The sequence below is a fragment of the Tenrec ecaudatus genome, chromosome 2, assembly GCF_050624435.1.
Source record: "Tenrec ecaudatus isolate mTenEca1 chromosome 2, mTenEca1.hap1, whole genome shotgun sequence".
Classification (NCBI taxonomy): domain Eukaryota; kingdom Metazoa; phylum Chordata; class Mammalia; order Afrosoricida; family Tenrecidae; genus Tenrec; species Tenrec ecaudatus.
In genome coordinates, this window is record NC_134531.1 from 229,670,771 (window position 1) to 229,742,859 (window position 72,089).

Sequence of the window (72,089 nt, forward strand, 5' to 3'; positions counted from 1 at the left end):
TGTGGGTGTAAAATCCTAATCACCATAGTTGTTTTTTAATTAGAAAGTTGGGTTTTTTTTCTTTTTAAATTTCCTTTCTCACTCGAGCACTAATGTCCATACAAGGTGGAAAGTAATTAATTAATGTATTAATTTGCAGGGAATAATTATTCAAAAGCATTTTAAGTGAAATCCTTTAGAGCCACTTTCTTTTATTTCATATGACCTCATTATTTTTGGGAATAATAATTTGTCTCTTAAAATATCAACAGTACCGGAAAAATCTTTTCATAGGAGTGAACTCAAAAGTAATTTCTGTATCTTGACTTCTTGGCCTTCCTCTTGAACCTTGTGATATCCTGAATGGTTCCTGTAGGAAATTATAAAATAACTCACGTCCTAATGAGAAACAAGTTTTCAAAATATTATTCAGAGACTATCCATCCTTGAATTGCTTTATAGGTGACATGGTTCCATTGTCTTATGTCATTGCCTGATCTCAGACAGTCTGTTCTAATTTCCAAGAAATGCTGAGCAAAAGCACTGATCAAATTCAGGAAGAAGATATTTCCCCCTTTTCTTTCAGCAAATCAAGAATTTTAGATGTAGACGTGGTTGATTAGAAGATTTGATAAACTCTACTTGTTTACTTCTGAGTATATATCCGTGTTGCTGAGGAGCCCTTGTTAAAAATATGTAAGTTTAAATTTGAACAAAGATTAATTACAAGAAATTCTCCTAAAATTATGAAACTGGTTAAGAAATGTTAGATTTTCTTCTTGGCTTAATACGAAATATAGCATTTGATTTTATATTTATAAGATAAATGTAAAAATATTTGGAAACAAGTTATGTAGCATTATGTTTACAAATATATTCAACTGAATTCCTTGGACAAAAAATCTACGTATCAATTTTGGAAATGTAGTGTCTCCTGGTATAGCAAATAACCCAGTAGAACATCTATAAGAATGTTACTATTTATAAAGTCAATTGTTGCAGAGAAAGTTACTGGAATCATATCTGCAGATATTAATAGCAGACTACAAACCATTGAGTCTGTGCTGTCAACATCCTGTTTTTAAGAATAATTTTAATTGATAAACCATAACATTGAAAGAAACATACACTTCAGTGATTTGCTCAGCGAGTTTGAAAACTCCCAGAAATTATTCCATCTGTGTTTCTTCTCACTGTGGATCCATTCTTTATGCAGGAGCCAGTCTTAATTTCAATTCTAACATTGATGTGAAAGGTAAAGCGATCATTGCGCTGTTTAATTATGTATCTTCAAAGAGTCTGGTGGTCTATTTTTACCTCTATGCATTCCCTGACTTGTCAATTGCTAGATCCTCTCTCACAGGCAACGTACTTGAAAGAAGGGCAGTAGAAGCAAACACATCCCCGTATATATGAGAAGATAGCTCTATCTCTATCATGAAATGTGCATATTTTAGTGGTGAAGAATTTAAGATTCATTTTACACAGTATTAAAAGATTAGGGCCATTTGTATCTGTCATTGGAACTCTGTCACTGCAGTATCACTTCCACTCCACAGCAGTAACTCTGTAATAAGCATTTATGAATGTAAGACTTTATAAGAAGTAAACAAATGGAAAAATAATTAAGACCACTGAGTTGTAGTGTGTGTAATTGCTTTTATATGGATATAAGAATCAAAAGAAGCATAAGGTGCATTTACTAGAAATTTAGGTTTTCTTCTTCTAAATGAAGAAAGTTCTTTTCAGACTACCTGAAACCAACCAGTCATGCTTTCATTGTCCCCCATCACACTGAGCCTCTTCTGTAATCTGAAATTTGAGGGGGACTTCCAAAGCTTTGCACTTATTTAAACTGTCTGTACTTTTGGACTTTTTTCTTATAGTAATTTCTTAAAAAGGGACAGCTGAAATATCACCTCTTTAACCTTTTCCTTTCTGGGCTGCCAAGTAATATTTCTCTTAATTATTTTTCATCACAATTTGGCACACATTTCATTTAGCTTCTCACCACAGCATCGAATGGGTCTCCCATTAAATGAGTATAAACTGTGTCTCCCAAGAAGTAAAACTGTGGGCATGAGTTCATGTTTCTTTGCATCTCCAGACAGAAACTCTCAAAATTTCAAGGGCATAAAAGTCATACAGGCACAACTGACCAGTATTAGTCGAGCAACGAAGAGGAACAACAGGAAGAGGAAGTGGATTGTGTGGATGATTGCTTCCATGAACCACTGTCTCTTTGCTATGGGACCAAACATTCTGGACTAGCTTCAGTAGACTGGCTTCCATTCCTGGATATTTTAATCAATGGTTCTATAGAAGAATCCTGATCAAAGGGAGAAAAATGAAGAACAGAATTTCACATCCCTGTGGAGTCCATATTTTCTCTATCCATGGTAGCAGTATAAACCCCTGAAAATATTGGTCTGAGAAAAATCTTAAAGAAAAGTACTACCTGAAGTGTTTTCAAACCAAGAAATTTCTTAGCATAATTGATAGGGAAAGTCTTCCTTGACTACTATATTCAGTTAAGAACTATCTCTATGAGTTCAAATAGAAAAGAGCAACTCAGAAGTTGAGATAGGAGCTTGGGGCAACAGTGGGCTTCTGTTAATAATGGAGGAACAATTCAATCAAAGAAGGATGAGAATGCATGCAGAACTCAATGGACGAAGTCAACAAATCAATGGAATTTTGCTTTAGAATTTGTTGATTTATGTCTTGCATCTACTCAACAAGAAATAAGCTATAAAATAAAAATTCACAAATACTTGCTGATTTCATATATGAAGATTGAAATAGGAATGCACTGATCTCACATCTAATTAAATACCTGGTCTCCACTGTATATTTGCAAGTGTCCACTCTGTACTCTACAAATAGCATGGGACAAATATGCTAAATAATGAGATTAATGGGAAAGATTTTTATTACTTGTAGGTTGCAATTCATTGACGTCATTATAAAGCTTTAAAAATAACAAATTAAAGTTAGGCCTTCACACTCCTGGATAACTTCAAAAGTAGTTTATTTGCTGCCATAAGAGCTGGCTATTTAGATCGGTATTTCACCTGAGGCTCAGAAGGTAGGTGGACACTTCCCTGTCCACCTGAATGGGGTTGTTGGGGCGTCCCACTATTCTACACATCTCTGTCTTATCACCGTGCCAAGTGAGAGTGAAGCTCACCAATGTCTTCTTTCCCCATCAAATGTGTTTAGCTCCTTGCCTTGACTATAGTTTCACTGAATAATAGGTTGGGGAGAATGGGAATCTCATTAACCTAGTCACATGTGTCACTAATTACCTTAAGAGTCACAATTATTTCTTTCATTCACCCATGTTTAACTGAATCTCTCAACTGCACATGAAATGGGCAGAGGGAAGATTGCCACTGTATGAATTACTGTTTCTCTGGGGGATCCAGGGAAGAAAGGGTGGGGGAGGATATTGACTCCACTGTACAGTTTTTCTTCACGTCACCAAAAATGGTTTCTTTGTTTGTTGTTTGTTGGTTCTTGATGAATGATGTGGGCCCTTGATCAGGAATGCAGCGCTTGGTGTTAAACGTACGGGATGATGCCTAAGCAAGAGACTGTAACTATGCTATCTCTTTGAGCTGGTATATCAGAATGTCCAAGGTCAAGCTTCCATCTGAAAACATTGAATTGACAGTGAATAGTGCTGTTTTGCCTTTTGGTCAAGATAGCCCACTAGTGTTGTCTTTACGTAACTGTGTTAATCTGGGTGGATTAGAGGAACAAATCCATAGAGGCTCCTTAGTGTATAATAGATAGTTTTATAGAAAGGCTAATTTTACATTAAGAAATCATCTCAACCCAGTCCAGTCCCAACGCATAAGTCTGATATTGGGCCATATGTCTGATTCCAATCTATAAAGTCCTCTTCAGACTTAGCAAACACAGGCAATAACACTGAATGCAGGATGGTCACAGGCCAGTGGGTAGAAAGCCTCTGGATCCAGTGGCATTGTAAACATCTCAGCACGGGCAGGGGTCTCCATGTGGCTTCTCCAGTTACCAGGGCGCAGGGTCTATCAGCGTAGTGCCATGTGCCTTGTCAGTAGACAGTCTGTCTCCCTATTCCAAGGAGGAAATCCAGGAATTCCCAGAATTCTCAGGAGAATGCCATCCCCACACAGAGACTTCATTGGTTATGATCCAATGACCCCATCCCTTCACTCTTAATCCTATCAAGTCCTAAATTGACACCAGATTATGTAACTACCACAGTAGTTACATAACATGTTAGCATGTATGGGAGCAGATAGAGGAGGAAGTACTTGCTAGACTGGTTTTGCCACTAGCAATATAGATCGATACAGCAACAGAATCTCTTGTCTCTTCCCAAGATGGAAACATTTGAGTAAAAACAAAGGACAAAGGGAAAGAAATATGTATGGGTAACTTTGGGTTATAACTGTGTTTCACTTAACTGTAGGATAAATCACCAAAAAGAATAGGCAGGGAGTATGATATCAGGACATCTTAAATGCATATATTTGATATTATATAACATTTTAAAATTTAGAGAGTAGAAACACTGACTGCACTGTACTGATTGCATTAAGGGAAGCTATTATTTAAGATAACATAATGTCCAGATATAAAAAGGTCCAGCCTTGGTGGATGAGAGATCCAAATATGATTCACTCTGGTTCTCTTGGCTCTGCCTGCCTCTAAGTGTTCTTAGCTTTGTTTTGTTTCTTAACCATCAGGTTAATATTATTGTGGTTTATACCGCTCCAAGCCTTAATTACAGACAAGCAATCCTCAAAGGGAAGTCCCTGGGTGGTGCATGCAACTAACAGATCCACTACTAACCACAAATTGAGAGATGGGGGTCCATTTAGGATGATCTCAAAAGCAACAAAACAAAAAAAAGAGTGTGATCTACTTCTGAAAGAATACAGTGTCCAGTTCTCCTCTGACCCACATGGCATTTTTGTGGGCTGGAGCTGACTTGATGAATACGGGTTCTGGTACCCCTCAAAGGAGGTAAAGGAATCTCACCGTCGCTTATTCTGCTTATATACTCAATTCTTTTAATTACCTAAGGTTTATAAAATAAAAGTTGGTTACATGACTGACTTAGATAAATCAGAATTTCTATCCAGTAGATAATCATCTCAAGGTTTTTTCCTTCCAAAACCCCTCTAGGTGTTGAACTGCCAACGTTTTAATAATAAACAAAACACTAGAATGTTTGCACACCCAGGCCCCTGTTAGTGGTAAAGCCATCTTATATGCTGCCAACTGACTAGTTTGATATCAAAGAAGAACAAAATTTGTCATTTGTTGAGGAGACATCTCATGGAATCTTCAGGTTTTGATCGTCAAACCTAATATCAGTATGTGGGTCGTGGTTAAAACCTAATAATCGTCCTTGTCATTCAAGAATTTGGTCATTTATGTTTTTTCATTATATAATTGAGCCCCAAGATGAATATCATTTAAGATATCTCTGTTCTCCATAGAATTATATTCTTAACTTCCAAAATAAACCACAGACAAAACACAGTTATTTGAAAGTTGGAGCTGGGTAAGAGACCCAACTTTGTTGGGGAGGCTATTGCTAAATCAGACTTTCTTTTGCTAGTGTACTCATCATTTGCCTTTCTGTGGAAACGATCTTGTCGACTTTGATCCTGGTTGCATAGAGCCCAAGCAGCCAGACTTGAACTGAAAAAGGTTTCCTGCTGCAAAGTGTTTTAATAACCATTTTATTAGAATTTATGTTTATGCCATAAGCAAGACTACTAGCTTTTTATGAATTCTACTAACTTTTATGAATTCTAAAAACATTCATATTAATAGGAACTTAAGTTTTTATAGATTATAACTTTATAACAGCACTCTGGTTCCTGAGGTAGATTACATAACAGTGCAGTTAAGCTTTGTGAGAAACCACTTGCTGCTGATTTTGATGCATGGTGACGCCAAGTGTGGCACAGTAGCATTATGCCACACAAGGTTTTCCACAGCTCATTTTTCAAAAGCAGAACTCCAGGCTCTTCATTTGATGCATCTATGAGAAAAATTACCCAGTGTTAAATATATATATTTAAAATTTTTAAAACGACTCATTTTCTAAAGTATTTAGAAGGTTCTCTTGTTAAAGTTAGCATGTTTTGCCATGTTCAAGGGTTTTTGAGAAATAAGAAAAGTATCTCAAATTGTGTAATTAATTATAAACTATTACCCAATCAAGTATTAGGAAAACCAAAGAGGCAAGTAGGAACACAGCTAGGTTAGCCAGATTCAGTAAATGCAAATATTTTATATTAGACGTTTATCAGATATTGTTATAGCTAAGAATTTTCATATATATTATTAATGAACATACTTGTAAAGGAGTATATGTTTATATTATTAATAATAGATTGAATGAAAATTTAAACTTAACTGCCTTAGACATTTATTTTAGTGTAGAACACATGTATTCTAAAATTGATATATACATAAATTTTTATATACATTCATGTAGATGTCTACAGAAAGAGAGGGAAACAGAAAGAACTTGAGCAAATTCTAGTAACACTCTCAAGTAAGCTTTGGATTGATAAGGTCAAGGTCAGTGATTCCAATCTACCAAATGTTCCACAGGAGAAAAATGAGGGTAGCTGCTTCCATAGGGATTTTAGCCTTATCAGTCATATCCAGGGTTGCTAGAAATTGATGAAGCACTGGGAGCACTCACTAGTCTATGCCAAGACATTTTCAATTAGCTATTTGGCCAATTGACTGGAAGAGATTCATATTTATACCCATTCCACAGACAGCGAACCCAACAGTCTCAATTCTATTAAAGTATACGATCAGTGAAAATGAAAATGACCCTCTAAAAGATGGATTGATACAGTGGATGCAGCCAAGGATTCAAGTCAAGCAATGATTACAGGGATAATACAGAACCCGACATATTTCATTTTGTAGTACAGAAGGTTCCCATGGGTTGCCACTGACTTGGTGGCAAATAATAACCATAATAATTCTAAGGGAACTCCAGCAGCAGTGTTGGCATTCAAACACTGAGAGAGAGCGCTGAGAAGGAACAGATATAAAGGGAAGCAGTACTGTAGGACCTGGGATTTTAGGATGTAAATAGAGAAAAGATCATTTCAGTATATTTCTGGCTGAGTATGGGGAACCAGGAGTTCAGTTTATACAAGTAGATAGATATACAGGCATTATGTGTACAGTTTATTTACAAAGGATAAATATACTGAACAACATAACAAACAGATATGTATATCTTCAATTTTAGCAGAGAATCTTTAACACAACTGTTTTAAAACTTTCAGAAGCTCAATGCATATTCTTCTAGCACACCCAGAGTAAAGTCTAAGGAAGAACCACCCTGATAGAAATGTCTGGACAGTCCAATCTCCATGAGCAACAGACACAATATTGCTAAATTACTAATTTACATAGCTCCAGATGAGCTATAATGCACCCTGATGATCAGCTATCTTGGCCTCTTTCAGCCTCTTGTATTTTCCAAAGTCCACATGAGTCTCTTACAACTATTTCATTCTGAGTTCAGTATTGTTTGGCATCTCTATACACAGTAGCAAACTAACAAGATCAAAAAAATGAACCATTGCATGGGTGGCCCATCTGCCTGTTCAGACTGGAATTAATAAATCCAGAGTTCTTTGAAGCTCTGAGTTTAATAACATAAACAAACAAGGGAGGATATTAGTGGTTGTGACCAATAAAATATAACTTAATTTTAAAAATTACTAAAGACAATCAAGCTGTTTCAAGGGAATATGCAATGAAAATAAACATATGAAGTTAAATGTGCCATTGCAGCTACATTATCGTCTCTGTCATAATGGTTAAAAAACCACCAAACACAGTAAACACAAACAAACTCACATGAACACATACACACACAAATATAATTTGTATCAGAAATGTGAAGCAACCCTGGAGCTGTTGGGAAGAAGGACTGTGAAGAATGGAAGGATTTCAAATTACTCTGGTCCATGGATTAGAACAGGACCTAAGGTACTATACCTTTATTTAGACATTACATGGAAAATTAACAGTGGCCAATGTAGATGATATTAGTAGGAATATATAAGGCCCAGTTTAGTAAACCAATATCTTAATGGACAGTGAGTTCTATAAATTGGGTTTTCATTCAGACAAAGAATTTCAAAGATGACTATCACAAAGGAGCAGGATCCCAGTCACCAGAAACAGATATAAGATTAGAATGTTTGTATGAGGAGTAAAATCAGGAAGAACAAAATGGAATGAGACATTTAGCATACAAAGGAAAATAGTCAACTTAAAATCAGAGTCAGAAATGAAGTACAGTAGAGAAGGCCACAAAATAGAAGTGCTGTGTAAGGTAGCTGGTTAATCTTTAGACATTACCATAACTGAAATATTTAAATACAGCAGAGCATTAGGTCTCTCGTGTCACTGAAAGTAAAGGGTGAATTTGAGCTACATGTTTGCTTCCTCAATGGCCACAGCTTTGATCATGAAGACACAGAGGACCAAAGTTATAGCAGTTAACCTTTGGCTAAAGTCTGCCGAGATTGGGAACCAGGCCATTGCTTATTGTTCTCTTATGTTCAAATAACCAGAGATGAAAACTAATGAATGGGGGGAAAATAATGGATGTGAGTCGTTTATTTATCAGTGTATAATAGTTAAAGATAGGAACAGTTATATACATACCTACTATGTTATAGATTGTTGGATTCTATGTAATCATGTACTGCAGTCACTATGTACTAATTTGTGTTTTTGTTATAACCCGTGTTTAAATTTTGTTTCTAATTCCAATTTTCATTGGTCATAAGCCATGTGTTGCTGTAGCAACACTGATAGTAAAGCTCTATTTAACTTGAGTCTATGACCTGAGAAGTTTCAATCAAAAGCAATAGAAAGAGTAAGAATCTTTTAAGCTAGACGTTCATGTGAACACCATGCAGACAAAATACACAAACAACAATAGAAACGGTATAAAACTAGCCTACACTAATGTAATGAATAACTTTAAATTTCATATGATGACACCGCATAATATATAAAGGAAAATTAAATCAGTTCTAGCAATTCTTATCTTCATTTTTGTTTGAAGAACATGTGTTCATATACCTTCCTGGCTATCTTTTCACTTGGGGAGTGCCCCAAACCCCAAACCCCAATTACTACCATTGAGTCGATGCAGACTCGCAGAGAGAAACTCTATAGGACAGAGCAAAAGCGCCCCTGTGAGTCCTGGGACCATAACTGTTTACAGGAATAGAAAGCCTAGTCCATCTCCCTCAGAGTGGCTGGTGGTATTGAACTGCTGAACTTGTGGCTAGCAGTCCCATGTGTAACCACTACACCACAAGAGCCCCTTTGACTGGTGACACATGACTGATTAATGGCCAGCGGAATGTTCAAAGGTGAACTATTCTGCTTGTAACTGCATAAAAATTCCCAAGTAATCCCATATTGTGCCACCAATTCTGTTAGCTGAATAGAACACTTGCAAGGTTCCAAGCAAGCAGAGTCAAAGGATGAAAGGCTCTCAGATTCTAACTGTACAGTTGGCAGAGAGCCACATAAGGGAGTTGTCCACCCCCAAGGATGTTATCTGTGATGGACTATAATTTAACAAAACTGAATCATCTTTAATTTTGTTAAACCATTGAAAGATCAAGGTCAGCCCTCCTTTACTTCTGAAAGTCTTAAGAAAATTTTATTATCATATAAACCTAAGAAGACAAAGATTTTAAAAGATCTCTTTATATGATTGAACTATGGAGTGGTATAATGTCTGGATTAGCTCCCAGGAAAATGGCTTGAGGAAAAACACACCTAATGACACTAGAGGAAAACAGAGTAAACACATGTTACAATAGCTTCACTGTGTGTACATAAATATCTAAAATTGGAGCTTTTATGTAAACAGCAGCAAAACATTACAAGAATGACAGATATTGTAATTATTATTGCTTTGAGTTTTTAATTGAATGTACTTACTATAAATTACTTTAATGAGAACAATTTTATCTCTTTTTTATTTAAAGAGGCCTTTGAATAAAATTTTCCCTCACATAATAAGGAAAGGAGACGATCAATTACAAGAATTAAACTCTAGCTACAAATTCAAATTGACTAGGCAAACAATGGCTTTTAAAATGAAAACTTTAACAAGCATATTTTTATTAACAAAATATCCAAATGGGTTATTTCTGAAGAAAAAAATTAATGCTCAAAATAAAGAATAATTATTATTAATATGGAAACAATATCACTAAGAAATAATTCCACAAATGATCGAGACAAAAAGTGAATAGAAAAATAGGCAAAAGATATTTACCACTGTACTGCAAATGGAACGCAAACTACTCAAATGCATGAAGACATAAGCGATTCCATCTGTAGCCAAAGATATGGAAAGTAGGTAAGTTTGAGGCATCATCAATCTATTATGAAAAACTAATTTTCCCTAACAATATTAGTGTACGGGTCCTTTGAAAACAATGGTACCAAACATAATGACATATCATCCTGTACATGCTTATTGAAAACAAGCAAAAATCTTCTAATGCCCACCAGATATTAAGGGAATGATGGTGCCTCTTTAGTGTACAATGTTGTGTAAGTTTTTAAAAGAATAATGAAATGTCATTTTAATTTCTTAATGAGTAACCCATTAAAAAAGTACATCATATATTCCTTTTTTTATAAGGCCCAATACAAAGCAACAACAGAAACTGATAGCAGTTCGTAGTCATTAGTCGACCAGATGCTTCCTCTGTCTCTCATATATTGTAAACAATTACTGTAGCACATGCGGAACAAAAGAGAACAGCTCCTGAAACGGAATGGCTTCCATTCTATTTCAAAGACATCACAGCAATCACCAAGGGACATTAAAAGGTAAGGTGCTAGAAAGTGATTGTGTCTGGAAAGAAAACGCAGCAGCGGGAAGCGAGCGGTGAGAGTCCGCGAAGAGCTGTCTGTGCTCGGTTTCGTGCAGCGAGGAAGGTTCATTTCAGATCACGTCTCCGTACAAAGATGGGGATCAAGTCGATCTCCAGGCAGGAGGAACTAGGAACCTTTGACCTTCACCACTGAAGACTCGAATGCCTAAAATTGGCAAAGATCACATAAAATTAAGATTGCACCCCTTCTGTAGTAACAGTAAAGTTAATACCATTTCAAGTAATTATTTGTCTTAAACCCCGTAAAATATCCTAAGATTATCAGAAACAGCAACAACAAAGTCTTTTAACAAGCGCAATAACTATCTATAGACTAAACCTTTGGAGGTATGGATAAAATGAATTAGTAAAAATATTACAAAATAATGAAAACTACATTAAAAAAGAAAGTAGATTCAGTTTCAGCTCAAATGCTTATTGGGAACTTATACATGTAATTTTTGCAGACAACTCTCACCCTTGTCCATTTGATATGATACCACACCATCACTTCTGAATACAAAAGGGCAACTTAGAAAATTAGTGAAACAAAACGGAATAATAGAGTGAAATAAAGCAGCTAAATGCTGCAGGTTTTTTTTTTTTCACCATACTTAAAAATTAAGTTCAGAGTGACTTCTTTTTTTTTATTCATTTTATTAGGGGCTCATGCAACTCTTTTCACAATCTGTACATACATCATTTGTGTCCAACACATTTGCACGTATGTTGCCATCATCATTCTCAAAATACCTGCTTTCTACTTGAGCCCTTGGTATCAGCTCCTCATTTTGCCCCTCCCTCCCCGCTCTCCCTCCCCCTGAACATTTGATAATTTATAAATGATTATTATTTTATCATGTCTTACACTATCCAATGACTCCTTCCCCCAGTTCTCCACTGTCCATCATCCAGGGAGGAGGTTATATGTAGAACTTGTCATCTGTTCCCCTTTTTCCTTCACCCTCCCTCCACCCTCCTGATATCACCACTCTCAACACTAATCCTGAGGGGTTCATCTGTCCTGGATTCCCTGTATTTCCAGTTCCTATCTGTGCCAATGTACATCTTCCAGTCCAGCCGGTTACGTAAGGTAGAATTGGGATCATGACAGTGGGGGGAGGAAGCATTTAAGAACTAGAGGAAAATTGTATGTTTTATTGTTGCTACACTGCACTCTGACTGGTTCATCACCTTCCCACAGCCCTTCTGCAAAGGGATGCCCAATTTACCCCAGATGGGCCCTGGGTCCCCACTCTGCACTCCCCCTCATTCACAATATTATGAATTTTCTTTTTATCTGATCCCTTTGATGCCTTGTCATCTCACAGACTGGTGTGCATTTTCCATGTGTGCTTTGTTGTTTCTCAGTTAGGTGGCCCCTTGTTTATCTTCCAGCCTATGGGACCCCAGATTCTATATATTTTGATAACTGGGCACCATCACCTTTCTTCACCACATTTGCCTATCCACCCGCTTTGTCTTCAGCGTTCGTATCAGGGTATGCTGGTGTGCTTCTTGTGTGTGGGTTTTGTTGTTTCTTAGCTAGATGGCTGCCTGATTGTCTTCAAGCCTTTAAGACCCCTGGTGCTACATCACTTGACAACTGGGCACCATCAGCTTTGTTCACAACTTTTGCTTATGCACCCACTTTGCTTCAGCGATCAAGTTGGGACAGGCCGGTGTGCTTCTTCCATGTGGGTTTTGCTGTCTCTCAGCTAGATGGCTGCTTATTTATGTTCAGGACTTTAAGACTTCGTGTGCTATATCTTTTGGTAGCTGGGCACCATCAGCTTTCTTCACCACATTTCCTTGTGCACCCATTGTCATCAGTGATCATACCAGGCAGGTGAGCATCTCAGACTGCCGAATTGTTAGAACAAAGTGTTCTTGTGTTGAGGGAGTACTTGAGCAGGGGCCCACTGTCCATCTGTTTCCTTAATACTAAACCTATAAATATATGTACATAGATCTATTTCCCCCTTTTCGCATATAAATATATTTACATCTTTATATGCCTGTATTTAAATCTCTATGACTACCCTTTGCCTCCTAGTTCTTTCCTCTGTTTCTTTGTACTTTCCTCTTGTCCCACTCTCATATTCTGCCTTCATTTGGGTTTTAGGAATTCCTCTCGGTTACATTGCCTTTGATCCAGTCCTGCCAGACTACCTACACCCTCCTTGACACTGATTTGGGATCCCTTGTTATTCCCTTGTCCCTGGGCTTGTTAACACCCTCTTCCTTTCCCCCACCTCCTCTACCCCATGTCCCCCCGGAACTGTCATCCTGTTGTTCTCTCTTATGGCTTGTTTATTCCTCCTATCCCTTCCACGTAGACATGCTATGTACTATCACAAGACTGAGTACCATGAAGTAACAACAGAAAGTAAAACAATAGCTACAACAACAACAACAACAACACACACACACGTATGAATAGTTCAGGGTCTGTTTGTTTTCCTTCACGGGTGCTTTCTAGTCAAGTCTGATGGGGTGCCATGTCCTGGCACCACCTCTATCCCTGAGGACTTCATTGCTCTGCTTCCCCCACTTCTCTGCTACAAGCTCCCAGAGGCTGGCTTCGGCTTGGTGAGCTCATAGTGAGCACAATTCCCGCTGTGTGTCTCTAGTGTTGTCCCCAATGGTGCTATGGGTCAATGAGGAACGCTGTGTCCCATGGTGGGGTGGGACCTGTGGTTATCTCTACTCATTGCTTTTCGGAGGAGGAACATTGTCCTTAGGGCTTGGTGAGCCAGGATGTGCATCACTCTTTTATTTTGTTTCCCCTATGACCCCTCGTTGGCTCCTGTGTGCTCTGACCAGACCAGTCCCTCTTCCCCTCTTCTTGAGCTGTAGTGTCAGTTCTTCCCTCTGAAGTGAATTCGTCTTGGGGGGAGGGTTGTCCACTTAGTTGGTAATGGGGCCAGCCCCTCAGGCCTCTCTATCGGTTCCCTGCTTCATGTCAATGTGTTGTGTTCTTGTCTTGGAGCTCAAGGTTGAAGTCTTGTCTCTCTTTTTCTGTGGAAATACAATCAACACCCTCCCCCTGTGTGGGTTAGTGCCCTGTTCCCCCAGCTACCCATACCTTTTCCATCCTCCCTTTTAATGGGCTACCATATATATCCCTAAGTTTAGTCTGTCCCTTGCCATATTACCTTGGCCTCACACCAGGATGTATGTGTACAGCATCTTCTCCCCTATGCCCCTTTTGAATTGTTCTTTGAGCTTATCTCAGTGGACTCATGTTATACTTGTCCTTTTGCGTTTGGCTTACTTCACTTAACTTAATTTCCTCCAGTTCTTCCCATGGGGCAATGTGCTTCATGCGTTCATCATTGCTTTTTAGGGATGTGTAAAATTCCATTGTATGTGTTTACCAGAGTTTTTTAATCCACTCATCTGTTGATGGGAATTTGGGCTGTTTCCAACTCCTTGTGATTGTTAACTGTGTCGTGATGAACATTAGGGCACAGATGTCTGGCCGTGGTTTGTTTTTTGTCTCTTCTGAGTATATGCCCAGTAGGGGGATTGCTAGATCATATTCGCTCTTTCATCCCTCATCCTTGCTATTGAAATATGTTCCTTCCTTTCTCTGGAAAAATTCACAAGAGGTTTGTCGATTCGATTTATCCATTCAAAGAACCAACGTTTAGCAGCATTGATTTTTTCCATGGTTTTCTTATTTTCTCTCTCCTGAATCTCAGAATGAATTCTTATTATTTCTTTTCTTTTTCTGTTAGTTAGATTTCTTGCTGACTCCACTCTAGTTGCTGTAAATTTTGTGCCAGTGTATCAATTATAAACCTCTCCTCCTTCTTTATGTGTGCATGTAATGCTATGAGACTTCCTCGGATGATTGCCTTTGCTGTGCCCCATAAGTTTTGGTATTTCGTGTTTTCACTCTAGTTGGCTTCTAGAAATTTCTTAATTTCATCTCTGATCTGAGCCAGTAGGCTCTCCTTTTGCAATAGAGGTTTATTCATTCTTCAATGGTTTGCCCTTGATTTCTTTATCTTCCTTTTGTTTATTTCCAATCTTATGGCACAGTGGTCAGAGAGAGAGGTCTGTATGATATCAATGTGCTTAAATGTATGTACATTCGACTTATGCCCTAGCATGCAGTCTATTTTCGTAAATGTACCATGTGGACTTGAATAGAATGTGAATTCTCTGTTTGGGTGGAGAGCTCTGTAGATATCTATCAGGTCAAGCTGTTGATTTGTAATGTTTAGATCTTTAGACTTCTTGCTGAATTTCTTTCTGAGTGATTTATCTTTCTCAGAGAGTGGTATATTGAAGTCACCTACTATAATTGTTGAGGCTGTGATTTCTTTTGTCATCTTTTGCAGTGTTTGCTTGATGTATTCTGCTGGACGATACTTTAGAGTGTAAATGTTTAGAATGCTTATTGGTTCTCTATTTAATGTTACCTTGAGCATTCTATAGTGTCCATCTGTATTTCTTTTTATGGTTTGTACTTTGACGTCAATTTTATCTGAGATTAGGATTGCAACCCCCGCTTTTTCTGAATTAGAGTTTGTCTGGTATTGTCTCCAGCCTTTTGTTCTCAGCCTGTTTTTATCTGTAATGTTGAGATGTGTCTTCTGTAGGCAGCAGATCGAGGGTTTGTGTTTTCCAAGCCAGTCTATTAGCCTCTGTCTCTTAAGGCCAGAGTTCAAATCATTAATATTCAGGTTATTACATCTATCTGTGGACCCTGTGATGTCATTGTATCTCTCTTGTGTTGGGTGTTTTATTACTTCCCTTTCTTTTCTGTGGGTTGTGCAGATGTGTGTGCATGTGTGTGGTTCATTCTTAGCTATTTTCCATCGTTGATCCAGTTCTATCTTGGGGGCTGTTTTCCCTTTGATGGTCTCTGGGTGGAGTTGTTCTGTGTGGCGGTCTCTTGTATGTGCTTGGTGAGTGTTGTTCTTCTGCCCATACTGGGTCAGTGAGGATCTTTTGTAGTGCTAGGTTCCTTTTAGCATATTCTTTGACTCTTTCTTTATCCGGGAAGACTCTCACTTCTCCATCAATTTTGATAGATAATTGGGCCAGATAGCGTATTCTTGGGTTTGCATTATTTTCCAGCAATTTTTGGAATATGCTGCTCCACTGTCTCCTCTTCTTCATAGTGTCTATGACAGGTCTGAGCATATTCTTATCTGCTTTCCTTTATATGTACTTGCCCGTTTTTCCCTAACTGCTCTCATAATGTTCTCCTTTTCCTTAAAGTTGAATAGTTTAACAACTATATGTCTTGGTGACTTCTTCTAGGGATTCAGTCTAGCTGGTGCTCTTTCGGTCTCCTGATTAGTTGCCTGGTTTTCATTCATTAAATTTGGGAAGTTTTCCTCCAACCATCCCATCACTATTTTGGATGCTAGTTTCCTTGATGTGCATTCATCTGGCAGGCCAATAATTCTAATATTGTTCCTTCTCATAGTGTCAGACAGCTCTGAAGTTTTCTTCAGTTTCTCTGATGGACTTGTTAGACTTTTTCTCACGTTTATTAATTTCTGTTTGTGAATCCTCTAGGTCACTGGTGCGATTCTTTGTTTCCTCCATTCTCTGGGCAAAGTCTATGGATTTGTTATTAGTTTTTGTTAGCTCGCCCTTTAACTCCTGTATTTCCCTTTGGTGCAGGGCTTTTAATTCCTCTATCATTTCATCCTTTTTCTGCAATGCTTCCTTCATGTCCTTTATGGCTCCAAACAGCATTCTGAAGATTTCTTTCTGTGGGAGGTCAACCTCTGCCTTTTTTTATGACCACTATTAGGTCCAGGTGGTCCTCTGACATTGGATTATGTTTCTCTTTTCTTGTTGAAACTGTGGAAGCAGCTTGCTGTTTTTTGGTCAATTTGTTGGAAATTGGAGCCATTTTCCTGGGTATCTAAAAGCGCTGGGTGCTCTCTTTGGGAGGTTGGTGTTGCTGTTTAAGCTGGTTGCCTTTAGCCAACTATCTTGCAGGGTTGTGTTTCACCTTTGTCCTGCTGGTTAGTGTTGTAGTCACCTTAGGTCCCCTTAGGGGCTTTTATGCAGATGGGCACGATGCAGTCTGATAGAAAGTATTGGCCCCAGTGCAGGGGAGCATATTTAGGGGATGGGTTGGGGATTGGGTGTGATGTTTCTGGTTAGGGGCACTTCCTCAGATAGGCAGGTAGGACAGAGGCCCACAACTCGTGTGCAGATGCACTGCTTGGAGCCCAAAGGGAGGGACAGAGTGAGCAGGGAGAAGGGTGATCATAGTGAGCAAGCCCCAATGGCTTGGGTTCTTATGCCACAGCTGCAGAAAGTTCTGCCAGACTTGGGTCCTGCCTGGCAGGCCTGAAGCGGTGTGGCAGGATGGGAATCTCTGCATGCGTGTGTGTCCCCATGCACGCACAGGCGTGTGCGTATATAGGGGGAGCGGGGAGTGGGGGGAGATCAAGGGAGGGGGCTGGCTGGCAGATCTGCAAGGAGCTCAGTAACTGGACGGGCACCTCTGGGCTGAGACCTCTGAGTGTGCAGCAGGTCTGATTGGCGGTTTTCGCGGAGCACTAAGGCTTAACCACAGCCTCTGCCTTCCGCCTGGCTGTGGCACCTGGCACGTGTCTCCCTGGAGAAGGCTCGAGGGTCTGGCCTGCTGGATGGTGAGGAGTGCCCAGGTGAGACCCAAATCTGCAGGGGTTGGGTATGCCGGCTGACGCACACACGGACCCCCGACACCCTGAGGCGGGGTGAGGTTACTGACTGGCCGTTTTGCGTGGAAAGCAGAGGCGGGCACAACCTCCCCTGTGCACCTTGCTGACCTGTGGCACCGGTATGGCAGAGTGGGCGCCCCAGCACCACACCAGAGACCACGGGTGTCTGCACGGAGCCCTGGCAATCAGGTGGGGTTCCACCTATGTGTCCGAGAGATGCTCTGAGTAGTCTTTGGAATTGAGCAGACAGATTTGATACCCCTACTCAGCCCCCCACTCTCCCCATGCACCAATCTCTTCAGAGCTCCAGGCGTGAGCTATCTATCTGGTGGCCATCTTCCTGGAGTCCCCCACTCCTTAAAGCCAAAGTCACTCTCACTGAGTCTACGCTGACTCATGGTGACCCGGTGAATTTCCAAGACTATAACTTCATAAGATAGAAAGCCTCGAGCTGTGGCTAGTAATTTTGAACTGTGGTTCTTGGGGATGACAGCCTATTTCATAACCACAACACCAATGGGACTCCCAGAGCAACAAAGATATATGTTCTTAGAATAAGCTTACCAGATTTTACCATTGGTAAAGCAGCACACCAGCAGGACACCATTGATAAAACTCATATCCTGGTGAAATAGCCACATGGCAGCCGAAAACCGTATACTCTAATTTGTCATGCATTCTTTCCAAAAACCAGAACTTTTTAAAAGTAGTTAAAAATCTGGACTGTCTCATCAAAAGCGGGACGTCTGGTTACCTTAACTTAGGATTTAAATTCGAAGTGCGGCTATGTTATGCTTCAGTCGGGGCTTGATCAGGACTCTTTCTTACGTTTGATTGCAGATCCGATTCTCACTACTACTTCTCTTGTCACATTGGTCATTGTCTCCACTTAGATTTTCTCAATGTAGCAAAATGGCACAACCAGTTACAAAAATCACATCTATAAAGCCTAAACAGAAGAACCACAATTTGTTTTGAATCTTAATAAAATTATTCAGATTATTGTCCAATTCTAAACCAATTCTTACAAAAAGGCTCAGCTTTTATGAGATCGCATTGCTGGATTTGAGAACTTAGTCAAACAAGTAAGCAGACTTTGAAGCTACTACACATTGGGGGACTGGATGCTCAGAAGAAAGCAAACCTCTGCACAATGAAATCACTATCATAAAGCAGCAGTAGCATAAGCAACACTGTGGAAAATGCAAACGACACAAGAAAGACTGGAGAAATGATTTCAGCAGAGCAGAAGGAATTAATTGGAACTCAAGAGGGTATTTGTTTCATGGAAAAATAGATCACAAAGAAACAATCTGCAAGCAATAACAGTTTTAAAAGAAGAGAACGTAATACACAACACAAAAGGACAACCAATAGCTTAGTGAAACAAACCTTTTACATTACAAAGAGAACTTAGACAGGAATGCAAAAAATTAACACAAGAAAATATAGGGGAGTTACTAAATATCTGTGAGAAACACAAATTCTCAAATATTTTTAAAAATATAGACTGTTCTCAGATGAATTGAAATTAGCCTCTGGACTGTATATTTTCCAAATATGATCTCAGTTCCCATCCTCACTCTAGTAAAACTGTGAGATTGGCCCTATCATTCTCCACATAATGCTTGAGGTAACTGATGTGCCAAGAATTAAAACAAGACAACTGAAAAAACTGCCAAGCTCCCATTTGAACTTGGGCCCACCTCGAAACAAAATCACCATTTCTTCATTTGTCCCACATAAGAGAGTGCACTGAAAGGACAGCCTGCCAGAAGTTTGAGTAAAAAAAGAAAAAGTCGAACTCTAGTACAACCCTATTTGTTGTTGGTGTGAACTTGTGATGGCCGCTGAAATGAAATACTCATTCCACAGATAAGGAAATAGGATCCTGTCCTCCCCTCTATACTGAGTGACTTTCCACTGACTGGAGCCAACACTAGTTTGTAACTCACTCCTACTCCACAAACAGGCAGCTCCTACATAAGAAGACTAGCCCAACCTCGTGTTCCTTATAATAGATACACCTAATAGACAGGTAACTATTCACAGGCTTCTCCACAACTAATAAAGAGACATATTCATTACTATTAAAACAAGTGAAAACATGGCAGTAGAAAGATATTTTGGTAAAGCTATTTCTAAACTCTTCCAAACTGCCAGACCACTAGCTTCCTTTAATTTGGTCCTTCCCTAGTTAACACACAACATTCTCTATGGTTGGAATATCTTCAAAGAAAGACCAGAGGGAGCAAAAAGGAGATTGTTTTCTTTAATGCTAAAGAGCATGAAAACTATAGAGTAATATAAACAATCAATCAAGTATGCTTTAGTGCAGAAAGAATAGATAGAGATCATGTACTTTCTCTTTCAAATCCAACAGATACAATACATTTGCTTAGCAATACAAGTTTGGGCAAGCCAGAGCTTATGGGGTTGTGGTATGCTTGCTACCCCGTGATAATATTGATATTGATAGTTTTTTTTTCTCCTGAGATACCAAACTATGGTTAAGTAAAATCTTTAGGTGACTAATGATTTTTCCAATATATGTCTTTTAAATGTATATTTTATGTAATGCACAATTTATTCATTTTATGTAATGCATGATTGTTCATTTAATATATGCAAGCAATAAACAATACAGATATAAATTCTATGTTCAGTTCTTGCTGTTTGCTTCCAAGCATTCCATCATGGTCCACCTTATGCCAAGTACATGTACACGAGTGCCCATTATTTGGCTACTGAATCAAGTTGTGCTGGGTTTCTACTGTGTTTCTACTGGCTACAGAGTCCACACAGCTGACATATGCACAGTGACAGCAAGTGAGCCGAGTAAAGGATCTCTGTGTAGCTAATAGGAAACCTCTTTTTTTATTAAAATAAAAAATCTCTTGCTTATCTGAGAAACAGTCCACTGAAAATGTGGCATTGGTGCAAGATTAGTTGGTTCACATGCCCAGGATCTCCCAGGAAATAAACTCACTTAAATAAAAAACAAAAAAAGTTAGTCTCTAGAACTGGAGCCCATGGGCCTGTTTTTGCTTCAGCAGAGGAAATCCATGTTCCTTCCTTCACACTCCTTTAAGCTTTGCACCCAACTTGTCTGTAGAGTTCAAGTTAAGAGCTGTGTGGCCAATTATCACACAGCTCCTCCCTCGAATGGAGCTCAAATGTTAAATTTCATAATTTCAGTCTTTCAAAGGTCACTTGACACAAGAACCTCTGGCTGTGATGCTATCCTTCATTAACTGCTCTGAGGTTTACCGCAACCCAAATAAGTCTGCATTTACTGTAAAATAACACCGGCAACTTTAACTGTACTTATTTTTATACAGAATAAGTAATCTCAGCTTATATAAAAAGTGTGTTTGCCTTGCCCTCTTGTCTCATACCATTCCCAGCCTTATTTTAATTGTTCTGGATTCAGCCTAATATAATAAAAAATGTATTATGAAAGCAAACACTTGAGAGAAATTTTATACAGTAGACAAGCAACTCATAAACTTTGTTCCGATTTGACTTCACACAAGGATGGAGAGGGAAAATATAGGCATGAACATCCCTCAGTTCTGAAAATATTGTTCTAGTATTCAAACAGACTGGGAAAGCTAGTGCTTTTCCTGAATATTTTGCTTTCTTGGTCTATGAACTAAGAGATAAAAATTAAGTTGTTTTTACCTCAAAATTTGATATTCATATGTTTAATTGGTTTTCATGTGATACTAAGCCAAACAAAATTTGTTTAACTTTAAAAAAGAGAATGTTTGGTGGCGATTTGACTCAACAGTTTGGTAACTAGCCCTCGTTCCTCTGGGAAGAGTCCATTTCCTTTTATCCTCAGGAGAAGAAAGATCATTGAGGGTTTTCTAAAATAAGGAGTAGAATATGTATTGCTTTGATACCAATGGCATAGGTAATACTACAAAATGAAAACTAGAAATGATGTGCTCTGGAAGTATCCCGGGTGTCAAAAAAAAGGACTCCTTATTGATATTATTTAAAATATCTCTAGGCCATCAGGAAGTAGAAAATGTGAAAGGATATTTTATGCCGGCAAAAGATGAGAAGGAGAAAGCTTGAGTGTAAAAATCATATGAAAGAATGCCATTTATAGTGGACAGAAATACAGACTTTGAATAAAACACATGGAAATGAACTTGGGGAGGGCGGGCAGATACCAAGCGCTTAAATAGAAAGTGAACGTTTAGCAAATCATGATGGCAACATTTGTACAAATATGCTTCATACAATTGATGTATGGATTGTTATAAGAGCTGCAAGAGTCCCTAATAAAGTTATCTTTATAAAGGAAAAGAGAAGGAATTCTAAGACCTTCAGCTGTAAGCTAATGTATCTAGCCAATATTTTGAAGCAATGAGAGAAAATAAAATCATTCTGAGATATGAATATTTATTTAATCCAAGAAAACTATGCTGCCTTTATTAAGGAGGAAACAAAAGTTTAATGGAAAAATATTAGTATCTTAATATTTAACCACATAAATGGTGTTACAACAAACATGTAATGCAGAATATACATCTAATGTATAGAAGAAATAGCCTATTTGGATTTGTCTATGCATTGCAACTTCATATAGCATGCTGCCAAAGCCCCCGTGATAGAGCTTACAGAACAAATTCAAGAAAAATTCAAGAGAATTCATTTTGTGCAATAAACATACAAAGTGTATTACATTTTAAAATATAAGAAAGGCAAATTATATTTCATTCCACATGAATTCTCAAGGTTGTATGATAGTACCTCAAAGTTTAAAAACAAATAATAACTTAAATATGATAATAGCTTCCAAAAGAAAAATATGCAAAATTATGTTAGACTATTATAGCTTGCACTCGTATTAGATTTGGAAGATAGCTTTGTTTTAATATGTGTATATACCAAAAGCCTATAAATTTTATGATGTCTAAAGTACAAGGGCTTATTAAAATGTAGCATATCGGGTGCCCTGCCAAATAATCAGGTATGCATTTGTGAGCATTCACGTTATGTTCTTTCTTGTTGTTGTTAAGTGCCATGTTGGTTCTTATTCATAGTGATCATATGCCCAACAGAATAAAACATTGCTTGGTTCTGTGCCATCCAAATAATCACCTCATTGTTGCAGCCACAGTTTCAGTCTCTCTCCTTTAAAGCCTTCCTCTTTTTTGCTGCCCCTTTACTTTACTGACATGATGTCCTTCTCCAGGGAGTAGTCTCTATTGACAAAATGACCAAAGTACATAAGATGAAGTCTCTCTCTTCTTGCTCCTAAGGAGCATGCACTCAGGCCTTACTTCTTCCAAGGAAGATTTGTTTGTCCTTTCAACAGTCCATGGTACTGTCAATATTCCTCGCCAGCACCACAATTCTAATGGATCAATTCTTTTTTAGTCTTCTCTATTCAATGTCCAACTTTCACATGCATATGAGGCCATTAAAATGTCATGGCCAGAGTGGCAGGATACAAGTTCAACAAACATAAGTCGATTGAACTGCTTTATACATTGGACAAGACCATAGAAGAGGGGATCAAAAAGGTAGTACCCTATACAATAGCCAAACACAAATTGAAATATCTAGAGATAAACCTGGCTAAAAACAAGAACAAAAACTGATCTGTTCAAGGAAAACTACAGAACACTATTAAAAGAAACCAAGAGTGACCATAACAAATGAAAGGCTATTCCATGCTTGTGAATCAGAAAACTCAACATAGTAAAGATGTCCGTTCTGCCCAAGGCACTATATCATTTCAATGCTATCATGATATGATTACCATAATCTTTCTTCAAAGAATTGTAAAAACCGATTAGCAACTTCCTAGAGAGAGAGAAGAAGCCCAGAATTATCAGAGAGCTCCTCAAGAAGAAGGACAAAGTTGGAGGGCTTGCTTTACCTGACATTTGGCATATATTATACAACCACAGTGATCAAAACAGTGTGGTACTGTTGTAATGAAAGATACTCAGACAATGAAAAATGATTGATACCACCTAACACCCTCAAAGATAGCCCAATTCAAAAAATCAGAAAGCTACAAGTGTTGGAGGGGCTGTGGTAAGATAGAAATTTTCATCCACTGCTGGCGGACCTGTAGGCATGTACAGCCACTATGGAAATAGATCTGGCAATATCTAAAACAGAGATTGAGCTACCATATGACCCAGCAATCCCTCGCCTGGGTATATGTGTCCATTCATCAATGGATGAATGAAATACAAATTGTGATACATACATACATACAATGGAGTTCTACGCAACCCTAAAAAGCAGTGGTGAACACATGAAACATATCACCACAAAGGAAGAAATGGAGGAAATTGTGCTAAGCATTATAAAGCAAGCACAAAAGGACAAGTACAACATGAGTCTGCTGAGATAAGCAAAGAAAAAAATCAAAAATGGGCATAAGGGAAATGCTAATAAATGTATACGTGCCTGGAGTGAGGTCCAGGTGCTATGGCAGGTGTCAAACCCAACCCAGTGATACATATGGCCGTCAAATAATAAGAAGGGAGATTAAAAAAGAGAGCGAGAAAGAGACAGGGGTGGCAGGGGACAGGACACTAACTCAGCCAAGAGGAACGTATTGTTTATATCTCCTCAGGAGATGGAAGGGGGAGCAGATCTCAACCAGGAGAACCAAGACGTGAATGCAACATACAGGCATGAACCAGAAAACCTATAGAGAGATCAGCAGGACAGCAGGACTTGGACCTCAATTCTGACTACATGAGCACTACCCACCCCCCACCCCAGAGGAATGCACTTCAGAGGACAGCACTGAACCTGCAGCTCAGGAAGTGGGGCACATCTGATCACGAGCAAATAAAGAGGGAAGGAGAGAGTGGAACACACCCCAGCCCACCAAGTCCTAAGGACAATATTCTGGCTCAGAGCAGCCAAGGCACAGAGGGGATCACAGGGCCATCACAAGACAGGATGACATGTCCCTCACTGACCCTTAGTGCTAAGGGAAACAGCACTGGGGACACGATGTGGGAGATGTGCTTGATCTGACCCCACCACATTGGGGTGAAACACTAAGGGTGTACAGTGGAGCAGCAAGGGGAGCAAAGCAATGAAGCCCCCCAGCAATGCCAAAGGTGGACTTGGGGGCCAGGGCGTGGCACCCCAACAGACTCTACTGGAAAACACTCATAAAGGTCAATGGACAGACCTGGAACTTGTCAGTTTTTACTGTTGGTTTCACTTTTTCTCTTTATTTATTTGTTTTGCTTTGTTGTATTAGCTGTTGTTGATTTATTTTTACTTTCTGTTTGTGTTATGCTTTGTTCTGGTTTGTTTTTGAGCATATTATTGCCTATGCATGTCTACTTGGACATGAATAGACAATAATAGGCTGGATGAACAATCCAGAGGAGAGAACGATGGGACCGACAGTTCTGGGGCGTGGGGGGACACGGGAGAGGGAGAAAGAGAGGAAAAGGAGGGGGATGCTAACAAACCCAGGGACAAGGGAAAAATAAGTGACCTAAAAGTGATGCTTGGGGGCACTCAAGCAAGGGCAATGTAGCTGAGAGGAATTACCAAAACCTGAATGAAGGCCAAACGTGATAGTGGGGTGGGAGGAAAGTAAAAGGAAATCGAGGAAAGAACTGGAAGGCTTAGGACAGTTATACAGATCTAAACTGCATTTTCAAGAAGTCTTTGAAGCTTAAGCAACGAAGGTGAATTGAGATCATATAATATGAGATTGTCAAACAAGCTTGAAAGGCAGATAAGAGGCAAAGAAAAATATTCTTGCAACTTCTCAATACTGCTTTTGGTTAGGGAGGCCCAGAAGTAACATGGCTCATTCTGCAGCAATCTTAGGTGTGAAGTAGAAGACCTATGAACCTCGCTTACTTTTAGAATGGGACATTGAGAATTAGTTGTTTTACAGCTTTCTAGTGTATAAATGTAATAAATGTATAAGGGTAGTAATTATGTTGAGAGGCTGTGTCTCCTGGTCCATTAGCTTTAGACCTTGTCTTCCAACTCTTTCAATTTGATAGTACTGTTATTACACCTGTTCTTACTAGTTTCTTTCTGGTTGGTGCTGATCCATAGGGACCTGGGCCTCTGTTTTCCTTTTAATTGTGTTTTATTTAATCCCATTGTTGCAGCCAATATGTCAACCCATCTTCCTGAAAGTCTTCATTTTAGTGTGTTATAATTTACCAAGATTCACACTTAGTCTAGTACTTGCCCCACCTGACATGTCCAAATTAGTGAGATGAAGTCTTGCCATTCTTGCATCTAAGATAAGGTATATTTTGGCTACATATCCCATGATACATTATACCTCATATCAATATCAAATCTATTTTTCATAAAATGATTAATGTGGTTACTGTTTTCTAAAGTAAACCCCGACTGATACATACATTTGAATAAACATATTTGTCAGTTCATTGCAGAAAAAGATGGAGAAATTAAGCTATTCATAATTTTGCCTGAAAAATTAACTTTATGTTAGCAATTGCCTTTTGCTTCCAGCTTCTGAGAAGTAACTTCTAAAGACTGAAATTTTTCAAATGAGTGGAGTGCTTTATTCATGGGAGGTACAGCCTAAGCTCAGTAGTCTGAAGAAATGAGGTGACTCAGGTTGTGGGCTGATCATGCCAGCATGAGCCTCTGTCTTAGTTATCTAGTGCTGCAGAATCTAGAGGATTTAACAAATACATTTGTTCTTTCACAGTTTAGGAAGAGAGAAGTCTGAATTCAGGGCTCTCACTGGTTAACATTTACAACACATATATTTAGGAAACACAAATCCTTCCATAGCTTTCCTAGACTAATTTCTTACTCAGCCAGTTAGTGAGGCATCCAGAGCACTAGAACGGCAGGCTTGCAGATTCTTACTACCATGGGTTGCATGAATGGTTCAATTGCACAATCTTCCCTTTTTGGGATTAGAAAGAAAGTGGAAGCAAGAAGTCGAAGAAACTTGACATACCTAGTTTAGGGCTGAGTGTCTTGGGGCACTCCAGAACCCCACTTTCTTTCACTGCAAGGGTCAGTTCATTAAGCATGACACAGGAAGCTTCTTGGAGATTGGAAAGCAGAATTACCTCATGCTCAAGGGGTAAGTCTATGGCATCTGTGGCCATCAAGTATTGGGACAAGGCTTCTGGGATTTCTGAAGCTGGAGTCACAACCTTCTCATTGGAAAGAGAAATATTTTTAACCCAGATATCTATAATTCAGTACAACATGATTTCAAAAATAATGATAATAATGATGATGATTCAAAATTTTATTCAAAGTAAAACTAATGATTTGGATACATAAAATACAATAAGGGAGAAAATACTAATTTGAGGGCTTGATGCTAAATGCCATCATCTTAAATTTAGAGGAGCATTGAGACTCATTCATAAAGAGCCTTGGTGAAGGACATTAATATTTATAAATTCAGAGACCAATTTAGACTCTTGATTTTCTTGACTCCTTTGTTCTTTAGTCACATTGTCTCTGTTTATGAGATAAAGTCTTTTTTGCAATTGTCTTCAAAAGAAGTTTCTAGGTACCATAGGTAAAGTTGGCTTTCCCATGTGACTAAATGCAATTTTGAAAATCGTAGGCTAGGGAGCAAGAACAGCGGCACAAACACTCGGGAGAAGACCAACTCACGGCAGCTCCTGTGCAGCAGGAGTTCTCCTGCAACTGGGCTCCACTTCTCCTACATGTTCAAGGATCTTGCTTACTTTTCCTCAGTGAGTATATTCTGGATGCTCATTTACTTGACACTCAGTCCTTGAACTCCCCCAAAAGTCAAAATAAGTCACTTCTTCAAGGCCGTTCCCCCTTTCCACAGCTAAGCTAAGCTTCTCGTTTTTTTTTGTTCTTCTTCGAGTTTAGCTGTTTTGAAGATGACCTGATTTGAGAATTCCAACTCTTTTCATGGAAACAGAGCCCTCTATTTACAGTATCTGCCCTTGTGCTAAGACATCAGGAGTCAATTCCTTTAGAACACACAGATATTATATCAGTTCATGAGTCATTTTGAGTTATTTCAGATAGTGTCATGCATGGGTCTTCCATTACAGCCTCTATAGGAGATTTTAGCCAGTCCCACTCAAGATCCTTTTTTTTCCTTCTTAATTTCTCTTAACCAGCAAGAGTTGCTCTCACTATTCATTGACCAAACTAAAAACACATAATACATACATATTCCAAGAATCAATATAGATACTTAGCAAATGTGCAATTTATACCCATACTTATAAAAGAAAAATTTCTAAATGAACCACTGATGAATAGAGCCTTTTTAAATCATTAAGTAGCATTGGTTCTTGGAGCCAAGGTGTCTGGGAAATTAACATCCCAGAATGGGAAGCTTGCATAATCGAAAGGAAATTAAGGTGATTATCTTAAAATAAACAAACAAACATCCTTGTTCTCAGTTTAATGTCAAGTCTCCACTTAGGAAGTCAGAAACCATTTAACAGTTCTTAAGTGTTTAAATTTTCAGGTTCCAATTCTAAAGTTTTTTTAAAAATTGGGGGATTCAACATGGGCTGTTGCATATAGAAATCTTGACCCTTGAAGGAGAGAGATTGCAAAAGAAAAATCAGTCCCCAGGGAAAAGGAGACAGTGGAAAAATAATGCAGCAATTGTTATTGTTAAATCCTCCCAGTTTTGAGTCAGATTTCAATTTTATCATTCCTGTGTGGTTTGCATGATCACCAACGTCCAATAGTTCTTATCTTTTAATTTAGTGCTTATGTTATCCATTTCTCTTGGCTCTGTATCCTTCTTACTTCCCAGGAATTTCCTGACTCTTTTCCTTTAGCCAAAACAATAAGTATATTTGAATTAATATTGCAATTTTATCCCAGCTTTTTCAACATCACTAACTCACTACAATTGAATAAGTTCAAACCCTCAGTCACTTTATAATTCAGCCTAGAACTTCTCCTGAGTCTATTAAAGAAAAGCTTCTTCTTTCTCCAGAAAAGAGACTGGTGGTTTCGAACTGCTGACCATTCGGTGAGCAGCTCAACTCATTACCATCACTTGAGTAGATATTTAAAACTCCATGTAATAGGTTTGCTTTTTTTTGTTTCCTGAAGTTTTTCCTTAAAAATGTCTTATGAGTATATCAGATGTCTTGAAATATTGTACAGAAAATGGATATGTAAAATCCACTGTATGAAACACATGTGTTGAACATTTCTTAGCTACCGTTCACTTTTTCATTTGACATGTGCATAATATCCATTCCTTTTGCAACAAAAACATAATTTCTTTATATAGAAATGTCTCTTGGCATATTTTATTATCATATAAATAAATTCACAGTGAAGCAAATTACTTATGAATATGAGGAATTCTCAGACATCTGTAGTCTTTTGCCAAATTGCCTTTCAGAACAGAGTCATTTTATGGATTGACCATAGTAAATCACTAGTTACACAAAATGAATGCCTTTTTAAAATATGGTAGTTAAATTTTTCATTTGCATTTGATTAAAATGCATTCATCCATTTTGTATTAAAGTTGAACATTTCATTTAGATCTTTATGTATCTCTTATTATTTTTCTATTGCAATACATTTCTTATCTAATTAATCTGTACAAAATTGGTAAGATCAATCTGAAAATAGATTTTAATGGCTGGTCAAAACTCTCCAATCACCCCTGCCAATTTCAGTTACACAATTTTATCTTTTTAATTATGTGTTTGTGTGAATAAGATAACCAGAAACTTAAAAAAAAGTCAGCCAAACATTTGTCAACCTGATTATTTCATATACCTTAGAGAAAAAAATAAACGTAATTTTAAAATTATTTTCAATATTTTATTCCATTCAGTTAAGTAATCACAACGTAGTTAATTACATAATATAGCCCTTCTAACCCATGTCTTCCATTCTGTGATTTATTGTAAATGTTAGATAACTACATGGGTGATTTTGGTTGGACTTGGGGACTGATTTATCTAGTATACTTATGAGACAGGCTCAAGATATATGTTGAGTCCCCTAACCCAAACTGCCAGCCACCTGAAAAGCTGGAAAACGTAGGAAGATGAAGTCACAGAATGGGCTGAAACTAAATGTGGCCTTCCTAGTCTGTGCAACAGTGATCGATGAGTCATCTACCTAAACTCTTGATGTCATAAGATAACCTCCTCCCCCTTTATAAAAGCACTGAATGTGTGAGAGACACTATGTTTGTGAACCACCACTTTCTGAGTGAACCCGTTCACTGAGTCACTCAGGGGGGAACCAAGAGTCAGAAGTCAAGTAAAGCATCGACACCGGATGCAGCCATCTTAACCTTCACCAAGCAACTTTGAAAGATTTTGCTCTCTTGCTCTGGATCTTGTATGACCTCTCGCACGTGATACTTGAATGAAAAGCAATTATCTGCCTTCTCTGAAGCACCCGTTTCCACAGGCATGTGAGTCAACAACCCAAGATGAAGTAAATGAGCAGAAAACTCCGAGCCTTCAAATTTGAAACTCGTGAGCCTCCACAAGCACGTGAGCCATTCCTGACAGTTTGTGAGTTCTGTAAGATGTCACAGTGAATTTTAAGCTCTGGATGGGAAAGAGAAACTGACAGACGGGTTGATGATGAAGGCAAAGGATGATGGAGTCGTATGATTGCATGTTTTTTAAAGTGAGATATTTTGGACATATTTAGCTTTCACTTTAGTGACATCAACCTTGTCCTAATCCTTCTAAGAGAAATTAGTTTTGTAGGAGCCCTGCATTAATTGTCCATTCATTGACTTACCTATTTTTGAGGAGGAAACAACAATGATATTGCTATATTTTCTACCTTGTATATCATAGTATGTCCATTACACAACTAACAAAGAAAGGCTTTCTGTATGATTACTATAGTTTCTAATCATCAGAGACAACATAAAAAAATATATACATTTTAGACAACACAAGTAGGATTATTTGTTGTAGAAATAAAAAAATAGAGACAGAGAGAGAGGGCTGCATGGGCTGGGGCAACAAAATTTACGTAAAATATTCTTGGAGCAAAGAAAATGCAGGGAGATGGTAGGTAGCCTTTAATTTTGGACAGGTTGTAATTTAAAATAAGAGTCAAATTTATGCTAAAATACTGCATATTAGCTGATAGTTTTATTAACCATCAGGAAAATTAAAGAAAGGTAGACATCTACCTTTCTATGTAAGCTCATTCTTCTATGACAGAGTCTTTAAAATAAAGGAGTGTAATGACTTGCCTCTGATATAATAAGCCTCCTCTTCCCGAAAGTGATGAAATGGTCACATCATAGTTTTTCAAAGATATTTTAGTAGATGTCTGTATAGTCTATCTTTTGCCATCAAGTCCATTCCAAACCAGAGTACAGGATAAAACTGCCCTCACAGAGTTTCCAAGATTGCTACATTTCTATCCCATGAAGCAACTGGAAGCTTCAAACCAGTAACTTTTTGATTTTCTTTAAAATGCTCAAAGGCTTCTCCAGTGGATCTTCAAAACCTTCTATCCCCAGCAAAAAACGCCTCTGTAAAAATATCCTGCCAACTGTGATTCTCACTTTACACACATGTATTTTGACTGTGTTTTTCTATTGGCTCGTGATAAATTACAAGAAACACCATATTTGTTGCAATATTAAAAAGTAGCTATTGTGCCAAAGGCTAAAAAAAAAAATTCCCTGAACATTTTATTGCGGTTTGGGCAAAAGTTTATTGAGCCAATTAGTTTCCCATTTCACAATTTATGCACCTATTGCATGACAGTAGTGGCAATCTTCTCAATAAATCAGCCTTCTTCCCGCTTCCTCCCATCAGTCCTTTCCTAAATTGTCCTACCTTCTGAATTTTGTTTTGTTCTGAATGCTGTCCTTTGGATCTCCTATGGTGGATTGTTCTGTGGCGTGCCTCCACACAGGTATAGCTATTCATTTTAAGATCTTTCTGAAAAATGATCCCTGTGAGTGGATTCCATTTCAAGTTTGAAGGGTGGCTAAGGTCCGTGGTCTCAGGGGTGCCTCCACTGTCAGTCAGACTAGTAAGCCTAGTCTTACATACAGTTCTAAATTTTCTTCTCCATTTTTATCTCTTGTATCTAGTCAGGATTTTCTTTCGTGAATATGCTGAGAATCCTCCATAAAGCCAGTCAGCTGCCATCGAATTCTTGCCTTAGGGTTGAGGTGGCTGTGGTCTGAATGATCTCTTCACCTCTGGATTCATCGTCCCTTTCAGATTTTGATTTTCTTCAGCGTCTCTTCACTCCAGCTGAGGAAAGACAACGATTACATCTCATAGAGCTGCATGTAAGCTTTAAGTCCCCAGTGACTTCTTGCCAAAATAGTGTGTAAGACATTTTATCTGTAGACAGTTATGTTAACTAATCTATATGACCTAACAGAGAAAAAAATATGATAGCCTAATTATCCCTTTATTGATTATAAAAATCAATCTAAAGATATCCATTTCACAGGGTATAAAGTTAATATTATATTAAGTTCCATAACAAACACTAAAATATGCTTTGTGAAATCAGAGCAGCATTTTAATGGTGATATTATTTTTACAACTGCATATACTTGTAGAATGAATGTTTCATAACATTAAGTAGTAAATGAAAAACAAATGAGATCACATCTGTGACACTAAGATAAGACTATTTTTACAAAAGGTAACATTTAGCAAATAGTAATGTGTTTCTTTTGTTTTCTCCTAATTGCATTGGGAGTCAGTTGCATGTGATTGCTAGCAACCCTATGTAAAGCAGCAAGCGGCATTCCCTGTCCTCATTCATATTCATAATCATTCTGCTGCATTGGAGGCCATGGGTGCAGCCGCTGTGTCACATCATGTCACTGAGGGGCTTCTTTACACTCTTACCTTCTGCCCTTCTGAGCATGGTGTCCTTGCTAGGTAACGAATCCCTGCTGATAACATGTTCAGAGTAAACTGGTCTTTATGGGGAGGGAGGAGGGGAAAAAAAAAGAGGACCTGATGCAAGGGGCTTAAGTGGAGAGCAAATGCCTTGAGAATGATTGGGGCAGGGAATGTATGGATGTGCTTTATACAATTGATGTATGTATATGTATGGATTGTGGTAAGAGTTGTATGAGTCCCTAATAAAATGTAAAAGAAGAAAAGAGAAAAAAATGATTAGGGCAAAGACTGTACAGATGTGCTTTATACAATTGATGTATGTATATATATGAACTGTGAAAAGAATTGTATGAGCCCCAATAAATTGTTAAAATTAAAAAAAAAAAAAGAAGCATTCTCCCTCTGCCTCCTTCCAGGCAGGTTCTATCATTCTTCAGAGGAACTTCTGATTGGACGCCAATTCCTACCTCCAATAATGTGGAGGTGCATTGCTTGATTGGGGAGGAAAAAAATCTCTTGGTGCAAATCTCCTTGTCTTTTTCTCACCTTCGTAGTTTGTAATTTTCTTAAAGTTTCATCATAAGTCCTGTAATTTCTGAAAAGCGACATCAAAATTGTCATTTTGGAATTTCAAAAACCAATTGTGATATCACTAAGCTCACGTCTGTGCCTTGAATTTTGTCTTTGAAGTTTTCCTGACTTTTAAAGAAATGTTTGATCCATTTGAAAGAACCCTTCTTCCACCCCCCTCAACCCTCCATAGGGTAACATTCTTGTAGACTTGTCCTGAACTGCGATGACTTGGTAGGATGCGCACTTTACTTTTGTTAAAAATTTGATACTAGCCTTGACATCAAAACAATTTTTTCATAACACAAATATGTATCCTTTTTTTCTTTAGAAGCACCTTTATGTGACCAAAACTTTCACTGCTATTGAGTTGATTCTGACTCATTCACTAATGAATCAAAGTAATGAGGCAGGTCAGAGTGGAGATCTGCCTTTGCAGGTTTCTGAGACGAACTTTTTATGGGATTAGAAACTCATCTTTCCTCTTCAAAAGAGAATAAGACAAATACATTAGTGAAATAATTTTTATGCAGCTATCCAATGATTGCAGAGATATGTTTGAAATGTTTTATTTATAATAAATTTGTGCATGAATGAATTAAAACCCTAACAGCACTACCTTTTGGTTTATCTTCTTATATTCTGGATACACCTTCATTTTCAGATAATGTATTGGATATTTTCTTGCAGATTATGACTTGCCTTTTTATTATCTTAATAGTCCATGTGCTGAAAAGAAAATTTTTAAAAAGTAAACATTGTTTTTGTACACTGCTGCACTCAGTACTCTCTGAAAATTTTTAGCTACCCCAAGTCAGTGCATAGTATTACCATCTCCTGTGCTTTCTTCCAAAAGCTTTGAAATTTTGGTTTTTTTTTCAAAGTTATGGCCCATATGAACTTCCATGTTTCCATTTGTCTTTGGAGCGTAAAGTTCCATTGGAAGACGAGGCTGGCTGCTCCGGCAAATGCTAGCAACACTCTGAAACCCTGCACTGGGTCGCTGTGAGTCAGAATTGACATCATGTAAATGATCTCATTTTCTTTTTTGAAGGACATAATCTTGTTTATTGTTTTCCCACGCATTAATACAGTTGACCAATCATAATATCTAAAACACAACTTTTCCTACTCCCATTGAATAGTCTCTGCATATTCATTAAAAGTCACTTGATATAATGTTTGTGTCTATTTTGGGATAACTCCTCTGTTTTATGATTTTTTCCCCATAGTAAAGATTCAAGTATTGATTTTTTTTCTATGTTCGCATGTCTACATTGCTATGGTCCTAGAGGAATCTTGAAGTTGCTAATGTGAATTGTCCAAATTTGTACTTCCTGTCCAATATATTTAGGCTATTTTAGAGCTTTTGCTTTTCCTTAACATTTTTAGAGTCTGTTTGAAAGATTCTACAAAATTTCTTTCAATTTGAATAACATTGCATTGAGCCTATAGATCGACTTGAAGAGATTCGACATTTCAACAGTATAAGCTCTTCCTATTTATCTTCATAGTGTATGTCTCATAAGTAGGTCTTGCTGAATTTCTTGCAGCAATGTTTTATATCACTCTTAAGAAATTTGTTATATGCCCCAGCCAAGGTCACGGGCAAGGGCAAGAAGAGAAACTGACCCTAAATGTCCAATAAAGTTGATTCTTTGTAAAAAAAAAAAAAAAAGAAATTTGTTATAGCTGTAGCAAATTATTTTGTTTTATAATTATAAATGAATTTTTTATTTTATTATCTAGTTGTTTACCACTAGAGTACAGAAAAGCAATCAAAAATATATAAATAAGGGAATATTAAGAAGTACATGGAAAAATTCTATTGCCTTTTAATTCCATTTGACACGAACTTTTGAATGACCTTATGTATTACTTTGTATTATGATACTTTAGGAAATTCATTGTTAGTTGAATGATTCTTTACAATTTTAAAATATCAGTGTCATGCTATTTAACAATAAAGAATCAAAACTTGCTTCTTTTTTCCCCCAAACTGGTAGTCATGTATTTCTGTCCCTTGCCTTATTAAGTTGAAAATGAAAACAAGCTAATTGCCATGCAGTAGTGTCTGCTTCATTGTGAGCCTACAGTGCAGAGTAAACTGCCCCAGAGGCTTTAATTCTGTGTGGGAGCAGACAGTCTCAACTGTCTCCAAGAAGCATCTAGTCGATTCCCCCCACTGAAACAGTAGGTAGCAGTTAATCCAGCTCATGACCCAACAGGTAACTACTTCCTGCCATATTAAAGGTACTGATGTCTCAGATTTGCTTTTACTTTTAGGTCTAATCTCTTAATCCTGGGACAAGGCCTTTTTCTAAAGTATGGTCATCCTTTTACTTTAACGAAAACCTTGAGATTTTTCCAAGATCCTTTACATAGTGAGACTCAAACTTGAAATTTCCTCTTCTTTCAATAGACAGCTGAGAAAGTAAATGTGTTGTATCTTTACTTTCTAGTTGGTTATTGCTGGGATACCGGATTTTCCTCTGTACATACTCAGTTCAGGCGTCATCAAGAAATTCAGAGGAGTTTATTTGTAGATTTTTGGCTTTGGTCCTTCTGTGGCTAACCTTCTTTCTGAGAGTTATTCCCACAAATTGGAGTCCTGCTGGCAGCCCCAAATGTATGCCTTGATGCTCCATGCCAAAGGGGCTGTGGCTGGTACCCTGTGGAAACTGGAATGCCCTCAGTGCAAAGCGCAATACAACAGAGGATCTCACCACTGCCATTCTTTCACTGAAGAGCAAAACCTCATTCACTTTGGCCCAGTTTTGTTTAGTCTTCAGGAGCTTCAAATCACTGTCTGTTATTTTTGCCGAGCATGTATTTCTTGCTTTCTTCAGGGTTGGCCTGATACAAGTTATTCTGCAGTTCTTGGAATCTTTTGCAGTTCTTAGAATGCTTTTGCAAAATCCTCACCAAGATCCTCTTGAAATGGTGGGCTAGATGGTGAAAACATGGATCCAGTCATTTTTATAGAGTTTTTTTTAACCAATTAATCCAAGGAGTTTAGATGGGGGAATAAAATATTTTTCAAAACATCCTAATATATGTTCTATGACATGGTGCATAAGAAAGTTGCTGGCACCAAATTTGTAGCTTTGCTACTGGACCCGTGTATGCCATAAAATCTACACTCTTTTTCTGTTCCTGTTCCAATCAAAGGCCACCAACCTTGCACTTTGGGTTCTCGTTAGGGTTACAACATGATAAATGCTTTAGGTTCGTCAGGGGCACATCAGTATACTTCAAGAAACCTGCCTTTGTATCAAACACAGAAAACTCAAATTAGGGATCTCTTGGTAGCTAGCACTCAGAAAATTCTCTACACCTATGTATGCCTTGGGTTTGCAATCTATAAACAGGACAAGAAACATGCATGGCATGATTTCAAAGAAACTATTACTGTTGGTATAAAACTGGCACCCAATAATTGCATACTCTTCTTGTCAGCTGAAACTACCATATCTTCTTCAGAGCTTACCTTTGGTCATGTGAAAAATTCACTGCTTTTCTTTCTTTCTTTTTTGCATGTCAAATGTACATGATTAATCCAAAAAAGAATTTTCAGCAATATTCTGTCTGTTTTTCTAATTTGATCTGTGAACATAAAGTGAGGGGGCTCTGTCCCATAGCCAGGTCTCTGCCAGTTGTGGAGGAAGCAGGAAAGTACAGTTTCCTGTGGGGAGGCCTTCGCCCACAGGGCACAGTGTCAACATCACTGCTTGGAGAGAGAGTGAGCTGAATCGTGCAAAGACTCCCTTAGAATACACAGCCAAGCTTACTTAAAATTAATAAGAATGTATTGTAATGCATGTTTTTGTTGAGTATGTCAATTTAGGATTTTCCCAAACAAGGGAATTTTAACCAAAGATGAAATGGTCAGATTGAATACTTGCAAAATTATACTTAAATGAGATTATTTATATACTAAACTAAGTGAAGATATGTCCCAATTGAACCTCATTATTTTCTCCTTCGTTTGATGAAAAAAATTAAATCTAATGAATACATAAAAATATCAAGATCTTAAAGACACACACAGAGGACGTGATACAGCTGTGCACGATAATGCACGATAAATTTAAGCTGACCCCTCTAAAAATGCTGGATAAAAAAATGACACAAAACTGCATAGAACTGCTTTTATACTTATTAGAAACAAAACCTAGGAATATGCCATTTGCCTGGGAGCCACTCTGAGATCAAGATGAGTGGCCAGCAGTTCTAGTGGAGCCTCCCTCGAAAATTCTTGCTCTGTGTGCTCAAACCCGCAGTCTGATGCAGAAACATGCCCTCGCCCTGGATCGCCAGAGTTTCTCTCAGGATGTGAACGATGTTGGCTTCATCCAACTGCACAAAGTGATCATTGATTGAATTTTCCAAGACAGCAACCCAACAGAAGAAACGATACCAACTCTGCGTACTTAAAATTAAAATAGTAATAAGTAAAAAAAAATAAACAAAACCCTCAGAAATATATTAATAATTTACACTATTTTTGCATGACTTATAAGCAGTGTTTTTAAAATAAGGCATTGTGTTTTTTCTCTTAGCTGCATTTATTTCAATTATATCAGCCATTGGAATATACTTAGGATGATAATGCTATGTTTATTTTAAAAAGAATTAAACTTATACTCTGTTGTTCCAAATATTCAACTCCTCCATGCCCTCAAACTGATTCTGATCCATAGTGACTTCATAGCACAGAAGAGATCTGCTTCCTATAAATATTAATAAGAATAGTCAGCCTCCTTATTCTCCCATGAACTGGTTTGTGGATTTGAACTTCCAACTTTTTTATTAGCATCTCAATAATTAACACAGAATGTCAACACGATTCCTTGAAAAGACTGCTATTCATTTTCACAAGCACTTCAGAAAAAGAAATCGAAATCTCTTGATGCGAATTGAGGAACGCTTATGAAAAAAAAAAACAGTTTTCCAGTTATCAGTCATACACATTTTATTTTGTTTGAAGACATTGATCCACAAGTAAGAGTGAGTGAGTTTTCTTCCCACCCACTTCATTCTGGTGTTTATATTTCCATTCATCTTTCTTTTCTATCCCTTCCTGACTTCCATCAACAGAAGATGGAAAGAATGCACAATCACTGTATCAAAATGTACTAACCTACTTCGCCCTTTTAGGAAGTAGCACATGAGAAAAAGCCCATGAAGTAAAGAAAGAAATTTGAGCTACTCTTGAAGCATTAGCCAAAAATAAGTCTCCAGGGACTGAAAGAGTCTCATTGAGATGTTTCAATAAGCTGATGAATCACTGGAAGCACTTATCTATGCCAGGAAATTTGATGACAGCTACTTGGTCAACTGACCTCAAGATACACATATGTGTACCCATTCCACAGAATGGCGACCCAACAGAATGGTCAAATTATAGAACAATATCACTGATATGACATGTCAGTTAATTTTCACTGAAGATCTTCCAACAATGGTTACAGTTGTAGGTTGGCAGGGAGCTCACAAAGGTTCAGGCTGGATTCAGAAGAGTATCTGGACAAGGGATATCATTGCTCACATCAGCCAGATCTTGGTTGAAAGCAGAGAATACTAGAAATATGATTCGTTAAGTAGCATCATAGGTGGTAGTTGTAATGTAAATGAGATGCCAATGTCCTCCTCTCATCAGATGGGACAAATAAAGAAAAGACCATGGGAAAAATTGTGAGGAAAAAAGAGGCGGGAAAAGAGGGAGAGGTTAAATAATAAAAAAAGTTGGGAAAAGAATAGGAAAATCAAAAACAAACACAATTCTAAAGTGAACATTAAAATGAAGATGTAGTTCAATGCTTCCTGTCATGCTATCTGCAGGTCCGCGTACCTATGGGTGGAGCAGGAGCTTGATTAATGGTCCCTTGTGTATGCAATTTGAAGGTAGTGACTAACACCATAGATTTGAAGTCTCTTTATCCTGTCAATCACCAGAAAACCTCAGGAGCTCACCTCAGTCAGCTTGGCTATTTTTCTCGTTTTCTAACTTTTAATTTTTCAACCTCTTTCTTAGTACAGCATGTAGCCTCTCATGGTGGTAGGTAGCCTGAGCCAATTGGGTGGATGTGAAATGGCTATGTGTCAATAGTCACTGGGTCAGGGAGGGGAGGAGGATCCTCACCCTGGGAACTGAAACTTATGTAGGGGGAAGCAAGGCAAAGCATTTCTCTGGTCTCATTCAAAGGTGCCGACCCAGTATACTTCTGCTCAGTCTCAGTCATGGGTGGGGCGTACTCACAGTCTAGAATTTCCAACCGCTTCTCTATCGCCTTTCCTCCTGGTCCATCAATACATAAGATGAGGATTCTCTCCTAATGAGTCATTTCATTCCCATTCACTGACCCCTTCCTGGTTATGCTGCTGCATATCCCACTAGTATCTAGCTTGCTTCACTGCACTTTCCATTCCCAGGTCAAGTTAGAATTTTGTTCACCTTGATTCACTCGTGATCTGCCCATACTGGGTCTTTGTCTCAATATGTTTTCCATTAAGTTGGCTCTTCATCATGCACTTGTGCTGGTTTGTGTGCCCCAAAATGTTCAGATATACCATCAGACCACACCTCATCTCTTTAATCCGTCACTGTATTTATTCTGTCTCCCATTCCAAAGGGTGTTTAAGCCAATTCTTTGTCTTTTGATCTGTCCCTTAGAATGCCAAGGTTATCATATGTACGTATGTTCTTGTTTTCTTCTGGTCTCTCTATTATAAAGTGATTGGGAAATACATGTCACCTTTTACAAACATTCTTGTATCATTTGAAGAAGAGATCTAATTGATGATAAATGATCAATAAAATCGATAGCCCAATATATTAAATGAGTTGAGGGCAAAGTATGCCCTTACCTTTACTATCATGGAACATTCATTCTGCTCTCACACATACTGCCCGAGTCAATTCCAACTATTGCGATGGTATAGGAGCAGGTAGAATGGACACTGGCTTTTGAGACTACAACTCACTATGGGACTAGAAAGGATCCTTGTTTCTCCCTCATATTAATCTTGTGCTTAACCACCCAACACTTAGCTACTGCACCTCAGGACTCCTGCATTCTTGACTAGCTTTCTAGAAATATATATTGAGGTAAAAATATTTGCAAATAAAATGTTAACAAGAAGTATAAACAAACGAATGAAGGACATGTGGTCTTTGAGTGGCGCAGTGATGGAAGATCAGTACCTAACTATTTCACTATACTATCTATTTCACTTTATATTTCAACCAACAAAGTGTAACCATTGCCTTAAAAGTAAACTTATTGGCAGATAAATCCTAAATCAAAAGAATATCAATCTGGATATGAAAAAATTTGCACAAATTTGTTGAGTACCGTGGATTGAACTGGAGAGCTGAGAGGGAAAATAAATTGATACTGGATTCTATCTCCTACTCCTGAAATAAACCCTATATACACAAAACCAATAACTAAACTCACTACTATTGAAGCATTTATGGCCCATAGAAAACTTATTTAGGATTTCCCAGAGCATAAATCTTGACCGGATCAGACAATCTCATTTTTCTACTTATTGAAGTAGAAGAAAGCAAATCTAGGGGATCCTAGGGAAACTTTAAACTGATGCCTAAGGATTTGAGATTAAGAATGGATTTATATTTCACCAATATGCAGACTCATTTTTTAACTGTTTGTTTCAATAGCCTAATAGATTTATCTTGTGTCAGATCTTGTTATTTGTGTATTATTCATTTTTCCCTCTCCCCACATGCTTCCCTACAGTTGTAATACCTTTTCCCTTCAATATATATTAATGCATTGAAAAAACGGAGTAACTCAAAACCCACCACCCCATTTCCTGGCTTGAGTTCCATTGTTCCCACGTGTCCTAGATGGTACTCTAAAGAAAACTGGGATCGAAGTGAGAGGCCCACTGATATGCTTGTAAGAGCTTTTCAACCCGAGCAGTGGGATAGGAGTCAGAATCCAAGTCAGAAAAGAGCTGTCCGCGCAGAATGTGCCCCTCTCCACTATAATTCTAAACTGGGAAAAGAATGCTCCGACGGAGAAAAGGATACAAGACATTCATTCAACTCTAACTTATTTTTGCCAAGGCATGAAGGTTGTGACATCATGTTGGACCTCTTATTTTGGAGTCTCTTCTTTTTTAGAGATCTCTTTCCAAGGAAGGTCAGTTACAATTTTTGAATTGAATATTATGGAGAGGCAGTATAATTCAGAAGTCCAATTTGTTAAAAGAATTATATTCATCTTACCAGTCACTCGTATCTGTAAAAAAAAGATGCTATCTTGTTAGCCATTTTTTACCTGTTTGTTTCAAAGCTACCATGCTATAACCCATTTTTCTTCCTTTGTTTTCCAGTTCCTTGTCATACTCAGAAGAGCCAGAACATACTTAATTCTTCTGTATTTTCTGGAGATATAATAAGGATTATAAAAGTTTTCCCGTATTCATGTGAGTGAGTATATTTCTTCTACGTAAATCTAAAACTTTCAACATCAAGTCTTTGTAAATAACTAAAAGAAAAGAAGAAAAAAACAAAGATGATGCCTTTTAGTAGATTCTGATTCATGTTGTCCCACATTCTTATGTAGAAAAACTTGTTCTCTTGGGTTTTGTTCATAGTGGTCTGCATAAAAGCAGATCCCCAGGACGTCCAATGCATAGCAGGATGGATTCAAACCACCAACATTTGGTTAATACTCCTGATCAAACTAGATTTGCCACCAGGGGGCCCCGGAAATCTATGCAAGTCATATCTTTTGTTCTTTCTGGATATTTTGATGTTTTCTTGGTTAATATCAACCAAAATGACATCCAACCGAAGTTATGAATTGGATTTTGAATGTATTGACCCAGTTCCATTTTTCGGTACTTGTGATTAGGCTTTGCCATTGATATGAAGAAGTCACTGATATGAATCTTATTTTCAATTTGCTGACCTACATATTTATGTTCACTCAACTCTTGTATGTTCTAGTTGGTGGAAATAAAGTAAGGTGTTCTCTAGATGAATCAATCATAGTTAAGCCTTCGGTCATCCAAAAGCAATTTAAGTGTATTCATGTTGCTCCTATGAGGCATAGGGGCTCATTAAGAAAATTAAGAACACACACTTGAAATAATCTTAAAGATTACCACATGTTATATTGGAATAATGTACCCAATCTATCATGTTATCAACAGTATGGACTGACATATTAAGCAGATCAAGTATTTTAGTGTCAATACGTAAAGTGAAAAAGAACATGAAGTAATAATTTGATTATAGTTGAGAGTTATGTTTTCAGGGAAACTTTGAAGGTAATGCCACCATGAGCTGAAATTGTTTACTGCTGCAAAACCCATTGTAGGTTTCAGTATCTGAACAATGTCACGGCCAATAACAATCTTTTAGGAATCCAACTGGGTGTTGGCTTTGATGCCAGAGGACACGGTTGTCAGACTTACTGAGCAGATGAGGACAAACAGATATCAATCTCTGCTGCATGTGACACTTGAATTTCTTTGAAAGCAGCGTCCATGTTGCAAAAGGAACATGTCCCCCTTTGACATCTGTTACTCAGAAGAAGCAGCTACCTCAAGCAGTCTTTTCCTGGTCGTGTAGGGGCTTAATAATGTAATTTGTTTTCCTGTCATAATTGAACTGCAAAGAGATCCAAAATGAGACTCTGCTGACTATGTATTCCCATAAGAAGAAGACGTTAAGCATGTTGTACAGGTCTCATTGCTCTCTTATTGACATCCAGTTACGTCAAAACCACTTTTCCACATAGGGACAACGTTGGCCATTTACATTCCATTTTTAAAAAATCTAAAATAGTCTGAAAAGTTGAAAAGGTATGTACTATGAAGTCTTAGGTGTAGATAGCAAGCCATCTAACTTTATTGTTAACAGTGTCAATTATGTGTGCCCACTTAATATAGCTGGTACTAATTCTATCGCGAAGTAGTATGCTCAGGGGTAGATGGGATCTTGATTGTATTCCTGAGTTAGAGCTGCTAGTCTAAAGCGCCATTCATTGGGCATGAATTTACTATCTCAAAGGTTGGAAGCTGTGAGTTTGATTCAAAGTGTTGGCAGGGCTGTGTTCGCCATCCGTTCTAAGAGACGGTCCTGCGCTGTCACCTCAAGCTCAGCGTTTCTTGATAGTCCTGAGTTTGTGACTCCTCACCCCTCTGTCCCTCTTCTACGTGTGCTTGTCCAAGTCTTTTAAAATGACATCACTCATGTGAGATTAGGACCCATATTACCAAGGTATAATTGTATAGCATGTGATAACATCTTCAAAGACTTTCTAAGCAAGAGCATACTCACAGTTTTTAGAGTTTAGGACTTAAACATATCTTTTTTCAGGGACCACAATCAAATCCATAAAACTGTTTGACTTCCTATTTAAATTGGAGTGTTTTCACCATAAATGGAAGTACGAATATAAAGGAATTTACATAGGAATGTAAATACTAAAAAATATTTAATGACTAATTATACATTAAGCAAGCAAAACTCCTTTCCCTTGATGCACGTATGTGCTTTGTTTTTAATCGGTCCCAGTGCTGTTTTGTTTCCTGCTGCGTGTGCTTCCTTTACTGCATTTGGTAGACTGTGTATGCCCTGCCAGAGGGCTCAGAAGGTTCTCTCAGTTTTTCATTGATGAGTCTTCTATCTCTAGGTTTACATTAAGGGCTATAATCCATCTGGAGTTCATTTCTGTGCATGAGGGGAGGTATGAGTCCTATTTCATTTTTCTGCAGATGTAGATGCAGTTTTCCAGCATCATTTCTTGAAAAGAGTATCTCTTTAGTATTTAATGTTAGTTGGTCCTTTGTAAAAACATGCTGCGTGTTGGTAGATGCAGTTATTTCTGGGTTTTCTTTTCTGTTCCATTGGTCTGTGTGTGCACTATTGCACCAGTATCTGACTATTTTGACTTCTGTGGTTGTGCAGTAGGTTTTGAGATGGGGTAGTGCAAGCCTTCTACCGTTGTCATCTTTTGTTAAGTTATTTGCTTATACTGCTCCTCTTCCCTCTCCACATGAAATTGATCATTTTTCTTCCATTTCTTTAAAGAATGAAGTTGGGGTTTGGATCTGAATTGTGTTGTATGCCTAGATCGCTTTAGGTAGCACTGACATTATCATAATATGAAGTCTTAAAATTTGTGAACACGGGAAATTCTGATATTTGTGAAGGTCTCTTTTGTTTGTAATAATGTTCTGTAGTGTTCTTTGTACAGGTCTTTGGTAAGGTTATTCCTAAGTGTTTTATTTGTTTTCTGGCTATTGTTAACTGTAGGGTTGTTTTTTTTTTTAATGTATGTTTGGATCTCTTCACTGGTACACACGAATCCAATTGATTTCTGTTTGTTACTCTTATATCCTACTACTTTACCAAATTTCTCAATTGTTTTCCAACAGTCTTTGGTGGAGTTCTTGGGTGTTTTTCTGTAGAAAATCTCATCATCTGTAAATAGAGAGTTTCACTTTGTCTCTGCCCAATTGTATTCTCTTGATTTCTTTCCTTATCCAATGGTTCTGGCTAAGAGTTCAAGCATGATGCGGAATAGAAGTGGCAATGATGGGCACATTTGTTCAATTCCCATTTTCTGGGAAAATGTTTAAAGGTTTTTGTTTTGTTTTTCCTCATTGGGAGAGATATTGACCATTAGGTTTTCGTATATAGGTTTATTATGTTGAGGAATTTACCTTATATTCCTATTGTATTGAGTGTTCTTTCTTAACAGAAATGGGTATTGGATATTGTGAAATGCTTTTCTTCATCAATTATATGATCATATGATTTTTTCAATAGCTTCATTGGCACATACTTTTTTAAAAATCATTTTATTGGGGGCTCATCAAACTCTTATCACAATCCATACATCCATCCATTTTTTCAAGCACTTGTGTATGTTTGTTTCCCTCCTCATTCTCAAAACATTTGCTTTCTACTTGAGCCCTTGGTATCAGCTCCTCATTTCGCCCCCTCCCTCCCTGCTCACCCCTTCCTTGGAAACCTTGATAATTTATAAATTATTTGGTCATATATTATACCGTCTGCCATCTCCCTTCAACCCCTTCTCTGCTGTTTGTCCCCCAGGGAGGAGGTTTATGTAGATCCTTGTAATCTGTTCTTCCTTTCGCCCTCACCTTCCCTCCACCCTTCCGGCATCACCACTCTCACCACTGGACCTGAGGGGTTCATCTGTCCTGGCTTCCCTGTGTTCCAGTTCCTATCTGTACCAGTGTACATCCTCTGGTCCAGCTGGATTTGTAAGTAGAATTGGGATCATGATAGTGGGGAGGGGGCTGTGGGGGATGAAGCATTCAGGAACTAGAGGGAAATTGTATGTTTCATCATTGCTACACTGTACCCTGACTGGCTCGTCTCTTCCCCATGGTCCTTCTGAAAGGGGATCTAATTGTCCACAGATGGGCCCTGGCTCCCCACTTGCACTCCCCTCATTCACAATGCTATGGGTTTTTTTCCTCTTTGATGCCTGATACCTGAGCCTTTTAACACCCCTTGATCTCACTGGGTGGTGTGCTTCTTCCATGTGGGCTCTGTTGTTTCTCAGATGGCCGCTTGTTTATCTTCAAGCCTATAGGACCCCAGATGCTATATCTTTTGATAGTCGGCACCATCAACCTTCTTCACCACATTTGCTTATGCACCCACTTTGTCTTCAGCAATCATGTCTGGATAGGCTGGTGTGCCTCTTCCATGTGGACTTTGTTGTTTCTCAGTTAGATGGCTGTCTGATTATCTTCAAACCTTTAAGATCCCAGATGTTATATATTTTGATAGATGGGCACCATCAGCTTTCTTCACCACATTTACTTGTGAACCTATTGTCTTCAGCGTTCATGACACATGATTTACATATCAGATAATTGAATAATTCAATCATCATTCGTATTTATGTCTTGTTTATGTGATGGATTATATTTATTTTTATACTGTTCACCTATCCTTGCATTACTGGTATGAATCCCACTTGTTCATCATGAATAATTTTTTAATATGTTGTTGGATTCTGTTGGTCAGAATTTTGTTGAGAATTTTTGTGTCTCTATTCATGAGAGATATTGGTCTATACTTTTCTGTCTATGTGGAGGTTTTGCTGGTATTAGGGTCAGGGTTTTGCTCCTTTCATCATTAGGTCATGTCCATTCTTATCTCACATTTTATTGGTCTTTAAGTGGGTTTTATCAGAGAATAATGGTGTCAGCCCTGCCTGTTGGTTGCTATATTTTGCTGCTGGCCCATGGAAGCTGGAGTGCATCAATTTATGCTCTCACACTTGAGTCCATCTAGTTTTTAACTTCATTTCTGCTCTCCCAGGAAGACAGGATATCTCTATCAGTGGAACCTCTCTGGTTCATGCTGAGGAGAACTGCAGTGTTTGTAATCTGGAGGTCATAATCCCCTGTCTCCCAGATTACTTTTTTGTTGTTTTTGTATCAAAAAGAAGAGATAATGTCCCCTACCTAATGGAAGATAAGATGAGATATAAGGAAAAAGGAGTTATAGGCAAGGAAAGATCAAAAGTCCCTTTGAATGGAAGGTGCAGGGCAAAGAGAAGAGATCTGAGTAGGACACAATGTGAATGTAGCTTCCTAACACATTATCTCTTAGAGGTAAACAAGGACAAAGTATGTAAAGCCTTCTAGGTCCCATTGAAAGATTCTCTAATTTAAAAATAGTGGTACTCTATCAAAGGGTTTAAACAAAAATGTCCTTGAATTTTCAAATATAAATAAGCAAGACCGGATAGATAGAAGGCATATTGGGGCTCACTGGCATGTAGTTGGTGTTTTTCTGTTTTCCAGTATATGAAACCCAGGATTGATGAATCCCTGGAGACAATAATTAGAATAAGGGTTCCTGGGATGGTGGTCAATGGGTGCTGATTCCAAGGAGTTCAAGAAGGAAGAAAATACTTTGAAACTGTGATGGCAAACAATATTGCTTGATGTGATCGAACTATTAAATGGAGTGAAGTACAGATTAGCTGCTGAAATGGTTTGGGGAAAAATAAAGCCATGTGCACAAATAATATAGTTTTGTATAGAATTTATAATAAGAACAATTATACACACACACAGACAGAGAGAGAGAGAGAGAGAGAGACTGTTAAAACCATGAAACACTCTAACATTAAACAGTCCAGACAAGGAGGAGAAAGAAATAGAAGAGCAACCAAGACAGAAACAACAACAACAAATAGAAGAAAGCAGTGCAAAATAATGCAAACAAATGCATTTTCAGAAAAGGTAAAGTCAGAAAGTAGTCTTTTATAAAAAGATATTCTAATGATATGATATTGAATAATTATGATGTCAATGGAAGTTGACAACTGAACACTATCTATTGAATTGAATAATACCATAAGTTCATTGATATCTTTAATAAGAGTTTTTGGGAGAATATAGCCTGAGAATAGTTAGAAAGTGAAAAAGCAAGACTGGGAAGAGGAACATTTTGCTTCATGAGTTGGTTAAGCAGTCCCATACCTGGAAAGTATGCATGCTACAGAGAGAGATTACTTCAAGTAATTGTACATATTGTTGTTGTTTAAGCCACTGTCAAGTAAGCTTCAACTTGTGGTGACTTTATATACAAAAAAATAAAACCTTGGAATCGTGTATATATTAAATACTGATGCTGACAATCTTGATTAAAAGGTGGAAGGAGATACAATAATTAAGGCATTAAATATTGAGGAAGAGGATTAGGTACAATACACAGTGTGAGTGATGGGCCTTAGCGAATTAGACTCTGTGTTACTTATTTTACTCAAATTGCCATAACAAATTACTACAATAATGGATAATAACTTGAATATCTCATGCTTCAGGAGTCCAGGAGTTAGGGTGCTGGCATCATTGGTGGCCTTTGGAGACTATATTCCACGGCTCTCTTCTAGCTGCTGGTGGTTGTCAGCAATCCTTGATATCCCCTGACTCATAGATGCATCAGTCAAATGTCAGCTTCCATCATCCTATGACCTTCTCTGTATCCATGCGTGTATTCTTTTCTTCTTATTTGGACATCAGTTATTAGATTTAAGGTCTGTTGTAAAACGGTATGAATTTATCTTAAATAATTACATGTGAAAATATATTTCCATTAAGATAATATTCTAATATTTGAAATTGATTTCTGAAGCAATCTACTAAAGCTGATATAGATCCTCGTCTTTTTTATAATGTGAATGAGGACTGGATGGATGGTGACACAAAAGGGTTGATGTCACAAAGCTTATCCCCATCTGTCTCTTGCTGTGACTCTGTCTACATGATGCTGGGATTCATCCACATATTAGTGGCCTTTTCTCTTATTTTTAAGTTAGGTAAGTAGAATTGGTTACCTCATTGATTACATTCCTTTAATTCTAAAATTCATTCTTATTTATTTTTATTTTCTCAATGTCTTTTGAACCATTGGATTTTATGTGAAAAAGACATTTTAGCAATAGAGGCCTTGTAGCATTGTGGTTCAGTTCTGCACTGGTAACTGAGAGATCATAACGTTAAACCTTACAGCGATTGAACAATAAAAAATTGAGGTAGTCTATTCCATAAAAGGAAAATTTTGGAAACTCTTTAAGCACCTATACTCTGCCATTGAGGGTGGCCATGTGTCAATTGCAGGATAATGATTTTTTTTAATTTTTAAATATGGTACTTGAAAATGACCCTTTGAATGAGTTGTGGGTAATTAGTAAAGTTTTATGATTTACTGATTATACATCATGATGTGAATAGAGATTAGTCATGTTATTTTAACAATGATAAGAGTTAAAGAGCCCCCCTCAACAGCCCTCCCCTCCAAAAAAAAAAAAAGAACTTTTACTATGGGTTTAGTTTCAGCAGTTCTCTATGAGGTTGCAACTTAAAGTATGACTGTCCTCAAATTATTGAAATCTTGTTGCTATATAAATCTTTCACTGAAGACTTAGAGAGGTCTAAAGAGAATTTTATTAATGATTATTTAAATCAACATTTCTGGTGATCTCAAATTTTCCATGGTAAATCTAAAACACCATAACAATGTTCTAGAAAACAAATCTAATATTGAAGACATTGGGTTCTCTATAAGGAGTGCCGATGGGGTAGTGGGTTAGGTGTTGGGCCACTAACTAAAAGGTCAGATGTTCAAACTTCTCACTTGCTCCACCAGACAAAGTGGAGGCCTTCTCTCCTGTAAAAGTTTATAGTCTCAGAGGCCCAACATAGCAGCTCTACTTCATCCTGTAGGGTAGCTTCACGGTGGAATCAACTTGACAGCAGGAGCTGGCATTTTGTTATTTTGTGGTGCTTCCTTCAATGATCAGGAAACGGTTAAATCATGTGATTGATTTTGACATGTCTAACTGCATTGCAGATACTTGATAACGTCAACTTGAGCTAGGTATTCTTACTTTAGCCCCTTTGTCATTGATCCCTTAAAAATAAAATCTAACCATCTAGCCTGAGCCACTGTAACTACCTTCTACATAACATGTTGACTTGCTTCATTAATGTATCAATACTGCCTCTCTTTGGGAAGGAGAAAGGATTTTTCTGTCTTAAGTTACAAAACATCAGACAGCATTGAAATGACTTATTTTTCTAAAAGCACAGATGACTAATTCAGCTTTTTCTTCCAAAGCATCTTTTAGACGTCTCTAAATCAACTTCATATATTTTCTTTAAATTCATTTGCTAATTACTGTCTCTCAAAATGAGAAATAAATTAAAACAAAAACCTTTAAGATTGTGGCTAGATTACTTTTTAAATTGTGCTTGCTGTCTAGGGTCCTATAGGTATGAAAGCGAGTGCATAGGAATAATTTTCTTATAACTGATATATATTGATTGAACTATTTCCTAAAAATTCCTCCTTCAAGGCTACCAACTCTGGCTTTTCATAAATTCAGAAGGTGTTGAGAATTTTCTTAAATCATTTCAAGAGTCTTTCATACTTAATATAACTTATTATGTCTGTATTTTCTGTAAGAACGCTTGATAGTCTTTAGCTATGTATAGAACTATCTCTGTCACCAGAGGGAAATTTACCTTTAAAATGTTTCTGTTCCAGTGTGTCTGATCACTTTTCGAGGAAGGCTGTTTTCTCCATGACAAACAGAAACCGAACAAGCACCAGGGGGCAGCCTTGGATCACTAAAGTTTATCAGCACTTGCTTTCTTTTTAAAAAAAAAAAGATGGATTTGTTCACAGGAAATAGTTTCAGAATCAAGTTTTTAAGATTAAGGTGTATCTCTGAAAAGAATAAGACATTTTGCATTGTTTTCCACTAACCTATGAGATACCATTCACTTAAAAATGACATTTTAAATCTTTTGTGATTTTTCCTCAATTTTAAAAATTTAATTTTTTTATGTGATGACTATTTTCATAGTCTTTTTTCATATTTCCTTAACTATTTTAACAGTAACTATTTTCTAAATGCTAACAAAATTTGGTTGAAATATTGGATAAATGGCAAAATAATTGGAAAATTGGATCTTTTAGTCTTGAATTTTTTTTATTTTACTCTTTATGAAAAACTAAAAATTACTGAGGCACAAAGATTAACTTATGTTATAAATTACTTATCATTTTTATTAAATATTGTTGCCAACTTCCCTATCAGCAAGCATTCTTCTACCTCATATTGTATAAGGACTTTTAAGTGTAGCTATAACCACGACTCATATAACAAATATCAGATCATTTCAATTATTTTCACCTTTTCCTATGCTCTTTTGAATAGCAAATAATATATGATGTTTTATGTTCATTAAAAGAAATCATAGTCCGCAGAAAGTTAACATTTTTCAGATTAAAAACAATGAGATAGTAAATAGCTTATCTTCAAAGTAATATTAATGTTAGGAAAAGATATTACATATCATTTTTTGCAATAGACTATGATGTAAAGACTTCACAGTCATTTAGGGTTTAATGATCTCATTCTCTCACCTATAGCATTATGCCAAATTGCGTCAGTAACCTCTTACAAAATTTGGGCATTTGAAATATGATTCTTCATTATGACTCAGGCAATAGTAATTTACTTTATTCCCATGATTGAAATGATTTTCACTTAGTGCTGCCTACTAAAAGTTTCATGGAATTTTTTCTCACATTCCAAAAGCTATTTCTGCATGATGCCTGTGTTTGTCAGTGCTAATTAATATTACAGTGCTGAGCATAACTTCTCACACATAAATGCAGAGCCTCTCACAGATGTTTAGGGTTCGGAAACAAGAATTTAGTTGGCAGGGTGTTTGCATTGAAAGAAACTATGTAAATAATTAAAGAACCAAATACTAAATTGCAACAATTATAACAATCAATTTGAGCTTTGGCAAGTATTCAAAACTCCAAACTCCATTTCTCTTCTGTAAGGTGAGATTGCAGTGTCCGTTACTATTAATATTATTTGTTAGTTAAGAAAATCCTGTTACCTTCTTCTCGCGCCTGGCACAGAAATGGGGGGAAAGCCCTGCACCACACTGTGAAGTATCTGATTCATGTTCCCAGCGTGTTGAGCCCTTTCAACTGATGAAAGGGCTGCCCTGCACCATCAGAGTCAAGAGTAAACCCAGGAAACTTGGTCTCAGATCAGGCCAATGACTGGTTTTTAAGTGAAGAGTTAGCGTTTAAGAGGGTGTTAGGCATACACTCCCAGACTCCATGGACTCCATTAACAAGGGCCAAGAGGAAGCCTCAGCACTTCACACATGCCTGTGGGAAAGTATAATGAGGCAGCCACATTGAAAAACAGTTCAGCATCCAGCTGTTCCTGAAAATGCTAAATGCAGGGGTGTCATATAGTTCCCAGATTATGCTCCTAAGTATATACTCAAGATAAAATATGAGTCCACATCAATAGTACAGGATGCTCATGGAATTTTATTCATAATATAGTCCCAAAGTGGAAGCAATAAATACCCATCATCTGGTGAATCAGGAATATGCTATTTATGTGTTATTCTAAAGGTCCAGTGTATGCAATATTCTTTATAATACCACAGTTCAAATGTACCCACTTAACTCTTTTTAGTTCTCATTGTTTAGCTTCTGCTGGATCGTGCAAACCCAAGTCATCAAAGTGAGCTTTACTTTTGAAAACAGTGAGGAGGTGCTTTGCATTAGATTTGTTCACTGGAGCACATCAGTAATTGCGAATCCATTATGTATTGAAATGATAACATTGTATTTGTATAGGAATAAGGAAAGTATATTATTAAAACAAATTTCATTAATTTCTTTATACTGTTTAAACGTGTAGGCTAGCAAACATGTGAAAAGCAGGGGGCTCACATTTTCATCACACAGGATGCTGTTATTAGATGGAGATGCACTTGGCCTTCTCACTGACCAATAACTTCGCTATCATTTCAGTTTCCTGCATACCACTTTCTAAATATCACTTCCTATATTGTTCAGATTATTTCCTATGGTACCCAAAATGTCAGCCTTCTTCAATATTACCATGGTTTCCTAGATAATGATTGTACTACCTTTTCATTTTAACGTGTTACTTTATTATCCTTATTCAGCATAAATGCTATGAGAATATATAACTGCCTTTATCACTTTGTATTTCTCTTTCTTCATAAAGTTATATGAAAAGTCCTATTTTAGCGTCCAACCAACTCGTTGTCTGTCTGTGTGCACCTACATATGACTGGATGTAAGTGAATAAAAATACACAACTATGTTTTTATAATTTCATCTTACTTTCACGATCATGAATATCAAATAAGCTTTTAATGTCTTTGGCAGTCATTTTATATTTTCATGATTAGTTTGCCTACACTACTATTTTCCACTTTCTTTATTTTTAAAAAATTTTGTCCTCAGAGAGCTTATTTTTTTTAGTGAGTCTTTTTATTGTGAATTTGGTAGGGGGTTTTATATTTCAGATTATAAACCAAACATTCAATAGTACAGACCACTTATCAACCCTCAATTCTATTTCACTTCCCCTGCCTAAATTCTCTTCTCCCTCTAATACGTTTCCATTTTTCCAATCACCCAACGTTCTAGATAGAACTTTCCCAGCTTTTAATCACAGACGTAGTTTTAAAAGATATCTGAATTAGACTAATACAAATGCATTACTAAGATAATTCATCTCCAGCTACCAACTCGTTGCAAAGACATATGAAATTGTGTATGGAATGAATCTGTGCATAGATGGACTGGAAACTTAGTAGCAATCGAGTTTGACTCACCCTCATAGTTTTACATTGTTATATTTTCCTTAAATAAGGTTTTCCTAATTTTATGTTTTTAAACTCTCATCAGAAATTTCTGTTTTGCTTTTCTTCATCTTTAGTTATGTTAGTCTCTCTGTGTTTTAGAGCAGAAACCTCATGGCATCTTGTTGTTAACCACAAGGCAGTCCATAGCCGCCAGTCACTCTGCCAGGTAAAGGCAAGACGTTCAACTCTTGTGAAGAATTATAGTCTCAGAAACTCACACGGAGAGTTCTACCTTGTCCTGTGGGATTGGTATGTTTTGGATACATGGTGACATATAACCTCCTCTGGGGGATGGGCAACAGAAAGGTGGGGGAGGAGAGACACCGGGCACTATAAGATAAAATAAAATAATTATTTATAAATATTAAGGGCTCATGAGGGAGGTGGGGATGGGGAGGTGGGGTTGGGGAAAAAAGGAAAATGAGGAGCTGATTCCAGGAACCCACGAGGAAAGTGAATTTTGAGAATGATGAGGGCAACGAATGTATAAGTGTGCTTTACACAATTGATGTATGCGTGGATTGTGATGAGTTGTATGAGCCCCAATAAAATGATTTTTTTAAAGCTTGATCAAAATGAGTTTTGTCTGTTTTTTTTATTATGTGTTAAAGTACGTTTCAGAGTATCATCTGACATTCTCTCTTTTTATTTTCTTTATATCATATTTACTTATATATGACCCTTTGCTTTCTTTGTGTGTGATGTGCTTCATAAATCCCACAACTCTCAAAAACATATTTGTCTGGGAAGAAGTACAGCTCTGTTGTATTATGTTGTACAAAGTGTTACTATGATTTTTAATGTTATACATAGTGTTTTGCTATAAGTCACAATGGACTCCACAGCATCTAACAACCATGTGATTTGGGTTGAAATACTTTTACATATATATGTATGAATATATATAAGGTAGAATATTAAAATAACCAGATATAAAAATAGTCATATAATAAATTGTGGCTATTATTTTAATCAAGAGCAATCTATAGGTTATTCTGATATTGTGTTGATTTAAGGCTATTCCTCCACAGGCTTTCAGAAGTAACTAATTCTAAAATTTGGCAGTCATAAATATAACCTGGATTAATATTTCATTAAAATTTCCTGAAATTTATAAGGATGTTTAGATTCACTAAGTGACTTTTCAAAAGTCATATAGAATATCTGTCATGAAAATAATATTGAAAAATTCTCCTCTTGTTTAATATGAGAAGTATAAGAGGTCCTCGCACCACTTATAAAATAGCAACCTTTTCATTGTATCCAAGGTCCTTCAGGCTTAGCCTAGCCTGGGACTGCTGTCTCATCCCCACCCACATTCCACGCTTCCGATGTAACACAACGTTTATCTTTAAGATGGTCTTCCCAAGATATTCCTGGGAACTCAGAGTTCAACAACTTTCCTTGGTGGAAAACACCATAAATGGCAATCCCATGGAGAAGGGGGGTTTATACTGTTCTATCATCAGGAGTCATAGAAGCTTTATTTAAGATCTATAAAGACAAAGGAATTGGTGGCTGTATGGGTGTAAATCAGATGAGGTGAGCTGTCAGCTCTGGTCTCTTTAGTCAGCACTCTCTTAACACATTTTAGTTCGTAACAAGGCCAGTTCCAACTACACAAAATCATTCAGAATAGGAGATCTCTAAAATAGTAAACCTCTAAAATGATCTCAGAAGACATTTTTTTAATTTTCCTTTTTGGGTATTCTTAGTATGGAAAAAGAATGATTTTTAATGAGCCATTTAGGAAACACTTGCTCATTTTTATCTTAATAGAAGAAATAGTTGACTGTCATGTTAGCTTAATATGGACATGTTATCATCTCTTCTACTAAAAAGAATGAAAACATTTTACTAAAATAGTAAATGAAAAGAGAGCACGATAAACACATAGATGTAAGCAATCAACCTGTAATGTTTAAATAAATAAGCATAATTTGTAGTAGAACTCATATAATTCAGTGGTTGTTCTTAATATATATTACCAAATATTAACTCAAACCTTCACATCCAGAACTAATGGAACATTCAAATAATTTTCCAATAAAAATAATCATATAATAAATGGAAAAGCATAGTTTCTATATTACTTTATGGAAATGCAAGTAGACCTACAGTGACAACAGATGAGGAATAAAGCCTCATCTTTTTCTGAAGAGCTTCTAGTGGTCTCAAACTGCTTACTTCCTGGTTAGGAAGCCAATATGCAACTCACTACACCCCCAGGGTTCCTCTAGTTGAAGAGCATATTTTGTTATTAAATGTAATTTCTGGATTTTTTGACAATGTCTTCTTATCTCACATGACTTACATGACTCCACTGCCCAAAACACACAGTACAGTACTAACATCCTCCCTGTGTTAGGTGCTTTCATAACCCTGATTTATAGGAACAGAATTTCTCAAGTTGTTTATGGTTAAAAAAAAGATTAAAATTTTAGAGGAGTAGTGACTGGCGTCTTTAAAGCTTGAGATCAGTGATGTAAGGTGCAATTACTGGTCTGCCATCATGTGGGGCAAAGAAGAGTGAAGGAACACAAGGATGTAAGGGGCCTGTTCATCTAAAGGACTAAAGGGCCATGTGAGTTACAGATCCCACTATCTTGTGCATTGGACTAGATAGTGCCTGCCTACCACTCCCAAACACTCTGTTAAGGATCACAGACAGAAATGGGGCAATTAAAAAATAAGATCAAAATTCAATATCTTAGAAAAGATGCAACTTAATAATCTGTTAGGTTGGTGAAACCACCAAGCCTGTGCTCCTGACACCCTTCAACCCTGGATCTGAACTGACACCCAGGAATTATTTCAACCAAACAACAATTAGAAAATGAGGACTATACTCCTCGACACAATCTACCACAAAGGGAAATGTTTGCCTAAAAACCAGCTAAGATGGCATGACGGGTAGACCAACCGACCAAAAGAAACCAAGGAACCAGGGAGGAAGTAGGAAGAGTGAGCTTGTCATGTAACAAAATGTGTAGAAGTCATTGAATGGAATCAAATTTGCTCTTTAAGCATTCATCCAAATTAAAGTTAAAAAACAAAGTGCAGCACAAAAATCTAGAGTTTCACTTTGTTGGATTGTATAATTCACCTTGTTCATTTTCACTAATAACCATCATCCTGAAGACACCGCCTCTCACTTAGGTCACTGGGGAAGTCAGAAAGCACATGGTGTGCTTGTGAGGACCTGTTGGAATGGTTTATTGGTACGATGTGTCATTACCTTGATGGGATGTAAAATTGGCATTAGAAATGACACATGCTTCCGGTGTTTTCTAGTTAACCAGAGATTTCTTTGGGGCTTTCCCTATTTTTTTAGGCACTTGCAGAATACATGAGAAGATGAGACTCTAGAAAATGACTAAAGAAACAGAAGCAATTATACCTTTTCTTCCCTAGGCAAATTATTCTGTTACTCTAGCTCCCTCTTAGAAGTTGGTATCTCCTATTAAGGAGAACTAGATGAGGAGCTCTGATGAGCTATAGAAGAACTTTGGGAGGCCACCAAGCATCACATCATAATAATGCTTCAGGCAGAGGAGGGCTTGCACAGACACAGGTCAAGATGCTATGGGGGGGGGGGATAATAGGCCTGTAAGACAATAATACTATTGAACTACTAGTGAACAAGAAGAAAATGTGATATCCATATCACTGAGAAATCTATCAAATAAAACATAAGAGCTAAAAATGACATTTGTTCAAGAAAGAAACGTGTGTATAAAAGCTAAATGCCTATGTCTATTGAATATTTTTATGATTTTTCAACTTACCTTTTCTGACTTGAAGCCAGACATCCAAGTGGTGGTTTACAGTACATTTCAAAGAAAATAAAAATTGTCAGCTATTCACAACTATCTATACTCACCTGCCTGAAACCTTCACAGTAAATTAATTAATTTCTGGTGCTTGCTTTGGCAGCACATATACTAAAGTAATTAATTTCTATTGTAATACCATTTCTAAAAATAGCATACTTTGAACTGTGTTTTTCTAACTCACCACACAAATGCACATATACGCATCCAAATATTCTAAGCCACCTAAAAACATTCTCAGACTCACAAAGAGACAAGCATAACACACGTGCATGCAAATTGAAGCATATAACACTGTGACTTGAGTTAGCAATTGGACCAAAATTTACAGGTGTGCTTCAAAGCTGGGGTAGGAGAGAGTCTATCTATAAAGAAGACAAAACCCAGATGAATAGTTGAAATCCGGACTACTTTCTCTATATATCTACTACTTAGAGTTTCAAATCATCCCAATACCACACAGTGAGTCCAGAAGGGGCTCACTGGAAGCCTTTGGTCACAGGACGAGTCAAACTAAAATGTGACTGTTCCATCAGACATTATAATTCTTGATATTAGGAAGGATGAGCACATTTAAAAAATAGTGACAATGTGTTTATTTCACAACTTTTTCAATATACCTGGTTTATATAGTTATAGTCATGTTAAGTACAAAAGAACCAGGGTCTAAATTACATAAGAAACAATTAGGCTATAGCATTATATATGCAGGTTACTACGTTATTATACCAAAAGCTTGGTGGAATGTGAGTGAAATTAATATAATCAAGGCAGTCTCTTGAAATAATTTTGAACACAATAAAAATTAAAACTTTAATCAATAAAAACAATTTTGAAGTAGTTTTAGGAGAACTGGCAGATTAAAAGAGTAGTATAATCCTCACAATTTATTACCTCAAAATTTATTATTTATATAATTTGTTTAGTCAAAATGAAGTTATTTCTTATTTACCAAATAGCAGCAAATACAGATTTGTTCTATAATGTTTTCCTAATACAATGTGAATCATTGCATGTAGAAGCAAATGATTAATTTCCACCTACTCATGACCACCCAGTTATTTTAAAAGCTACAATACCTCCTCCAAGTTTTCATACGTTCTACAATACAGGAAGGAAATTCCATCCATTGACTCAGAGAGTCTTATTCTAAGGAAGATGATCCAACACAATGTGAAAATAATTGGGTACTGTGGTTATCACAAGCAGAGATCACTTTGATGAAGACAATGAAAATATGAGACAGCCACAATCCAATAGCAGGGAACCACCAGACATTCAAGCCAGATTCAGAATAGGCTAGGGAAAGAGAGATATCATTGCTGATATATGGAGGATAAATGAAAGCAGAGATCACCAGAAATATGTTTATCTGTGTATTATTGATAATGCAGAGGCATTTGACTATATAGATGCTAACACATAATTTATAGTAGTGAAAATAAAAGAAATCCAGAATGTTTAATCAAGTCTATGTAGTATATAGACCAAGAGTTAATCGCTCAAGCAGAGCAAAGGAATATCGAGTGGTTTAAAATAAGGAAAGTTGTGTATCAGACTGTAACCATTCACCAAATTAATTGAATCTGTATATTAAACAAATAATCGAAGTAGCTGGACTATATGAAGGACATGTTATCAAGATTGGAAGAAAACTCATTAACAATCTGTGATATTCAGATGAAACTATCTTGGTGACAAAAAGGGAAGAGAATTTGAATCAGTATGGATTATGCCTTAACAGAATGGGAAAGAGAAAACAAAAACCCTACATATGCACTATCAAGGAATATGATATATAGAGAAAATATTTAAGTTGTCAAGGATTTAATTTTATTTGGATGTACAATTCTCATAAAAGCAGAATGCAATAAAAAACCTGACAGCAAACATACCACTCTTGACTTCATCTGCCATTGCAATATGTTACTAGGTCTTAATTGCCAAATCACTGAGAATCTTGGCACAGTCAAGTTGACACAAAACTTTAACTATCACAGTCTACCCCTTATTAACTTGCCACCTGAGCTAACTCCATTTACATATTATATCTTATAATTCAACAAAACAAAGATGTTTAATCCATACATACCAGGAAGGAATGTTTTCAAAATTTTATTCTTTTTTCTATAACTGTTTATGTGGGTTTAGCTGGTATTTAGAACTGCCTTCTTCCGTCATATCCCATTTATCCTCATTGAGAAACTAGTGTGCCCTCATTGTTTGCCTAATGGAGAGACCCAACCTTTAATTCCAGAAGGATCTGGACCATTAGTAGTCTTGTCGGGAAGGAGTGGCTTTACTTCACAATTGACATTAATTATATGAGGGGGTACCCACCCTCACCCCCCAAAACAGATTTTTTTCAAAGATGTGTATTTGTTTATTTTTTTACAAAACAACCTTACCTCCTTAAAAGTACTCTCCATTAAAATTCATACACTTGTAATATCTGCAATTTTATTCTTGGAAGAGTTTTTCAAACTCCTATGTTTCAATAACTAACAGCACCTCCCTTGCATTTTTCTTCACCACTTTTACCTCATCACATCACTCTCCTTTCACGGTCGTCTTCATTTTCAGAAATAAAAGGGAGTTTCTCAGGACACGGGCAGGTGAGGTAGGTATGCGGGCAGGAGAAGCATGCAGTTTTTCGGCCAACACTGATGAACTGAGATGGCTGTGTGAGCAGGGGCACTGTCGTTTTGGCAAAGCCAGTCTCCCTTCTGCAACACATCTCTCCTTTTACTTTTTGTCTCACACTGTTATGCAATATTTTCAGAACCTCTAAAAGGAACGCTTGATTAAGAGTCTGACCTGGTGGAATGAACTCCAATTGCACTATGCCCTTCACATCCACAAAACAAATGAGCTTCATCTTGATCTTTGATTTCACTTGACAAGCTTTTTTTGGGTGAGATACAATGGTGTCTTCCACTGTCATGATTGATGTTTGCTTTGGAGTCATAAGAATAGCACCATGTCTCCTCACCAGTAATGATCTTGGGGAAAAAAAATCTGGGTCGCTTCAGAGCTGTTCTTTCAAAGCACGCCATGATTCCAAAAGACCATTGGTTCGCAACCTATGGGTCATGACCCCTTTGAGGGTCAAACGACCCTTTCACAGGGGTCACCTAAGACCACTGAAAAACATATATTTCTGATGGTCTTAGGAACCAAGACACCACTCCTCTATCCATCTCCAGGCAGTCCACCCATGTGCAGATGCACCCACATATGAGTACCCAGCGTGAAGACTGTTACCCATGCTACACCATGCTTCAAGACAAAATTTCATTTATTTGTAATTAGCAATAAACACTTCACAATATATAATTACATCTTATATTTGTGATCAATCACTGCTTTAATTGTGTTCAATTTGTAACAATGAAAACACATCCTGTATATCAGATATTTACATTATGATTCGTAACAGTAGCAACATTACAGTTCAGTTATGAAGTAGCAACAAAAAGAATTTTATGGTTGGTGGTCACCACACCATGAGGAACTGTATTAAAGGGTCAATGCATTAGGAAGATTGGGAACCACTGCAATAGACACTCTGTTTACCTCGTCAGTCAGAATCCGGGGCACAAATTTCACAGCAACATTTCTCCTTCCCAAATCTTCTGTTAAAATTCTCTGAATGGAGCTCCAAAAACAGTCCAGATAGATAGCTTCCCCATCTCATCAATGGTTCATCACCGGTCCTCAAGCACAAATGCACAAATTTTGTCAACATTTTTATCTGTTCCGGAAGTTGATGGCCTTCAGAATGAGGTTTGTCATCAATTGACATTTCACCTTTCTTGAAATGAGAGAACCACTCCTGCATTTCAGTTTTTCCCTTCGCAGTGAGTGTCCTTGTAACCTTCGTTCAGCATCACAACAGTTTCTTTCCATTTTTCCTAAGCAGGAAACAGATTTTCTCAGCCTCGTGCTGGTCTCTTAAATCGGCCATCACAAAAGCAAGATTTGAGCAAAACTGCTTTTATGAAAACATCACTGGGACCAGATAGAACCTGCCCAGATTACAGGAAATTGCATACTGTGAAAGCTCTGCCCAGTAGAGCTTTTTAGTCTTTTATTTTTTTAGTATCCCTTTGTAGAGCATAGTAAGATTAAGAGACATTCTAAGGTATCTCCTCTATTAAATTTTGTTACCTCTATTATGGATGACAATTAGATTTCCCTTTTGATAACCAGAATCAAGTATGTCACCCAATTCAGTAACTCCCATTTTTGCCTGTGGGCTCAGAGGCTTGAGAAGCCCAAAGTGGCTGGAGTGGGAAGGTAGAGTTCATTCACAGTTCAATGGAATCAACTTTGCATACCCAGATGTGAGTACCCCTTCCTTTGCAACTTGCACCTCCAGACTTAGGGTCTCAAGTTCAAGAAGCAACTACTTGAGAGTGTGTCAATAGCATCAGTAGTGAGTGCTGCCACTTCCATTTCCTCTCTTTTGCACTCATGAAGCCTCGCTACTGCAGAAGAAGCACTCTGTATTGAATTCCAATGTAGAGTGTATGCAGCTTCCCGGAGGATCTTATGCCATTCCTCCAAGGTATTGCCACCTTGTTGGAAATGTAATAATTTCTTCAGAAGACCATGCCATCGTTCTGTTAAGCAAATTGCTTCATGAAAATGGAAGGGATTATGAAAATGTCAAAGGGATTAGTTATCAGGCATCATCAGAACAAAAGTCTTATCATGGTGAATGAGGTGGGGAGTGCAGGGTGGAGAACCAAAGCCCATTTGTAGGTCACTGGACATTCCCTTACAGAAGGGTCTTGGGGAAGAGAAGAGCCAGTCACAGTGCGATGTAGCAACGATGAAAAATACAACTCTCCTCTATTTTCTAAATGCTTCCTCTCCCCCATACTATCATGATCCCAATTCTACCTTGCAAGTCTGGCTAGACCAGAGGATGTACATTGGTACAGATAGGAACCGGAAACACAGGGAATCCAGGGCGAGTGATTCCTTCAGGACCAGTGGTGTGAGTGGCGATACTGGGAGGGTAGAAGGAGGGTGGGTTGGAAAGGGGAGCCGATTACAGGGATCTACATGTGACCTCCTCCCTGGGGGATGGACAACACAAAAGTGGGTGGAGTGAGACGTCAGGAAGGGAAAGATATGACAAAATAAAAATTTATAAATTATCAAGGGTTCATGAGGGAAGAAGGAATGGGGAGGGAGGGGAAAAATGAGAACCTGATGCCAGGGGCTTAAGTGGAGAGCAAATGTTTTGAGGATGATGAAGGAAATGAATGTACAAATGTGCTTTACACAATTGATGTATGTATGGCTTGTGATAATAGTTGTATGAACCCCTAATGAAAAGATTAAAAATGGGAAAAAAATGATAAGACCAGTGAATTCCATAAGTTTCGGCCCATAGCCATACTTCAGATGCTATGAATTGAGTCCCTTAATCCAAAGTAATGTTCTATGGGATCACATACCAATAGAGAAGGCATTTTTTTCAGCTCACAGATGGGAATTTTGACAGAAGCATGTGTGAGAGATGGCAAATCCAAATTCAGAGTGTGTGTCTATTTCAGCCTAACAAAGAACTGACCTGTTCAGGATGGAGGTGATTCCATTCAGTCATTGCGGTTGTGGATCTTCCCTCGAAGTGACTTCCTCAAGGGACCTGTTTCCTTTTATTGAAGAGGTTTTGGATCTGTAAACTGGCTCAATTTGGAGAATTGATTCAGGGTTTGTGACTCTTCTTATGATTCATGTTAGACTACTCTTCACTTAACCTAGTCTACTTACAGAGCTCAGGTAGCTATTGAGTAGATTTTCTGACCATTTCACTTCTAGGGCACTCTGCCTAAGAGGTCAGAGCAATAATTCTCTGTGAGTCAGATTATTCTGATTACTACTTTGACTTTGCTGTCCATTAGGATAACCTCACCCACCCTTATAGTTAGGTATCTAATTTAATTTTGGACATTTCCACAGCCTCCCCTGACTTAAATAAAATAGCAATTGCAGCAATCTTCAGAGATGCTGTGGCTCTCTTCACAAATTTGTTTCTCACTGTTGTAGAAAAAGTTGTTCATGTATTCTGGGCCCTTTGGGGTTTATGGATCTATCTGTATAAATCAACATCAATAGGCCAATATCCCCAAACTCTGGAAACCTTGCTCTAGAGTATACCAAAGCAGAGCATGTACTTCAGCTTGATTTATTGTAGGGCAAGGTGCAATCTATGTCTACCAATCTCACTTAATGGTGATATATCTGTCAAACTTGAATTTTTAGAGTCATCTATAATCCCTTTCTGTTCCTTTGATACCACATCCAATTAGCATATATGAAACATTCAGATTTGCAACACTTTTTTCCAAATGTCACAGTATTTTCCTAATGTCACAGTGATTTTCCAAATAACTACCATCTTTGTTGGACCTGGGCCTTCCAATGCATATATTCACATATTTTCAGTGGGTCTTTCCAGGTTATATTCAACACAACAGCCAGAGTACTAATTTTAAGCATGCCTTTTTTTCATTTCTCTCGTCAAATGCTCAAGTGGCTTCTGAACAACAGTGTAAAATGCAATCGTTTTTTTATGTCTCTAAACTATAATCTGGCCTGGAATGACTTATTTTCCCTCCTCTCATGCTACACTTGCTGTTGTCCTCTCTCTCTTTTTTAATCATTTTATTGGGGGCTCATCCAACTGTAATCAAAATCCATACATACATCAATTGCATAAAGAACATTTGTACATTCATTCCCCTCATCATTCTCAAAACATTTGCTCTCCACGTAAGACCCTGGCAGCAGCTCCTCATTTTTCTCCATTCCTCCCAGCTGCCCACTCCCTCATGAACACTTGATAATTTATAAATTATTTTTTGTCATATCTTACACTGTCCAACATCTCCCTTCACCCACTCTTCTGTTGCCATCTCCCAGGGAAGAGGTTATATGTAGATTCCTGTAATTGGCTCCCCATTTCTCCCCCACCTTCCCTCCACCCTCCAGGTATAACTATTCTCACCACTAATCCTGAAGGGATCCTCTGTCCTGGATTTCCTTTGTTTCTGGTTCCTATCTGTACCAGTGCACATCCTCTGGCCTAGCCAGATTTGGAGATAGAATTGGGATCTTGATAGTGTGGGGGAGGAAGCATTTAGGGACTAGAGGAAAGTTGTATTTTTCATCATTGCTACATCGCACTCTGTCTGCCTCATCTCCTCCCTGCGACCCTTCTGTAATGGGATGTCCAATTGCATACAGATGGGCTTTGTTACTTGGTTTTGCTCCGTCTTGTTTTTGTGCATGTTATGATCTCTGCTGGTCTATCTAAAAATAGGCTAGATGAACAATCTGGAGGAGAAAACAAAGGGACTGACAGTTCTGGGGGGCATGGGAAAGGGGGGGAGGGGCAAGTGGTGTTAACAAACCCAGGGACAAGGGAACAACAAGTGATCCAAATCAGAGGTGAGGAGGGTGTAGGAGGCCTGGTAGGGCATGATCAAGGGTAATGTAACCAAGAGGAATTGCTGAAACCCAAATGAAGGCTGAGCATGATAGTGGGGCAAGAGGAAAGTAAAAGGAAATAGAAGAAAGAGCTAGGAGGCAAAGGGCATTTATAGAGGTCTAAATAAAGGCATATACATATGTAAATAAATTTATATATGAGGATGGGGAACTAGACTTATGTGCATATATTTATAGGGTTAGTATTAAGGCAGCAGATGGACATTGTACCTCCACTCAAGTACTCCCTCAATGCAAGGAAACTGTTAGGTCTCTCTCTCCTGGCTAGATTCCAACCTCAGTCCTTGGCTCCACGCGAGAAAGATTTCACGCCGAAGCCGGGCTCATGATCCAAGTGAATTTAATGACAGCTAAAAGAAGCTTCAGGTTTCACACAGCACACATAGGATTCCTTTGACCATGCGGCCAGGCAGAGACTGCTCCGGGTCAAGCAAGGATCTCTCTCCTCCCATGAAGACGACCAGACAAGCCCCTCTCCCTTCTGGTCCCTGCCTTTTCAAGGGTTCCCGGGGGAGGCTTGGTGAATGACCCCAGGTCAATCCCATTTGCTGAATCACATGGTCCAGGTGGGCTGCTCCAGGTGTAACGCCCATCCGAGCCCACCGGCAGGAAAATCCAGCTTTGTTCTATGCTGGCTTTCCTGGGCATGCATAAATGGACTTCCCAATTCCCTAGGCTAAGCTGCCTAACAATACTTTGTTCTATTAAACTGGCAATTCATGATGCTCACCTTCCAGACATGATTGCTGAAGACAAAGTAGGTGCATAAGCAAATGTGGCAAAGAAAGCTTATGGAGCCCAGCTATCAAAAGATATAGCATCTAGGGTCTTAAAGACTTGAGGGTAAGAAGACGCCATCTAGCTGAGAAGCAGCAAAGCCCACATGGAAGGAGCACACCAGCCTTTGTGATCACGAGGTACCAAAGACATCAGTTACCAGCCATCAAAGAACAAAAAATCATGTCCTTTTCCTTGATACAATTTTTCTTCCTTGTTTATCTCAGGAATACACTATGCCTGCTTTCACTCAGGATCTTTGCAAATCCCCTTCACTCTACCTGTATTCTTCTCTGAGATCTCCTCTTGCCTTGCTCCTCCAAATTTCAAGTTGTTGTTGAAATACCAATTCATTTTAAGACTTCCCTGGCATAAATTCTGATATCCTATATAAAATGTACTTATCTTTATAACCAGTATTACCATCTAGAGCATGATACAGTTATTTTCCCCTACTTTAATTTTAATTTTAATCATTTTATTCGAGGTTCTTACAGCTCTTAACAATCCTATATACAGCCATTGTGTCAAGCATATTTGTACATACGTTGAAAGCATCATTTTCAAACCAATTTTTTCTACATGAGCCCTTGAGATCAATTCCATATTTCCCCTTTCCCACATCCTCCTCCCTCGATGAATGCTTGATAATTTTTTTTCATATCTTACACCAACTACTCTCCCCCTTATCTCATCTTTCTATTGTCTGTCCCCCTGGGAAGGGGTTATATGTAGATCATTGTGATCGGATTCCCCTTATCCCCCTGAATGGATGTTGAGCATCTATTCAATTACTCCACAATGCAAGAAAAAAATTGTTCTAATAACCCAGATTCTGTGATGCTCACCTTCCCCATACAATCGCTGAAGACAAAATGGCTAAATAAGTAAATGTGGTGAAGAAAGCTTATGGTGCCTAGCTATCAAAAGATATAGGATCTGGGTCTTAAAGGCATGAAGATAAACAAACAGCCATCTAGCTGAGAAGCAACAAAGTCCACATGGAAGAAACACACCAGCCTGTGTGGTCATGAGGTGTTGATGGGATCAGATATCGGGCTTCAAAGACCCAGAACAAAAAATCATATCAATGTGAATTAGGGGGAGTCCGTAGTGGAAACACAAAGCCCATATGTAGACAATTTGAAAATCTGACATCCCCTTACAGAAGGTTCATAAGGAAGAGATGAGTCTGTCAGGGGGCAGTATAGCACAGTTGAAACATACAACTTTCCTCCAGTACTTTAATGCTCCCCTTCCCACCCCACCTCCCTGCCACTATCATGACCCCAATTCTACCTTACAAACCAACTAGACCAGAGTATGTACACTGGTACACATAAACCCCTCAGGACCAATAATGAGAGTAGTGATACCAGGAGGGGAAGGGGAAGGTGGGAAAGGGGTGGGGGGCCGGGGGAGATACAGTTACTTTTTAATGCTCTGCCTTGTCCACTAAAATATAAATGGGCTAAGGTGAAAATCTATATATTTTTCACTATATATATTAGTAGTGAATGAGAACCTGTGACAGAAGAATTTACTAATATATGTATTCTGAATAATGAGTCTGACTCCTTGATACATCTTAGTGATATAAAGTTTCACATAAGTATGTGTGATTTTTTTCTTCAGATCTGGACTGGGTACAGTTAATTACAGAGACTTTACTAGGCAGGGTTCATGGGAAAACTGGCCTCCCAACTTGACCTGGTGAACAGCCTAGGAGGTGCGTTCAATGTCAAAGGCCCTTGTTTGGGCAATCATCATACATTTATCTGACATGCAGCCAATTTTGACCCAGTGTGACCTCATGTGTATGAGAGTAGAACTGTGTGCTGTGAGATTTTTAATAGTTGATTTGTGCTGAGGGACTTCTAGAAACATTCAAAACTCCAATCTTTCATGAACATCCAAGAGTTTAAGGGGTCTGTCTGGGATATGCTTTTCACACTGATTTCTATTCTCCCTAAATCTTGGTTAAAACTCATCTGAAGACAGAGTAGAACTGTGTTCCATAGGATGTTCATAGGTGTGACAGAAGATCATCAGAGCTTACGTCTAAAGGACTTCTTGATGGGTTGGAATAGGCTAACATTTGGTTAGCAACCCAGCACATACCCATTAACATCATTATGTGCCAAGAAGGAATTTGTCATAGTCAATTTGTGTATAGCCTCTATCGTTAGACATGCTTAATTTAACATGTATTGACTTCTTATATGTAAGCAGAGAAATATGGAGAGGGTAAAAAATTCTTCCTATGAAAATAAGTAAGTAAACTTTATGGGAGTAGGTCATTCCTTCATATTCTGAAGTAAATATAAGATGTCTTTCTTCATAATAGCTTATTTTCGTATTCATATTTCCATTATTGTTTTCTCATCATATAAAGTCTGTAGACAACAGATTTAATTTGGAGTGACATGATTTTATTTAGATTCCCCTCCCCCTGAAATGTTATTCCTTTATCAAATTTCTAAAAAGCAAAGCTACTGAGAATAGATGTCTCAATACTTTCACTTATCTTCATTTTATAGGTCCAAAATTAATATTGATATGAAATCAATTTGATAAAATTTATTTAATAATTCTTATTTCTTGATATACCTACAATATATCTGAAATGATCATAGACACCAAATTAATTCTGAAAAACAGAGACAAAAATCTATAATTTCAATTCGATACAAAAATTATTAGTGAAAACTTCATTTTTGAAGTGAATCCTGGGTTTCTGCTCACCCATATTCATTACTAATGCAGTTTACCTTTGCTTAAGGATATAATATTATGAAACAGATAAATTCCACAAATATAACCACAACTGCCAAAGAAAAATGAGGTAATAAAGGAGCGAAAGCTTGGGGCATGTGGCACAGTTCCATTTATAACCACCTACAAGGTAGAAGACATAGCTGGCATGCTAACAGTAATTCAGTAACATGCCCTACTCTGGAATGTCCTGTCAACTGATATCACACTATATGGGTTGATGGTTGGTAACCAATCAAAATCATAATTAATATAGGAAAATACTGTGATTGGGTGATGTATACAGAGTTTTTTAAACAGTGAGTTGAGTTGAGACTTGAGGACAGGCATACACAGGGAGGAGAAAATTCCATTTAAAAGTATTTCATTCTTTTGGAGAAATATGTAAGTAATGCGTGAATATAAACCTGGCTAAAAGCCTATAATAGTAAAACAATTTATAACCTTCTCCATAAATTCTGTGGGGGTAATCTTACAAGTTTTAATATGGTCCTAAGAAATAGGGAACATTTTATTTCATACATTGCTTAATTTTAACAACCGAGCAAGAAGTTTCCTCTAGGGCTTCAAATTAATAAAAATGTTTCATCTCATTGTCACATATATTAGAGGAGTATAAAATGTTACAGTTTACAATGGATTTTCTTATTTGATATTAATGCAAGTCTGTGTCATATAGACATGGATAAAATTAGGCATCATTGAAAGAAGCTACATTAATTTCCAAGTTCATTCATAAACTTGTTATTTAAAAAGTTTTAAAATATTTTTACAAAGGATATTTGTATATTGTAAAATATTAAATTTTATAGAAGTTTATTCAAGGGCATTATTTTATGGAAAATTTCTCAAGGGATTTTTTGACACATTTAAAACTTCATTTATATAAAATAAATCTAAATATTTTTATGCGAATGTAATAATTTTAAAGGGTTTAGAGTTTCTTCTTTTAAAATCTGTGTGTGTGTGTGTGTGTGTGTGTATGTGTGGACTTTAACTTCCAGCATGATATGTATACAGTAGAGATGTAAGATTATATTTATGGATTACTGTAAAGATTCTTTAATTAAAAAATAATAATTGTCTATTAAAGAATCCACACTAGAAAAGAGTGTTCAAACTGCCATATTTTAGTACTTATTTGGATATCTAAAAGGAATGCATTGGAAATTCTTAAAGCCTAAAAAATGTTTTGTCTCCTCATCATATCGTATATTATAGGAGTTTAAACTGTTACAGTTTATAATAGACTTTTTATTTGAATATCAATGCACTCAGCTATGTTATTCCTGATATTTTAAGATAGTAAAGAAAATGGAATTTCAAAATAATGTTTCACGAGTCATATTTCAGAAAGTTTCATACTAATAATTGCAAATCAGATCATAATAAATTTAGATACATCTAAAGCATTTCATGAAAAACTTTAAAGCTGTTCACTCCTAGTAGAAACTTTTGAAGGAATCCATTGTAGAAGATCAAATAATATAATAAAGGGAAAACAAGCAGAAAAATTAGACATAGTTCCCACTGTTGTCTTAATCATATACTTTAAGAATATATTCTAAGCTTTATCATACCATAGATCCAAAAATCAGTATTTCTCAGAAAGGCTGATTTGCTGTCATAAGTGCTCTGAGCTGCTAATGGGGTATATTTATTAATGTACAATTCCATTTTCATATTTTATTTTTCAAAAAGGTTTGAAAGAACATTTTAACATGTCATTGTTATTGCTGTTAAGTGGCAGCTGGTGAGTTCCAGCTCAAAGTGACCCTCTGCACAACCGCAGAAACCACTGCATGGTCCCCTGCCGCCCTCACACTATTCCCATGCGTCCTCTCATGGTTGAAGCTACTGTGTCAACCCACCCTGATGAGGGCCTTCCTCTTCATCGTTGCCCCTCTACTTCACCAAGTATGATGTCCAAAGTATATAAGACAAAAGATCACTGCCCTTACCTCTAAGGAGCACCCTGATTATGCTTTTTCCAAGACAGATCAGTTTATACTTTTAGCAATCAAAGGTACTTTGAATTTTCTTTTCCAGAACAATTGCAATGCATTGATTTTTCTTTGATCTTCATTATCCAATGTCTAACTTTCGCTTGGATATGAAGGCATGTAAAATATCATGACTTGTGTCAAGCTCACTTGGTTCTTCAAAGTAACCTTCTTGATTTTCAATATTCTAAGGAGGATGTGTTAGTCTGAGTAGACTAAAGAAACATATCCATGGACACACATGTGTATAAGAAAGCGATTTATATACAAGAGCAATTGAACATTGAGGAAACATCCCAGCCCAATCCAGATCAAGTCTATAAGTCCGATATTACCCATATGTCCGATACCAATCTATAAAGACCTCTTCAGACTCATGAAACACATGCAATGATGCCAAATGTAGATCACAGGCCAGTGGGTAGAAAGTCTTTGGATCCAGTAGCATTGTAAACATATCAGCACTGGCAGGGGTCTGTGCATCAACGTGGATCCATTATCTTATCAGCTACTTTGTCTCCCAGGGTGTGAGCAGAGCGTCTCCCACCTCCAAGGAGGAAATACCAGATTTCCAAGAATTCTCAGGAGAAGTTCATGTCCACACAGAAGGTTCATTGGCTAGGATCTGATTTACAGACTAGACTTCATCACTTCACTCTTAATCCTCAAACTAACAAAGGATTGTATATCTACCAGAGAGGTCTTGGGCAGCATATATACCTAATGCGTTGCATTGTTTGATCTCATGACCGCTACTTTCATGACCAGTGATTGTGGGTCCGAGCAATACAAAATCATTGACAACTTCAACCTATTCTCCATGCATCCTGATGTTACTTTTGGTCAACTTGTGAGGATTTTGGTCTTCTTTACATTGAGTTGAAATCCACACTGAAGACTGTAATCTTTGCTCTTCACTAGCAAGAGCTTTAAGTCCTCTTCACGTTCATCAAGCAACGTTGCACCATGTGCATATTGCATCCCTCGAGGCTGATGTCGCGTTCTTCATATGATACTGCTTCTGTGATAGTTTTTTTCAGTACACAGATTAAGTATGGTGAGAGGATACAATCTTGTCTCACATCTTTTCTGATTTTAAACCATGCAGTATTCCTTGCACTGTTCGGTCAATTGCCTCTTGATCAGGGTAAAAGTTCCACAAGGGGACATCAGCAATGATACCTCTTCTGAATCTGGCCCAGACCTTTGGAAACTCTCTTTCAGCGTACGGCTGCATCCATTGCTGGGTTGTGTTCAGCAAATTTTTGCATGTATGTGATATCAATGGTCTGGTTCTACAATTTGAGCGTTTTGTTGGGTCACCTTTCTTTCGAATGGGTATAAATATGGATCTCTTCCAGTTAATTGGTAAAATAGCTGTCTTCCAAATTTTGTGGCATAATTACCAGAAAAATGGCTGGGGGAAATGCTGTTTCATGGATGGTTTTGATCTTTAGAAAAATTAAGATGTGATCATTTCAGATCCGAAGTCTAAGTATCCATGTCACCTTAAAGATTTACTCTTAATAATCTGAAAACCTGCAATAATATAACTGTCTATCCTGTGTGATTTATCACTTGATTATTTGTCCTGGTGGAACTGTGGGTTAGACATTGGACTAATAAAAATAATTGGTGATTGACCCCCAACCAGGGGCTCAGTGAGAGAAACATTTACCTGTCTGCTCCTCCAAGGGAGAAATATTTAACATTTCAGAAAACCTATACATGCATCACCATGAGGGAGGATTGACTTGATAACAGTGGGCTGTTTTTCAGGGGGGTTTTTGGGTGGTGGGTAGTATTACTAAGATTTTATAAATACTTTGAGTTTCAAGTTCCTTTC